Below are 72,089 nucleotides of genomic sequence, written 5' to 3' on the forward strand. Positions count from 1 at the left end.
GAATGTTCAGTGAGTGGCTACTAATAATAGTCCTTGAGTTGGGCTGTACAGTGGAATCACCCAGGGATCATTTTAAAATAGAACAATGGCCTCATCTTATACCAGTCAAATCAGAATATCTGAAGGAGTAGCTCTGCTTGTGGTATACTCTAGAAGTTGCCCTAGTGATTCTAATATTTAGCCAAGGTTGAGAACCAAGAGCTAAATTAGTAGGAATGGTCCTTTCAGAGATGAGGTTGAGAAGTACCAAATACCTGTAATATGGCTTAGTTTCTATACTAAAGTTTCTTCTACCTGTGGGTTCAGGGGGTGAAGGAGACAGACTGGACCGTTGTTAACTGGCATGATTGTCTAATCTATTCAAGTAGCAGGAGTCAACTTTGGATTTAGAACTTGTGTCAACTATTGAAAGCAATGAACTCTTAAAGTTTCCCAAGAAAATAGTATAAGAAGACGTTTTTGGTGATAACCCTTTATGTCTTCACATTCTCAATAATTTTTTATACAAAAGCTAACAAATAATAAACATCACACATTGTTAGATATTTAAAATACAATAAGTCTTTGGCTCATAATTATCTGATGGTCTGGTTCTTCCTGGGAAATCTTCCATTATTAGAATGAATAAAAAGCAAAACTCACACCTATCATTGGTGTGATTGCAGTTGAGAAAGCAGAGATGGATAGAGCTTGGAGAACCTGAGGAAGCAGGATTGAAAATTATGTAACAGGGACCACAGATGGGTTGTGGGGAACCACATGGCACCCAGGGGGCTAAAGAGAAGTGGTTGCTGGTTTGCTTACTCTGCTTTTAAACCATCTGGATGGGATGCCTGGGTAGCTCAGCGGTTGAGCATCCGCCTTGAGCTCAAGGCATGATCCTGGAGTCCCGGGATCAAGTCCCAGATCGGGCTCCCCACAGGGAATCTGGTTCTCCCTCTGCCTATGTCTTTGCCTCTCTCTCTCTGTGTCTCTCATGAATAAATAAGTAAAATCTTAAAAAATAAATAAACCATCTGGAAGTTTGCTGTTTTTTGGTCACTCACTTCATTATCTTTAACTATAGCTACAAAGATTGCCACGGGAAATTTCATTTTATGAGTTTAGGACAACAGAAAACTTAAGTAAGATGCATATCTCGTATATTTTATGAAATGTCAGAAACATGACTAAGAACAAAAGCTGATCGATCCCCTCACTTCTGCAGGTGGCAATGAAATCCCAGTCATGGTATTTACCTCATACTATTTGATAGAATGTAGTAGGAAAAGGGGAAAAGGAATCATTACATATATTTAATAACAGCCACGCTATATAGAACAAATCATATATACTCAGTATGATTTGCTCTTAGTAAATGGATAGTAACAAATACAAATGTTTACTGCTTTTGATGGTTCAGAAAGAGGGACCTTTCTTTTAATGGCACAGGGTCAGTACTGGCTCTTTATAGCAGACGTGCTCCTATGTTCAATTAATTGGTTAATTAATATATCAGCTCAGAACAGAGGAAATCTGGGGGAAATTGTTGATTTGACATGACCTCATTTCTGCCTGTTTTGTCTCCTGTGGTCCAGCCTCTTCTACTTCGGAGAGAGAGCTTTTTTCCCATTTCTGGAATCTGGGCTGGCCTTATGATTTGAGTTGACCAATAGAAGTCAAAGGAGGTATCGGTGTGCCAGTTGCAATCCTACCACTCAAGAAGGCTTGCTTGCTCGTATTCTCTCTCAGAATCATCTGGCCTCCTTTGAAAGAGGCTGAACTGGCCAGCAGGTGTATGAGAAACTATAGAGAAGAGAAGTGTGAAGAGAGAGCCCCTTAGAAGGTGAGATGCCAGCTGACCTGCAGCCACTCTCAACAGGTGAGAGAGCCCAGTGAGTAGACTAGGGAAGCAGGAACAAAGTATTGTTATTTTAAATCAGTAAGTTTGGGGGTGGCTCCTGTGCAGGAGCAGAACTGTGGTATAAAAAGTGTGACCTAGGAATGGGACGCAACCCTAGCAAGAATCTAAAATACGCAGCATTGGGAAGAAGGAAAACATTAGCCAGAGCTGCGTTGGGGGGAACCCCAAGAAACTCTGCTGCAAAGGCTTGGGAACCAGTGAGAAAAATTTTTAGATGCTGGAAAAATGGTAACCTGCAGTTTATCAGTAAAACTGCCACTTGCACTGACTAGTAAGTAGAAACCGTATCTCATGAGTATTGGGCCATGGCGAGGTGTTTTTTAGATGGACAATGAAAATGTGATGAGATACAGCAGGAGTGGGAGGAGCTGGTGGTCCCTGAGTCTAAGGACCACAGGTTTATAGTGTGGAATTCCAGCATGTGTCAGTGCAGCCCCCTTGCTACGTGAGGACGGTCTCGGGGAGCACACAGACCCCGTTGATTTGATTTCAGCACTTCATCAATCGAGGCTGCCAACCCTGAGATTGAGGAAATCATTTCCTTTCACACTCTGATCTTTTGATAATGATCCATAAAAACCGCCACATTTATTTGATGTGCTTTTAAAAAATTTCATGTGCATTTCTCACTCCCTCTGCTTTGGTCTTGCAAATTATTTTCACAATTTTATCAATTTATCTCATAGGTTTGGTTGGCTTATTTGTTTTACAGAGTTTGTTACTCAATGTTTTTGTTGTTGCTGCCTTGCTTATTTTTATTTTCCTTATTTACTAAGTGATCTAAATTGTTTGGGCATCTAAATACATCTTCTCAAGCAATCCTTCATCTGCAGAATTACCCATGGCACTCATCTGGTTCTCAAGAAATTTTAAAGAAAATGTGGATGTAATTTTTATTTCATGTTCAATCAGCATTTTTACACAAGTATCACAGAAGTCCAGTTAACATCTCCCAAAGATGGGCAAAAATATCAATTTAGGCTAGAGATGGGGAAAAATAATGTAAATCTTCAAAGCCATTCTTTTTAGTATTTTTACCATTTTTATTTAGTTCTGTTATCCATAGGTGTTCTATATTAGAGAACTGATTTCTTTGGGGCATCGTTATCTCTATAATTAATCTCTGTACTTCCATCTCTATAATAGCTTTTCAAGTTTTTAAAAATTAAATACATGTAACAAATATCCAAATATTTATGTGGATAAGGTATATATGAAATCCTACCCAAAACTACAATTATTTTTTATTTCCCTAACACCATGTCAGTGCTTCTGAGAATGATAGATTCATGTTTAAGTGGATGAATTTCATTCTGTACACACTCACTACATCTATTCAAGATCCATAACTTTTTTTGAATATCTTTCAGGAAACAAAGATTTGCCTTGATGATTTTTGTTTCAAATTTGTATCTATTTGAAGGATTATGTTTAAGTCATAGTAGCATTGTCCACATTCAGTTTTTGTTTGCTGATATAAAGCAGATAATCTGAGCTGATAAGATATTTCACTCTCACTGTGGAAGTGCTAGAGAAGCCCAAAATGTCATCTACAGATACATATTTTCATACAATATTTGTTTTGCATGCTTCTAATGACAGAAAAATACCCCATCATCTATAGTAGTGCATCCCTTGCTTAGAGTGGTACCTGACACGTAGTATATGCTCCTTAAATAGAGCTGAATGAATGATTAAGGAGGAACATCTACTCCCCAAGAGTGGATGAAAGGAAGAGGAAGAACATGTAATGAATGTCATTAAGAATGAAGTGGAAAAAAAAAAAAAAAAGAATGAGGTGGCAATGACAGAAGGGTCCTGGGGAGCTGAGGGGTAGCTGGGGCACTGGCCATCGGGGATCCTCACTGCCAATCTTGGATTCTTTACAATCCCTGACCTCAAATCAGTCCCTTCCCTCCTCAGAGGCCAGTTTCCTCATCTGTCTCATGAAGGCCAAACTTTAACATGCAAATATTCTATTATTTGTGGTATATAATACACCTTACAAATGTGATTCTTTTCGGGATATTTTTGTGTAAGTCTAGCAAACTTCTTTGATTTCTTTTTTCTATTTATTTGCTTTGCTAGTGTGGAGTCTTTCTTTTATCTGAAAGTTCTGCTCTGGCGGTAGTGTTCTTGCTAACATAAATATCAGTTATTGATGCCCGGAAGAAATCTTATAGATGATCCTTTCCTATTTACTCTTTTTTTTTTTATAAACATAGGAATGAAACTGATACATAACATGAATTGTCTAAGTTTCACATTGAATTGGTGATAAGGGCAAGAGTCTTGGTTTTCTGATTTGCTGCAAAGAGAGAGCTCTTTCTACTCGTCCATTGCACCAGTTCAACAGAGCTTAGTTTGTTATTTAGGATTTAATTCACATCTTGCTTTCTTCTCATTGCTTGCTTTTGTTTTCTTACTACATGAACAGATAGAAGTCGTCTTCAATTAGCAATTACCAACCTAGAAGAAAGAATAAAAACACATGTGAGGTTATAATTGGTAAACAAACAAAACCAACTTCTTTATAAAGAATAATGCAGCATTCACAGAGAAGATAGTCCCACTGATAAAATTTTAGCATCTGTACTTTAACTACCATCCAAGTGATTTTGAAACGTTCTTAGTGTAGCCACAACAAATTCCTAAATCTTAAATTTGGGGCATCTTACTTTTGAGAATCAGAGACAAAATGTAAATAAATAGAATTTTTTTCACCTTCGTCCAACCACATGAATTTCCCTATGCTGTAGTAATAATAGGATCTGAATCAAAGAAACACATCTATTCCTTTTATTAATTTCATTATACTGTACATTTTTCCCTGGGACTGGAAGCGGATGGCTGTTTCAACATTTAAAATGTTTACCAATGGCAGTTATTTTCATGAATTCACATCTCAACACCATGGGGAATGTTACTTTAGTCTCTAATCGTGAGCTGAATCTGTCAAAAAAAATGATGAGCAGCAGTTGGTAGCAAACATTATTTGCCACACTTGGTGGATCCTTCTATATGCTGCTCTCTGATTGCAAGTGGGGATTCACACAATTCTTGGGGCCAGAAAAAATAACTCAAGTAGAATACCTAACCAGAACTCTCCAACATCTGGGCATCATTTAAAAAGCCATCTTATTGTCCAGCCAGCAGTGATACTGTTAGCACTGGAACAGTTCATTGGTAAGGGACAACTAAAATATCAGGTGTTTTACTCCTGCAGATAAGTTAGGCTTAAAATAAACACTGTGTTTTATTCTTAAATGAAACACATGCCCTGCATTTCTGTTAAACCTCTGTCCAATAGTAAGCTGTTTAATAAAACAACTGATCAATTTGATTAAAAGTGGCTCAGATTAGCATTGCTGTTGTCACACAAAATAAAACATAAGGGTGATTACCAGGTCATAAACATTTGACTTTGGTTATAAATCCAAGCACTAAATATTTTGCAGTCACCTGTAATCCTGGGTCACACATCTCTTTCATCATTTCCTCCCCTGTGGTTTTAGCAAGCATCATTCTTTTTGTTCTTGCAACTCCTGTAGCAATGACACTTCAGTACTTCACCTCATAATTATGTGGCTGCATTGTTTGCAAAATAGGGTAGCACCTGAAAGAATCTTGCTAATTCTCTAATCTCATCTCCTTACCTAACTGAAAGTGACCCGAGGCTGCTGAGTGATTTTTACAATATCTATATTAAGTACCTAATGTAGAGCAGAATTGAAATTAGACTCTTAATGTACTGGTGTCTAATCCAGGAATTTGCTATTGTTACGTTGTGGTACGCTTGCCTCTCCAACCAGTCTGCAATGTCTCTTTGTACCATACACAGGAAGGTTAACTGGAAAAAACCTGCAGGTAGGGCAGGCATTTAATAAATACTTTAGTCTGCTTTTCTTGTGCCCTAGAGTATGTTAAGGTTGGAGACAATAGCTGGAAAAGGCTACATCGTAAATTTTATACTTGTTATAAAATTCTCTTGTGACCCACCAGATTTTTAAATAATTAAAATATCTAGAACATAGGGTCATCTTTTGTAATGTTTAACATGACTCATCACAGAGATTCCAAAGTCTATATATTCAAATATGAAGTAGTACTTGATAAAGAGAGACTATTTGGATTATCCTGCTTTAGCAAATTATCATTTAAAAAACTTTTCTCTGTTCACTGAAAACTTTATAAGGACAATTATTGCTGCTGGATATCCACATTTCCAATCAAAGCATTCAGGGATCTTTGGGAAAATGCTAATTATAGAACTAGAGCAGAAAATAGACAAGGTGAGCCTGGTATATCTTGTAGTGCCAAAAAGTAACGAAATTGTGCAAACAAGCAAACAAAAACCTACACTGAATGTCCAAGCAACACGAAATCCAACTGAAGGAATTCCCAGTGGCTAAAGATGGGATGATTTGAGCAATAAAAGAAATAAAGTAGTATTGGATTATAACACAAAGTATAAAATAAGTATAACATCCATAAGTCCATACTGATATTCATAAATGATATTCATAAAGTAAATAAATGAATGGAAGATGAGAGATAAATCTGCCCTGCAGAAAAATTCTAAATATTTTATATAGATAGTCTGCCCCTGAAGAATTGAAGCATAAATCCCTCTCCTTAAACATGGGCTGTACCAGTGACTTCCTTCTAATGAGCACAGTATGGAAAAGGAAAAAAAAAATAGAGCAGGTTTATTGTGGAGAAACCCAACAAACACTTCCTCGGTCTGGTGATGAAGGTTAACAACAACAGTAATAGGTCACATTGATTTATGTACCCTTGATATGATGTGATAAAAATGACACTTTACCCCTGTGTTCTTCCTCCCCCAAACCCATAACCCTAGGCTAATGATAAGAAACATATCAGAACAATCCCAGTAGAGGTACATTTTTCAAAATCCTTGACCCCTACTCTGCACTGTTAAAGTTACCAAAAACAGAGAAAGACTGAGGAACTATCACAAATAAGGGTAGCCTGAAGAGATGAGATTACTAAATGTGATGCATTGTCATGAATAGGATCCAGGAACAGAAAAAGCACAAAAAGGAAAAAGTAAGAAAATCTGAATAAAGCATGGGCTTAAGCTAATAGTAATGTACCAATATCATCATCTAAATGAAATTAATAAATGCACCATGCTAATGTAAAATATTAATAGTAGGGGAAACTGGGCTTAGGGTTTATGACAACACTATACTGTGTTCACAGATTTTTCTCTAAATCTAAAACTTTTTCTAAAATAAAAAGATGATTTAAAATAAATTGGCAAAAAAATAAAATAAAATAAAATAAAATAAATTGGCAAAATACTTGAACACGAGTTACAAAATACGTAACTTGCTGTTAAGTACATGAAAAGATGCTCAACCTCACTAGTCATTAGGGATATGCAATTTAATGCCACAGTGAAATACCACTGCACTTGACAATACCAAAGGATGGTGAGTATTTGTTGCAGCTGGAACTGCACCGTGTTGCTGGATAGGATGAAAAATTATTTAAGAAAATAGTTTGAAGATTTCTTCAAGAATTAAACATAGATTTTGCCTGCAACCCAGCAATTCAAGTCCCAGATATTTATTCTAATGAATGAAAACATGTCACACAGAGACATGAACACAAGTGTTCACAGCAGGCTTTATAAGAGCCCATAAGAGCCCAGTCTTGTAAATTAGTAAGTTTCTTATATACAAATTGTGTTCAATAACAAAATGATTATTACATGATTTTCTAATAATTTTGCCAAATGTCTCCAGAATATCAAAATAAATGTTATATAGACACAAAGATGGCAATTCCATGTTTTATGTAGGTTTATCATGTATTCATTTGTTTAAGGATAACCAACCTACTTTAAAATAATTTCTCCTTACACATTCTCACTCCAATTCTGATCATCTGATCATTCTCAACAACAATGAAATGACTGCCTTCAAATCACAAAAAGATTCTTTTTCAATGCGCTTTTCAGCTCTAGGTAGTTTAAGTCAGACCTACTTCAAAGACAACTGCTTGTGATTTTTCCTTTCTGTGGGATATCTGGCTGACTTTCTAAGTCACAAAATACTCTGCACTAATGGAAAATAGCTAGATGTGTAGCTGTGTTTTTTTGTTTTTGTTTTTGTTTTTTACTTATCTCCTCATGAGTTAGATCCAGTCTTGTTTTTTGTTTCCTTCAATATTATACTCTGAACCAAAATGTAAAATTAATATATTGCATTTAGGTTTTAATGATATATTTACAATTGCAGTTGTTTCTATAGAATAGTAGCCATTTATATAAAAAGCAAAAGTACATAATTATTCAGATATTTTGATTTTGTTAAGGCATCTAAGTAATGATTCTTTCATACCTCAAACCTAAATTAGTTGACTTCAAGATCTATATTTTCAGTAAAACAGAATTACTATTTCAAACCCACTCAGTGACCAATTTTTAACTTAATAAAATGTTCTGTTGAGTTTATTTCTGTCATTTATTTGAAAACACTCAGGTAGCCACTGACAAAAGTAAATGATGAGGCATCTCTATATTTTTCTACTGACACTAATATTTCAGTGGCTAATATTTTGCCTCTGATTTAAGATTCTGGTTATTGGCAATGAAGATAATCCATGATACCTGCTTCTTATAGAAAACTGTTCCTAGAAGATATATTACTTTATTATTGAGATATTATTTATTGCATATTTCAAACTTTAAATTGTTTGGAGACAAGAATTACTTTTTAAAATATTCTTTAGGTTCAAATTCTCCCACCTTATCCTGCAAAGTAGTGTGAGTAAATCACTCCTCAGCAGCATAGCAAAGAGAAAACGAAGGTCAGAAGGGACGTATTCAAGTTATTTGCTGGGATACTTGGAGACTCTGCCACAGTTAAGAGGCAGTCACACATGTGAGGACAGTTTTTAAATGAGCAGCTTTCTTACCAACGTAATTTGCAGAATTGGGAGGGCAGAGTTTGTGCAGGAACAATAATGTAGTCTCTAAATGTCAGTGCTGAAGCAGAGAAAAGCGTGTGAGTCCACATTCATATTCACACCTTCCTTTCCCCCCCAAATCAGGGACTAGCGCCACTCTCCTTCCATCTGAGCAAGCTATTCATCTAGGATGTGTTTTCAATACTTAACTATTTTCTCTGAGCCTAGTTAGTCACCAGGCAATGCCAATTTAACCTCCAAATATCTCTAGGAAACCATACACGGATAGACTGTCATCCATCTCCTAGTTCATATTGCACATTACCACAAACATCTCTGAATTTCCTGCCCTGGAGGCATAATTGTCTTCTTATAATGGAAACCAGATCATCTGATCCACCTACTTCAAACAGCACTGACTGCTCACTTGCTCAAAGATAAAGAACACTTTTTATCAAGATCTGTGCAGACTTTTGTGCTTTGCCCATAATATCAGTCTTAGTCTCCCCCTTTTCTGTTTTCACCAGGCACACAGGGCTTCTCTCAGTTACATGTCTAGGCCTTGCTCCCTCCTGCCACAGGGCCTTTGCACAAACTGATCCTCCACCTGAAATGCCCTTGTCACTCAAACACCTTTCACATACCCATATCTGTACAGATGTCAGTTCTTCAGAGAAGTGACTCACAGTTCCCTAGAGCAGATGAGAGGTTCTGTTTACATATCCTTTATAAAACCAAAATACATTTTTCATTGCTATCCATTTAATAATGCATCGAACACATGGATATTTGGCTCAACATTTTGTTCTGAACACTAAATATAGTGAAGCAAATATTTTTCAGTGGATGAACAAATATTGATAAAGTGCCTACTTTGTTCCTGGCCAGTGATCTGGCTCTTATGGAAGTAACAGCAAGGTCTGGAGAGACAGATTGTTAATATATAATAAATAAATGTCAGGAAGTGTGTAGGAATACTATGTTATTAGTTCTATGGATAAAAAGGAAGCATATTACAACAGAGGGGATAGAGTGACAGGGGGATGTGCTGTAGTTTTATGTCCTCTGGTCAGAGACCGTGTCTTTGAGGATGAGGCATTGGAGAAGAGAATTAAGTTAACTGAGATGCAAGACACTCTGATTCCTGGCTGCATCTTGTTGGGTCTTGAGGCATCTTGTGCTAGAACTTTGAATTTTATTCTGAGTGAGATGAGAAGTTATCGGAGAGTTATGAGCAGGGTGTGATGTGGTCTGACTCAGTAAATAAAGTGCTGTGTCCTGAATAAATAATAAAGCCTCACTTTGGTTCTGTGGAGTATAGACTTTATTATGGAAAAGGTAGAAGCACATAGATTAGTTACCAGGTTACGACAAATGTGCAGAAGAGAGATGTTCAGAGTCTGGGTATGTTTTAAAGGGAGAGCTTTCAGGATATGCTGGAGAAGCAGATAGGATTGGTAAAAGAGAAGGGATCAAGATGACCCCAAGATTTTAGTCTGAACGACTCTAGAAGCATTGCCACTTCCTGAGAGAGGAGAGCTAGGAAGCAGGGAGGTAGGTTTGAGGTGGGTAGGTTTGGAGGGAGAATCAAAAATTAGTCATTGTTTTAAGAAAACCCAGTTTTCTTTATGGGTGAAAGGAGCTCAACATAGCAAATAACTTACAGCATTAGAAACTCATGAACCAGAAGTCATGCTCAAGGGATTTTACATTGCAATATTGACATTATGCTCTGAAGAAATTATGAAATATTTATATAGTGGTAATTAATTTTTAAGTCTTTTTTTTTGGAATTAGCTTATAAGGCCAATACAGGGCCTGATACGAATTCCTCTAGATGATGTAAAGCCTCTGGTTTTAAGTAACAAACACAATGTTTAATTCACTAACTGTGGCTATGTTGACTTATTGTAACTAGATGATGTTTTGTTGAGTGTAACACCATGCTATACCTTACTAAATCATCATGATAATTCCATTGTGACACTGATAATCTATGAGGGAAGAGATAAAGAGTTTACATGTAGACAGGTTGAATTTGAAATACTTGAAGATATACTAACAGATATTTCCAATTATAACCCTCTTAATGTATGAGCAAGCAGAGGCCTGTTTCAGTCTGGCCTGTAAATTTTTAAAAATCACTTAAATATTTATAAGCATAGGCATGCCCTCATATGTCTTTGGGGTTTGAATTCATAATATTGTTGTAATTGGGAAAAACTCGGGCTGAGAAATAAATTTAAATTTATCTACAGTCAATATTGCACCTGCTACCTTGCAGAAGTTAATAACATATTTACAAAAAAAAAAAACAAAAACAAAAACAAAACACTTCATCAACTCAAGAGGTTGATTTTTCCCAAATAGATCCACCAAGGATGAGCTCATAATTCAGTATTATAAAAGAGAAAAAGTCATATTAGTAATAATTGTCAGGAAGAATATATATAATCAGAACACAAGAATTACAGATTGTGGAACTATTGGAAACAAAGTATATATAAATGTCTAAGAGTGGTTCAAAACACAAGAAAGGAACTGTACAAAACCGAAGACGAAGATAAAATCTTGACAGAAGCTGGAGCAGAAAGGTATCTGCTTATCTCTAAAGGTACAGGATAATAATTACACTAGACTGTTTTTCAGAAACTATGAGAGCAAGAAGAGAGTAGAGTGAAATATTTTAACTGTTGAAAGAAAAACAAAACACATCAACCTAGAATTCTATATCCAGTGAAATCACCCTTCAAGAGTGAGAGATAAAAAACTTCCTTAGGCAAACTAAAACAGAGAATGCAATGCCATCAAACATGCCCTACAAGAAATGCTGAAAGAAAGGAGAAATGCATATCTGCAAAAAGAAAGGGAAAGAATTGGAAAAAGAATGATGTAAAACAAGTTCTAGTCATATTCTTAATTGGTCTAATAGATCAGTATGGACAAGTGACATGAATGCCAGCAATCTTATGGAGCATGGGAGGAGGAATGGGGAATAATCCTTTATAAGATATCTGCACTACCCATGAAACAGTATAGTGTTATTTGAGACTGTTCTTAAATTAGTTTTAAATGTATATTATGAACTTTAGGGCAACCACTAAAAGGATGTTTAAAAGATAAAGAACATTCAAAAAGATGAACTTCAATCTCATTGTTAGTGTATAGAAATGCCACTGACTTCTGGGCATTGATTTTTTTATCCTGCCACACTGCCAAATTGCTGTATGAGGTCTAGCAATCTTGGGGTGGAGTCCTTTGGGTTTTCTGTGTACAGAATCATGTCATCTGCAAAGAGGGAGACTTTGACTTCTTCTTTGCCAATTTGAATGCCTTTTATTACTTTTTGTTGTCTGATTGCTGAGGCCAGGACTTCCAGTACTATGTTGAATAGCAGTGGTGAGTGGACATCCCTGTCTTGTTCCTGATCTTAGGGGAAAGGCTCCCAGTGCTTCCCCATTGAGAATGATATTTGCTGTGGGCTTTTCGTAGATGGCTTTTAAGATGTTGAGGAATGTTCCCTCTATCCCTACACTCTGAAGAGTTTTGATCAGGAATGGATGCTGTATTTTGTCAAATGCTTTCTCTGCATCTATTGAGAGGATCATATGGTTCTTGTTTTTCCTCTTGCTGATATGATGAATCACATTGATTGTTTTACGAGTGTTGAACCAGCCTTGCATACCGGGGATAAATACTACTTGGTCATGGTGAATAATCTTCTTAATGTATCGTTGTATCCTATTGGCTAGTATCTTGTTGAGAATTTTTGCATCCATGTTCATCAGAGATAATGGTCTATAATTCCTCTTGTTGGGTCTTTGTCTGGTTTTGGAATTAAGGTGATGCTGGCCTCATAGAACGAATTTGGAAGTACTCCATCTCTTTCTATCTTTCCGAATAGCTTTAGTAGAATAGATATGGTTTCTTCTTTAAACGTTTGATAGAATTCCCCAGGGAAGCCATCTGGCCCTGGACTTTTGTGTCTCGGGAGGTTTTTGATGACTGCTTCAGTTTCCTCCCTGGTTAATGGCCTGTTGAGGTTTTCTATTTCTTCCAGTTCCAGTTTTGGTAGTTTGTGGTTTTCCAGAAATGCATCCATTTCTTCTAGATTGCCTAATTTATTGGCATATAACTGCTCATAATATGTTTTTAAAATCATTTGTATTTCCTTGGTGTTGGTAGTGATCTCTCCTTTCTCATTCATGATTTTATTAATTTGAGTCTTCTCTTTTTTTTTTTAATAAGGCTGGCTAATGGTTTATCTATCTTATTAATTCTTTCAAAGAAACAACTCCTGGTTTTGTTGATCTGTTCCACAGTTTTTCTGGTCTCTATTTCATTGAGTTCTGTTAGAATCTTTATTAACTCTCTTCTTCTGCTGGGTGTTGGATCTATTTGCTGTTTTTTCTCTAGCTCCTTTAGGTGTAAGGTTACCTTTTGTATTTGAGTTCTTAAGGAGTCAATCCCATTTACAATTGTACCCAAAAGCATAAAATACCTGGGAATAAACCTAACCAAAGAGGTAAAGGATCTATACCTTAAAAACTACAGAACACGTCTGAAAGCAATTGAGGAAAACACAAAGAGATGGAAAAATATTACATGCTCACGGATTGGAAGAAATGTCAATGCTACCCAGGGCAATTTACACAAAATTTAATGTAATCCTTATCAAAATACCATGGATTGGGGATCCCTGGGTGGCTCAGCAGTTTGGCGCCTGCCTTTGGCCCAGGGCACGATCCTGGAGTCCCGGGATCGAGTCCCGTGTCGGGCTCCCGGCATGGAGCCTGCTTCTCCCTCCTCCTGTGTCTCTGCCTGTATCTCTCTCTCTCTATGTCTATCATAAATAAATAAATAAATAAATAAATAAATAAATAAATCTTTAAAAAAAATGCCATGGATTTTCTTCAGAGAGCTGGAAGAAATTATTTTAAGATTTGTGTGGAATCAGAAAAGACCCCGAATAGCCAGGGGAATTTTAAAAAAGAAAACCATAGCTGGGGGCATCACAATGCCAGATTCCAGGTTGTACTACAAAGCTCTGGTCATCAAGACAGTGTGGTACTGGCACAAAAACAGACACATAGATCAATGGAACAGAATAGAGAATCTAGAAGTGGACCCTCAACCTTATGGTCAGCTAATATTCGACAAAGCAGGAAAGACTATCCACTAGAATAAAGACATCTCTTCAATAAATGGTGCTGAGAAAATTGGACAGCCACATGCAGAAGAATGAAACTAGACCACTCTCTTGCACCATACACAAAGATAAACTCAAAATGGATGAAAGATCTAAATGTGAGACAAGATTCCATCAAAATCCTAGAGGAGAACACAGGCAACACCCTTTTTGAACTTGGCCACAGCAACTTATTGCAAGATACATCTATGAAGGCAAGAGAAACAGAAGCAAAAATGAACTATTGGGACTTCATCAAGATAAAAAGCTTCTGCACAGCAAAAGAAATAGTCAACAAAACTAAAAGGCAACCTACAGAATGGGAGAAGATATTTGCAAATGACGTATCAGATAAAGGGCTAGTTTCCAAGATCTGTAAAGAACTTATTAAATTCAACAGCAAAGAAACAAACAATCCAATCATGAAATGGGGAAAAGACATGAACAAACAGGAATTTCACCAAAGAAGACATAGACATGGCCAACAAGCACATGAGGAAATGCTCCCCATCACTTGCCATCAGAGAAATACAAATCAAAACCACAATGAGATACCACCTCACACCAGTGAGAATGGGGAAAATTAACAAGGCAGGAAACCACAAATATTGGAGAGGACGTGGAGAAAGGGGAACCCTCTTGCACTGTTGGTGGGAATGTGAACTGGTGCAGCCACTCTGGAAAACTGTGTGGAGGGTCCTCAAAGAGTCTAAAATAGAGCTACTCTAGGACCCAGCAATTGCACTGCTGGGGATTTACCCCAAAGATACAGATCCAGTGAAACACCAGGACACCTGCACCCCGATGTTTCTAGCAGCAATGTCCACAATAGCCAAACTGTGGAAGGAGCCTCGGTGTCCATCGAAAGATGAATGGATAAAGAAGATGTGGTCTATGTATACAATGGAATATTACTCAGCCATTAGAAACGACAAATACCCACCATTTGCTTCAACGTGGATGGAACTGAAGGGTATTAAGCTGAGTGAAATAAGTCAATCGGAGAAGGACAAACATTATATGGTCTCAATCATTTGGGGAATATAAAAAATAGTGAAAGAGAATAAAGGGGAAAGGAGAAAAAATGAGTGGGAAATATCAGAAAGGGAGACAGAACATGAGAGACTCAACTCTGGGAAACGAACTAGGGGTGGTGGAAGGGAGGTGGGCGGGGGTTGGGGGTGACTGGGTGACGGGCACTGAGGGGGGCACTTGAGAGGGTAAGCACTGGGTATTATTCTATACGTTGGCAAATTGAACACCAATAAAAAATAAATTTATTTAAAAAGAAAAGATGAACTTAGAAATGAAATTTCTAAATTTTTTAAAGTTCTAAAAAAATTTTTTTTAGTATAGTTGACAATGTTACAAGAGTTTCTGGTGTACAGTATCGTGATGCAACCACTCTGTATTATGCTACACTCACCACAAGTAGCTACCATCTGTCACCATATGTCATTATTACAATACTGTATTGACTGTATTCCCTCTCCTGTACCTTCTATTTCCATGATTCATTCATTCCATAACTGGAAGTCTCTATTTCCCACTCCTCTCTACCCATTGTGCCCGTCCCTTCTACCCCTTACTTTCTGGCACGCACCAGTTTGTTTTCTGTATTTATAGGTATGATATTGTCTTTTTTTTTGTTTGTTTATTCATTTGATTTGTTTTCTGGATTCCATATATACCTGAAACCATATGGTATTTGTCTTTCTCTGACTTATTTTATGTAGTGTAATAGCCTCTAGTTCTATGAACATTGTCACAAACGGCAAGATCTCATTCTTTGTTATGGCTGCATAATATTTGAGGGTGTGTGTGTGTGTGTGTGTGTGTGTGTGTGTGTGACATCTCCTTTATCCATTCAGCTATGTATGGACACTTGGATAGCTATTGTAAATAATGCTGCATTGAATATAAGAAGGCACATATCTTTTTGAATTAGTGGGGATTTAAAAGATTTTTTACTTATTTATTCATGAGAGACACAGGGAGAGAGACCGAGACATATGCAGTGGAAGAAGAAGGCTCCCTGTGGGGAGCTCTATTCCAGGACCCTGGGATCACGGCCTGAGCCCACGGCAGATGCTCAACCACTGAGCGACCCAGGTGCCCCTGAGTGTTTTTGTTTTCATTGAGTAAATATCCAGTAGTGGAATTTGAAAAAATATATTGTAAGCTATCATTGAAATTAAAAATTAAATGGATGAGTTGAAAATAATTGATAAAAACAGAAATAGTGCTAGTGCTAAAAAGTCTGGAGAAATTATGCAAGTATAGTCTAGAGATTTAGAGAGTTGGAAAACATGAGTTGAAAAACAGAATATTGGCAATAGCAGTGTCCAGGCTTTATGCCTGAGGAATACTACACAACCTGTAGTTTAGTATGTGATGATATGTAGGCCACAAGAATGGTAACAGGTGGTTCTTGGGGGAACTTCTATATACAAAACAAGGCAAAAAGACAAGGTTAAGTGAGCTAAGCAGATCAGTGGAGGGTCATAAACAGAGCCTGGCACACTTTGATGATGCCGCAATTTGGACTGACCTAGGATAAAATCGCTGAATTGAAAATTATGATATGAACTTATAGTAGTAACTGCTCATTCACATATTTGGCAAAAATGGTGAAGTGCAAAATATTTGAAAAACATATGTAAGCCCATGTTACAGTAAAGTTTGGAAAAATAACACCTGTATCATGATGGCATTATGGTGAGTTCAGCTATATTATGTCTAAAGTATTTTAATCTCCCCATTCTAGGATTCCATGAGCAGGAATATAAGATTATTAAAATGAGCCATTCCTAATATAGATGAAGGCATAAGGATTTATCTTACGAATGAAGAAATTTTACTACATAAGTGATCACAAAGAGCAGACCAGAATAACATGAACATATCAATAGGAATATTGATTTTTATAGATTAATACTTTATTACCAGCATTAAATATTTTAAAGTGTTTTTCAAGGGCTTAAATTTGTATTAAGGGTATTAGTGCAGCTAATACTATTAAAGAGAGAAATGAAGTATGTGAAAATTTAAACATTCTGCTCCATTGTGCTGTGAGAGACAAGAGGTAAGATGAACCCATGCATTAACTGCATTCTCTGGACCCTTTCGCCACAATATGCTTCTGGTGGAGTTATGTTTGCTAATTTGTTATTGTTCACTTCCAAGTATATCTGATCATTGTTCACTTTTAATCATATCTGAAAATTTTGAAAAAAATTATATTTCTCTCAGTAGTATCAGGAACTTGAAACACACCCTAGAGCAAACTTTTAATTTAACTAGTTCATCCTTTCTATGTACAGCATTACATTTGTGCTTGGTGATTAAGGTGTGTGTTCACCTGACACATTGCTGATTTCAAACAGATGTTTTCTCTATCACATATTTACAAAGATACTCCTTTTTAAAAATCTCTGATTGTTTTAATGTAACCTCCATCATATAACAGACTCCCAGGAGATATTAATGGAAAAGATTAAGAAAAATGTTTTGTTTATAATTATTAAGTATTCTAGTGTGTGGGTATCTGAGTTCCATTACTGAGCTTCATGTTCCATTACAATAGATAAAAAATCTAATATATGGGTGAGGAATGTACACTATAAGTAGTAATGCACAGGGCATCTCTGAAATGCACAATCTATGAAAATACCCTTCCTAAAACCAAGTTGGAAGGACCCTGAAATCTAGAAGTAGTGTGTAACACAGCATGAAGGAAGATAGTAGATGGTGAGGCATGGCAGATTATTTGGGGGAAGAGATACATTTTGGCAAAATATTTTGTTCTGAAATTGCTTTTGACATTAAAAAGTGAGACTATACCACCAATTACTACTAGAGAAAATAGTGTGAACTTAAGACAGACTTTTTTACAATTTATTTAAATCTATAAACGCATGTAGGCCTTCTCAAAATAATCCCATCATTATAAATGACCAATTAAACTCACGTTCAAAGGATCGACTCAGGCCCATGGTTGACTCTAAAGTGAGTAGGCAATGATTTATTTTATTTTATTTTTTTATTTTTTATTTATTTATATATTTTTTTGGCAATGATTTTTTTAAAATCTAGAACCACCTTGTACAAATTATTATTTTTTTTTCTTAATGGACTGGTCAAAACCAGTACAAAAGATGAGTCAATAAATAAAGACAAATACAATATTGTTAACAGATTTGGGTAAATATTTTAAAGGAATTAATAATCTATGTCCCTGTGAACATAGATAATCATTATTGACCACAGATTTATGTTAAATAAATAAATACAAGAAATGTGGTTTTAATATGTACGACTCAATTAGTCAAATCAACTCATTGTAGCCTCTGAGTAAAAGAAAAGCAGGCCTGAGTAAAAGAAATCATGCTCCATGATATAAAAATTGTAAGAAAAGGGGAGTGGCCTAAGTCACATACCTTTGGTTTCACCGTGTTCTCTGCCTTCCTACCCACAGATTTATATTTAATTTTTTTTTTTTTTTTTTTTAAATTTATGATAGTCACAGAGAGAGAGAGGCAGAGACATAGGCAGAGGGAGAAGCAGGCCCCATGCACCGGGAGCCCGATGTGGGATTCGATCCTGGGTCTCCAGGATCGTGCCCTGGGCCAAAGGCAGGCGCCAAACCGCTGCGCCACCCAGGGATCCCAGATTTATATTTAAATAGACGGTGGTAATTGTGGGAAGGAGTCACTAAACACAGCAGTCTGCAAACCCCTGAGTAGGTCACAAACTTTGTTGTTTTTTTAACCTGTTCCTTAAGCTTGTCAACCCTAAAGAACAATTTGTAAAGGTTTCAATGGCATGGTAAGATAAAACTAACAGCCCTGTCATGAATTGGAAATCAATAAAGCATTAAAAATGCAAATACATTCTTGTTAATATGATATAATTGTGAAGAACTTTTAAGCATTCAATTACCATTTAACACAAAAGCCTGTAACGATTTAATTAGGAATCCTTCACCTAATTGAGGTCAAGATTGTTAGCAGTGGATGTCTAATTAGCTTGCTTATAGCAGCTATCTTTTTTGAAAACTCCCTGGATAAAAATCCTTCCTTAAAAGATATCTGCTTCCCACCACCCTTCCAACACACACACACACACACACACACACACACACACACACACTGCATATAAAAGCTATTAGAATCCAAATAAAGTCTGTACCTGAGTAGTAGTAGTATAGCACCATCAAATTCCTGGGTTTGACAATATGTTATATCTATATATTATCACGGGTGAAGCTGTGTGATGGGTACTCAGGAACTCTCAGTAACCACCTTTGCAACTTTTGCATGTTACACAATTTCAAAATAGTTAACAATGCATCTAGATGTTTCAGAATTACTAGAGCATTTGGATGGGGTACTTTTCCTTCAGAGGTTATAGGGATTATTTAAGGTAATAATTGGTTCCATGAAATAAGGCCAAATTTATAGGACATTTGATATATAGTTTAAGTAAATACCAGTTTAGTCTGTTCAAAATGAAGACTTCAAGTCACACAGGAGCACTTCAAAAAGTTGTTGGAGAAGATTTCCCTGACATTAGACTTCCCTCATTTGTTCTTGACTAGATCATGGGCTTTCAACATCCAGGTATAAAACCTCAACTGGAAATAAAATCCAAAATAAAGTCATCAAATTAATCTCCTATGCCTAAGGGAATAAATAGCCCATTTTATGTTCTTAAAGATTAAGTCTTTATAATTATTTTAATGGAAAATATATAAAAAGAAACAGTATTTTATAACAGGCAAACAAGAACCAAGACAGATTTATTGTTGTCAAGTCTCCAGTAGCAGCAATGACCAAATTATGTCCCATGAAGCTCCAATGCTGTTAGGTAGGTCAGAAAAAAAAAAAGAGGGTAGTAGCCAAATAAATTATATAATTATTCATGTATAACAATGCTTCCATGTTTATAGATCTAAGAATTTTTTTTCTTTATACTCAGCACATACTGAGCAAAATTTGGCTTTGGAATTCTTTTCAAAATTTCCAATTAACTTTTAAAATCAGCATTCTACTGAACACCTGTTGGGAATGACTAGTACAGAGTCAAAGTATGCTTCCTAATTAAGTCTAGCATCAACATCCCACATTGAAAATGTGTATCACACCTTAGCTTGAGTTGGTCATTTTAAAAACAAGGAATTACTACTTCCTTTCATGACTCCAGGGTTTTTACAACTTTTATTAGTCACCTCACCTCACTTTGTTAAAAAAATAAATGGTCTTTAGAATTGTATCTTAAAAAAAAAACACAGATGAGGGGTGCCTGGGTGGCTCCGTCAGTTAAGTGTCTGCCTTCAGCTCAGGTCATGATCCAGGGTCCTGGGATCGAGCCCCTTGTATGTCCTCGGGCTCCCTCCTTAGCGGGGATGGGGGGATAGGAGAGGGAGTCTGCTTCTTCCTGTCCCTCTACCCCTCCCCTAGCTCATGCATGTGCTTGCTCTCTCTCTCTCAAATCTTTTTAAAAAGCACAGATGAAGCATCTATTTTTATCTTGGTTATAAATCACGAGCTTCCAGATCTGCATGACTAGCAGCATGCTTATCTGTCCAACATGAACGGTTTCCCTTGTGTGCTCAGCACCCTGGATCTGCACTGTCCCCTTTCAGTTCTTTGAACATGCCAAGTGCTTCCATGCCTCCAGGCTTCGCTGTTCCCTGCACCTAGACTTCTTGCCTCTAATCTATAGGGTACTGCTTTTTTTTTTTTAATCATCTATTCATTCATAATTTAAATGTCACTTCAAATGACATTTGAAGATCTGAGACACTATGATACTATTTACTTTAAAAAGGGAAGTTCTCTTGATAGTCTATGGGGATTTTCACACTAGAGAAGAAAATTTGTGTGAAATCTTGCCAGTCTGGATATGCAGCTTGTGTCCAGTGAACATCCTGCACTCATCACTGCTACAGTGGAATTAGGTCATTGAGTCATCCCAGAGAAGTGGGTCATTGAGGGGAAGAGTTAATGTTGTCAGAGGGTCCTTATGTCCTCCTCTCTGGTCCTGTGTGCATAGGTGAAGAGCTCAGACTGGGGAATGGATCAGCAGAACTGTGTTAAAAGCTGTAGTATTTGGGTATTCGCATCTAGATCATTACTTGTACAATCTGTTACATTAGAATTGTATGTCTTTTTTATTTTCGTATTTTACCCATTTTACACTCCCAATTACCAGCTCCTGCTTGAATGTATTGCAAGCTTTGCCAGTGGGCATTTTACCCATCCCATGCCTGTAGTGGTAACCACGTCATTCTCTTATACGTACCTTTTCTAAGATTCCAGTTAGTGGCACTGCTTTCATACTTGTAAGGCCACAGAGTTGGGAAGAATGGTTTAAGAGAGGGAGAATGTTGGGATTTTGCTAAAGAAATAAAAATAAAATATCCTTGTGAATGAATTATGTTATTCATTCACCAAATACTTGTTAGTAGCTATTATCGCTGTTGAATGAAGCTATGCCAGGAGCTATGTGGGGAACTTTTAACAAACATAAATATTTAGCTCTGCTATCCTTTGGTAGAAAATTGTAGTCCCTTGATAAATCAGGTGATTTATCAACCAGTCCCACCTCTTGGCCTCTCCAACTGTTTTTCAAAACTCTCAATCAGCAGCAACTACATGGATCATATATTTTTAGACATAAAGATAAAAAGGAGCAGTACTCTGCATTACATATTTTTAAATAACATTTACCTATTGACCTTGCCATTTTTATGAATATATTTAAAATTAGTTTCTCCTTCTCTTCAACTTCATTTTTAACTTGACTGTAAACAGGCAATTGATAGAAAACTAAAGTATGAGTAAGAATGTAGAAATAAGACATTAGTCAAAATATAGAGCTATAGAAATCTACTTAGTAAATGAAAAAAAAAAAATGTTGCTCCGTACAAAACAGCCCTTAAAACTGCCTGAATGAGTTACTGAAAGGCTTGTTCACAGTCATAAAAATAGCATTTTTATACAATGCCAAAGTTACAGTAAGAAAAGAAGCAAATATCTTCCCAGCACATTCGAGACTGCCCCTTCTAAGTCAGCTGCTTTTTTGCTCAGCAATTATGTGGTAAACACTTTCCTTAGGGATTTTTCTGTTTCTTCCAATAAAGACGGTAGGTCTATTATGTAAAATGTGAACAGTGAACTAGAATCAGAAACAGGGAAGTAAAAGGCCTTTCTGTGCCATAAAAAAATCATTTAGTTTCAAATTAGAGTCATTCCAATGAATTTTGGCCTAAAACTGTCAACATAACTGATGTTACAATTGTAGATGCTTCTGACAAGAAGTGAGAAAAAATCAGGAGCCAGCTCTTTGGTTTTCTGAAGACAACCTTTTTGCACAGTTTGCCAATATTAGGTTAAAAACAAAACAAGAAAAAAAAAAAACCTCATCCGTTTTGATTAAATTCATATTTTAGCAGATATTTATTTCTTTGCATTAACAAAATATGCCAAATACATTTTTAAAGAGGCAAATTGGTGATTTCTTCCACTACATTCATATGCCTTGTTGAAATGTTTTCTGATATTTCTACATGGTCTACTTCACTAAAAAAGCGAAGTAGAGACATATTATTTTATGTTATTAATATACCTTAAAAGTCACAAAATAGTGATTTTCAGAAGCAGTATATTTTCTTTTTATATTTTAATTTACATGGAATAATTGCTAATTTGATTTTTATGTTGTTCCAGCAACCAATTTTAGTGACTAGGTGGCTTATTCTTTTATCTACCCATTTTTCCTAAGTCTTTTGAAATAAGAGTAAAAAATGATACGATGATTTAACTGCATAACAACTTTATACTACTCCTTTTTTCCCCCCCTTTGGAAGTTTTTATCACTATATACCACTTTCCCAATTACATTTTAGAGAGTTAGAGGATGTTTGGCAAACCTTGACATTCTCTTTGTATCTCTTAATCAAAGACACATTCAAGTGGGTAGTAAGGCTAAAAGGACATAGTTGTCTGGGAAAGGCAGGAAGGTAAATAGCTTTCCCCAGACAACTGGGGAAGACAGTTATTACTGCCAGACCTTTCAAATGTTTCTTTGTATCTTGGTCCCTAAGAGCTGTTTCTCCTGAAGGCTGTATTTGGAGTGGAAAGGATGCAGAGATTGTTGACGACCACCATTCTTCTCAAAGGCAAAGGGCCTGCTTTCTTTCAGAGCACTCTAGGCGTTTCCATACCATATCTACCAGTCTGTAGCACAACTTGGCTGCAGTGTTTGCAGAACACAGCATGGCAGCCCTTAAGCAACTGCAGATAACTTAAAATTAAGAGGGAAGTAAGGAGAAGAGAGAGAAATGAATTGAGAGGAGCCACTCAAATGGCTAAAGTCTAAGAATTGGACGGGGTTGGGAGAGTCAGAGACAATCCCTGGTTCTAGTCACTACAGAATATTTTGAGAATGTGGGTGCCCAGTGTTCAATTTGAAGTTGTGTTGGTTTTTACCTTATGTGGCCCATTCTGCTTCCCCCAAATCCTAATTCTTCAAGTAAGACTATTACATACATAATTGATGTGAGGTCTAGTTGTATTGTAGTGATTGTGGGGAAATAGAGAAATTTTTCCAAGTTGGTGCCATGCGGAGTGGAAGCTAGTGTACCCAGGACAGTGAAATCCTCTAAACGTATCAGGCATGACTGGTGAGCCAGAGGTGACCAAGACAGTCATTGCCACTCAGGAAGTAGCACACATCTTGGGAAGCATTTTGGATATACATAAAGATTGGGTTTTATGTGTTAAGCCAGTTTTTCTGGCAGGAACGCACCAGCTGGCATTTAGATTACAGAGGAAGTGGTTAACAGAAGAGTGGTTTACATGATAAAACGGGGCCATCAAAATTGAGACGAGAGTCTCTGTGGTTGCTGGCAGCCCAGAATATAGAACAGAAGGGATTTGGATAGAAGCCTATTCTGAGGAATGGCGGCCAAGAAGCAGTGACTCACTCCATCATCTGGTGAAGACACTGATATGTCAGCAGAGTCTACTGTGAAAGAGAGGCAGAGATGGGGGTACAGGGAGAGGATGTGGGGTCCAGGGAGAGAGCTGCTGGGTCAGCTTTGTTGTCATGGCCCCCTCACAGTGCCTGGTAATTCACAGGGCTTTGCAGATCACCCTATTCACCCACACACACCTCCCATGCTCACAGTCCCTGCCAGGCCCTTCCAGCAGCCTTCCCATAGGGATGGCTCTACCATCCTTGCAGGGGCTGGATTGTGCGATGAGCGATGGAACTGGCCTCTTGGCATGAGGTCACCACTGCCCTTTCCTTGTATCAGGGCACCTCGTGCCTTCTCCTGCTGCTCTGCCTCCTTTCCATGGGGGGTGTCAGGAAGGCAGCAGTTAGAGAACATTCTTAGTGGCCCCTGGGCCTGAGGACTGGTGAAGCTTGTCCTGCCATCCTCCTAGGATTGCACTCTGACAGCTAGACATACTCATGCTGAGATGTGCCAGTTCCAGTATTTTCTCCTCTGCTCCAGGCATTGAAAGTCTGGCTTATCACCTGTCACTGACCTAAGGAATTGGGGTCACCCATGCTTTGGAGCATGTCTCAGAGCTTCTTCAAACCCCAGATAGCATCAGTGTAGGAAGATCTGGCTGGGGAAGGTGAGTCCCTGTGCAGCTCTATCTCCTCCACCAGGCAGTGGCCCTGCCATCTCAATTACAGGCTACAGTAACAAAATGGCACTGAGCCCCATTTCAAATCTGTGGACAGTTAAAATATGGAACACTTTGAAAGACACTATGTTTCTTGCCATTTTCAGAGTACTTAAACATATTGACGTAAATGTAATCCTGCCTCATCAGAATGGCTGGGCTTTAACCAACCTGGCTTCATGGAAATAACCATCTTGTTCCTATTTAATGTCCAGTGTAAAGTCTCCCAGACACAGTAATTGGAACATTTAATAAGAATAATGGTATCATAATTATTCTCGCTGGGAATTGTGGTCTTCAACTAGAAATGCAGTTTTACTTTACAGCATTTTCTTAATTGCAAGATCTGATTTTTGCTTGTAGGCCCCCCATGGGCAATGGAACATTCTCTTGTATCTGCTACTTACCTGACTACTGGGAACTTTTGTCCTCTCCCCTGTCCCAAGGGGATGAGGGAGCAAGCACTATTGCATTTCTTTCTTAGCCAGTAGTACCTGGCCTATATCTTGTATTCAAATATCATTCTTTCTAAAATGGAAAAGATAAACAAATTAATGGAATTGATTTCTACCCTTAATAAGAGAATTCCAAGTTTTGTTAGGATAAACTTTTAGGCAAATTCAGACTTGGAGAGAAACTTTAGCATTATATTCACATGTAAGTTATCCTCTGACACTCAGATCCGTTTATCTTCTGGTTAAGGAACGCAGAGTCAATCAATCCAAAGGATACAATGTCAGAGTTCTTCAGTTTTTGTTCTCAAGTCAATCATATTTATTATATATCCATTTTTTAATAAAACTTATTTTTAGAACAATTTTAGAAATAGGGAAAAATTGAGGTGCTTGGGTGACCCAGTAAGTTAAGCGTCAGACTCTTGGTCTTGGCTCAGGTCATGATCTCAGGGCTGTGAGGTCGAGCTCTGCATTGGGTTCCACACCCAGCATGGAGCCTGCTTAAGATTCTCTCTCTCTCCCTCTCTCTCTCTGCCCCTCCCTGCCCCTGTGTCTCTGTTAAAAAAATAGAGAAAGAGAGACAGAGAAATTGTGCAAATAATACAAAGAGTGTCCATATAACCCACACTGTTTCCTCTATTGCTAGCATCTATTGTTAGTATGGTACTTTTGTTCTATTAATGAACCAATATCAATATATTTTTAATAACTTAAGTCCATACTTTATTCAGAGTCCCTTAGTTTTTAGTTAATGTACTTTTCTGTTCCAGCATCTCATCTGGCTACCATATTACATTTTGTACTCATATCTCCTTAGCCTACTCTTGGCTGTTACAGTTTCTCAGACTTTCCCTGCTTTTGGTAACATTGACAATTTTTAGGAATATTGGTTAAATATTTTGTAGAATGTCTCTAAATTGGGATGTATCAGATGTTTTTATGATTAGGCAAGGGATATGTGTTTGGGGGAGGAAGACCACAGAGGTAGGATGCCATCCTCACCACATCAAATCAAGGGTACATAGTATAAATACAACTTATTATTGTTGATATTGATGTTGATCACTGGCTAAGTAAGTTTTTGGAAGATTTCCCCAACTCCCTTTTCATACTCCACTTTTGAAAGGAAGTCACTGCATTCTAGTTATGGGTCAGAGAAATACAAGATGAGCCAAGGGGATCGTGTAGTACCAGAAACTAAGTGTTCAAGAAACAAAAGACCGGAGTTATGTTGATGCAAAACAGGAATCAACTTGAAAGACTTTCCAGGGGTACCTGGGTGGCTCATTCGGTTAAGTGGCTGACTCTTGTTTTTGGCTCAAGTCATGATCTCATGGTCCTGGGTTGGAGCCCCCCATCAGGCTCTGTGCTCAGCAGGGAATCTGCTTGAGATACTCCCTCTCCCTCTGCACTTCTCCTGCTTGTACTCTCTCTTTCCCTCTAAGATAAATAAATAAATCTTTAAAAGAAAAAAAAAAAAAAAAGACAGACTTTCCAAAGGCCAAAACTGAAATAATTATGGAAACAAAATAGATAACACTGTATTGGGTGATAGCTCAAAGCTCAAAAAAACTAATATACACATGTCATATTAATATACATAAATAATTGAATAAATAAATGTGCAAGAAGAAACTTCCATGCTGAAATATCCAAGTAATATGTAGATAATCCCCCTTCCAAAGAGTGGAACTTGTCCTCCTCACTTCCAAGCCCACCTGATGTGAGGCAGCCTCAGTGATTTGCTTCCAAAGAATAGAGTAGTGAAAGGGAAAAATAATAGCTTCAGGGTGGAGAAACCTGGCAGACCCTGCCTTAGCCAAGTGATGAAGTCCAATGTCATTCATGAGGTCATACCAACATCAAGGACCCCCAGATATGAGGTGATTAAAAAAAAGGGCACTTCACCTCTGTGGTGGCCTTCCCCAAAGTCTGTGACCCCAGTCGAATCATGAGAAGACATCAGACTGTCCCAAATGGTAGGACAATCTATACAATGCCCAGAAGTACTCCTTAAGACCCTGAAGGTCATTAAAGAGAGAGAGAGAGAGAGAGAGAGAGAGAGAGACTGAGAAGCTGTTAGAGATTGTAGGAAATAGGGGAGATATGACAACCAAATCTAATATGATATATCCTGTATTGAATCTTGGAACAGAAAATGGGCATTAATGGAAAAATTCATGGAATCTGAATAAAGTCAGAATTTTGGTTAATAGTAATGGTCCTACATTAGTTTCTTAGTTTTGACAAATGTTCCATGGTTATGTAAGATGTTAATAGTCATGGGGAAGGTGAAGTGTCTGTACTGTCTCTGCAGCTCTTCTGTATATCTCATAGTATTCCAGTATAAGAAGTTTATATTAAAACACTACTGTTTCTAAATATAAAATAAATCATCTCTTGAAGATATATATTCAGCATACGATAATCAGACAAATATATGGACTAACTGGCATGACTCCTTATATTTCTAGTAACGAACAGTGTAAGTCACAGGTAGCGATAATATTTCTGACCTTCAAATATAAGGAAGTCGTAAAAAGATTCAAGATTCTATTATCTTTACATGAACCAGGTAATCAAGCAGAATTTCTTTTATTTAGAGCAGATGATATTCCATATTTCTTCCCTGAAATTCTTATATTTGCAAGCAAGGCTGGTCTTGCATTTAATTGGGAAAAAAAGGCTTAAAATGTACTAGCCCATTGAATATTGGTGGTTCCCCATCCACACTGCTTGTAATATGAAAGAGATATTTTTACTGTGGTAGGTGGCTTACTCTGAAGATCTTGCAGCTGGAAATAGAGTTCTAAAAAACTACAGAGTGTGTTGCCATTTTGGAATAACCCATAAAGGAGTATAAGGGTCAAATGATGCCCAGTCTTCCACCTTATGCTTGCAGACATAACACAACATATTAACACCAATTAAATCATATTTAGAAATATATATTATGTCTTACAGAGGCACAGAAGCCATAAGGGAGTATACTGAACTCCATAAAGGTGTGATTTCTACTAAAAGGAGAATGACAATTTCCTTGTATTTTTAGTATCTCTAAGTAATACATAGTTCTGACAAGTAGCTCACTGATATGTAATTCTAATCTTACTAATACTATTAGAATTTGTGATGAAATTAGATGAGCATATGAATTTCTTACATCTTATAAAATATTTTGTTTAGAAAATAAAAATTTTTAGTTTTTATTTCTCATATCAATGTTCCAGTATGTGGCATACATTTGATCTAATTAACAGGCACCTAAAATCAAAAGTAAAACAGTCAGAGTATTGAATCAAGAGCTCTCCATCACAAAGATCGAACCTTGTACTGAATTACTTAACATAGTCTGCTAGTTATTACAGAAAGTACTTGATTTGGAACAATATGAATTTTACTGTCTCTTTTTTGCCACTTAAAGTAAGGGAAATATAGAGAATAGTGTAACAATGCATATTCGTATTTTTCCTTCTTAAATGAACTCCTTTTAGTTCAAAGAAGAATGGAAAAGAAAACACCGTTCATGATAAGTTTGGGGATTAAGAAAACAACATTGCTCTGCCTTCTTGCATATAATCAATTTTTCTACTAAAGGGTAAATCTGACATTCTTCCAACCACCACTAAAACTGTCAGAAAATCCTTAAAAATAGCATTTAAAAAATCAATAGTGCCCCTTCACATCTTTTAAATTGGTCAATTTTGATTGCCTAGTTCCCTGAAACACTTTGGAATCCACTTGAGTATAGATGGCCTAAGCCAGTCATTAGGAAAGCCATTAAAGATAGACAGCAAATTTAGACAGCAAGATATTGTAGAAACATATTAAAACGTGTCCTCAGATGCTGCTTGTAAGCAATACCATGATTTCTTAAATATTTCCATCTCCTGTGAATTCTGTCCCTGCAAAGTCATTATAATTGATACATGCATTTTTTATTTGGTTTTATTCTTTTTAAAGATTTTGTTTGTTTATTCATGAGAGACAGAGAGAGGCAGAGACACAGGCGAAGGAAGCAGCAGGCTCCCTGCGGGGAGCCAGATATGGGACTCGATCCCAGGGCTCTGGACCACAACCTGAGGCAAAGGCAGATGCTCAACCACTGAGCCACCCAGGAGGAGTCCCTTTTGTTTTGTTTTAAAATGTGATCTAAATTTGCAAGCGTGAGTTTCTTTCTAGGGTGGTATGAAACAAACCAAGAAGTAAAGCCAAAAGTGAAATGCAGTGATATTCCAGGTGATACATAAACATAGGTCTCTCCCAAAGTCAGGAACTCTCAGAAGGTCCCAATAGGAACCATCACTCTTTTCCTTCCCTCCATGCTCCCCACTCCCCACCCTCAGGGCAACAGAAAGGCCATACTGCACCAGAGACCGTCTGATCATGACTATATCTGCCCTGTTGTAATGGCAGCCAGATCCATGAATGAGAACTATTATGTCTACAACATAAGGAATACTGAGTGTAGATGAAAGGAATGATCTAATTATTTGGCCAAGAAGTGACATTCAAGTGATGTGGATTATTAAAAATAGAATTTTAATTTTAGAGAATTGTTTGATATACATATCAGCTGTTTTTTTTAAAATAAAGCTGCTTACTTTTAAATTACCTGTATGCCTCTTCTAAATTTAGGATCTCATACAATCAACAGAAAGTAGGAGAAACCGCTCCTGAGGCCAATCAGAGGTCATGAACGTGACTGTGCTTAATGCTAGGGCTGACCTTGCATTTGCAGTTAATTGAGCAAATGTATATTACAGGCTTGAATTGTGTCCCTGCAAAATATCTTTGCTGAAGTCCTGACCCCTAATATTTTAGAACATGATAGTATTTGGAGAGAGGGTCTTTAAAGAGTTAATTAAGGTAAGATGAGGTCATTAGGGTGGACCTTACCCAATGTGACTGGTGTCCATCTAGAAACAAGATAATAGGACATAGACATGCACAGAGAGAACATGGGGAAAAGAGAGCTACTCTTTAAGCTAAGGAGAGAGGCCTCAGAAGGAACCAACCATGCTGCCACCTTACTCTTAGACTTGTCGCTTCCAGAACCCTAAAAAAATAATAAGTTTCTGTTGGTTAAGCCACCCAACCTGTGGTACTTTGATATGGCAGCGCCAACAAACCAATACCTGTACGTGTGTGTTTGTATGCTTCTATGTTGAATAAGCCAATTTGACATGGGGTTTCAGCCCCTTATAACTCACTAAGTGCTAAAAAATTAACACTACTTACTTCATTCTTCCTCATTGACTTATGCATTGGTTTTCTTGAAAAGTATATGGTCCCTTATTGGCTCTCTGTGTTTAATGAAGTATAAAATCTAACAGAAAACTCTGGGTGCTTGTGTCTTCCAGAGCTTCGTTCTAGACTGAGCCAGTGGAGAGCAGTCTCCATGCTGAGGTACCTACAGCCGGGGTGGGAAGACTTACTGCAGAGGGTGATACTCTCTTCAGACAGTGTGTGTGAGCACTTACAAGAAAACTTTAGTAGTATTTGGCCTCACTGTCTCCCTTTTCAGTGCATAAAGTTGGAGAAGCTGTGGTGGGACCAGAAGGATTACATTTTAAATGATTTTTCGATTATTCTATTGTTTTAGCTCTGCCTCTTGTTCCTATCTGCCACCCCTGACCCCATACCTGCTAGCTCCACTTCTGGATGTTTCTGGAACTCTACTCAGCAGGGCAGGCTGATTTTCTCTCACTTCTACTCTAGTCTTCCCCGTGGTTGTGACATCCTCTACTCTTTCTGCCACCAAAATTTCTGTCCACTTTTAATTCTCCAGGAAAATATTTAAGTCATTCCTTATCTAGGAATGACTCATTCTCCCATCTGTTACTAGTGTGCCATAGAAGGCAAATGTTAAGAGACATCTTTTATAGTGGCTGCTAAGGAGGAAGTATTAATACTACAGTGTCCTATCAGAGGGACCCTCTGACCCAAAAGAGAGGGCCAGTACTAATGAGCCACTGATGAAATCTTTGACAGTGTTAGCCATCTGAGACCTCTTCCAACGCCGTATCCAGTCCCTTCCTCTACTTTAAAATCGAGAGAGCCATCAGTATAGCCTGGCGAGGTAATAGTGGAGGAGAAGACAGGCAGGTGGTGGGCAAACAAACGAGGTGCTGACCATGGTCTCCATTCTCCATTCTGGATTTCAGCCTCTAGTAGGCTGGAACTGAGTGGGGAGAGGTGCTCCAGCCTTGGACAGAATTTCAAGGCTTACTCTTACCTGGGACTAGACATTTTAATTGCTAAAATTAGACTAATTATAATTCGACTTATGAAGGGTTTTTGTTATTCTAGGAGTGACTGGAAAAAATGAGACCTACTCAACTGTTCACATAGAACAGACAGGGACTTAAAACCACAGAATGGATTGAAAAGGCCTATGACCAATTCTTCACTGACTTTTAGAAGATATGTCAAGGATGTTTTCCTTTTAACAAATGTGTTAGGATGATAGCTTCTGGTGGATTTGCTCATAATTTGCTTCTTGAAAGAAATTACAAGTACTTTCACGTGGTCTGTGATGTAACAATCCTCTAAGATAAATGCATCATGTTTTTATTCATGTGAAATCTGATGCTGCTTATGCACATGTGCAAACTATCAGAGGGAAAAAAACCAATTCATAGCCTAAAGACCAAAAATAAACATAATTTCAAGTACTACTATCAAGTTGAAACTTCTGGGATAATTTTTTTGTTTGCACTTAGATGATATGTGTGCCATTTATCTGACAAGTTAAATTGACTCTGATTAATTTTCTCTTAGGATGTAGATGAGGGCATCCATTCAAGTGGCCTGCTCATTTGCTTCCTGTCTTTTTTTTTCCCCAGGATTTTATTATTCTCATGCAGTTAAATTATATGGATGAGAAGCAATGCTGTGCTTTGAGCCCACCTCAGAGATGTGATTTTTTAAAAAATCAATTTTATGGAGGTAAACTTACATGCCAATAAGATATACTCATTTTACATGTACAGTTCAATGAGTTTTGACAAATGCAGACACCCCTGCAACCATTACCTTCCTAGAGGAATATTTTTATCATCCCCAGAAGTTCACCTTAGCCCATTAACACTAGTCCCTCTCTAGCACTCAGGAGTAGGCAAAAGCTGATTTGCTTTTCTGTTCCTATAGGTTAGTTTTGCCTTTTGTAGAATATCAAAGAAACTTTCTGTGTGTCAGGCCTCTTTTGTCCAGCATGATGTTTTCAAGAATCATCCATCTTCTGATGTACGTACGTGGTTCATTTCTTTGTGTTGATGAGTGGTAATTGCATCTCCTTCCTTATTTCCTGTGGTCAGAGGTGATCTGTGCCTACAACACCTGGGAGAATGAGACGGGGGTGGGGGGCAGATTTTATCCCCAAATGGGTCATTTATATATTGTATAACCTTGAGCAAATTCTATATAAGCCAGCCTTTTCAGTTTGCTAGCTGGGGTAATGATGGAATGTTACTCTGTAAGCCCAAGAAATGTTTACATAAGAGATGAGGGAAGTCAAGTGATGGTAGTGCCCTTTCCAGCATAAAGATGTGGAAAATGGTGTGAGCTGTAATAACTCCTCGTGAACCCAAACAGCAGCATTTAGAGCCTGATCCAGGAAGCTGCCACTACCATAGTCTGTGATTACCCTTTATTTTCTCATTTGTGGGAAGGTAATATTTCCCACATTCATTGCTGTGAAAAATGATTATTCTCTCACATACGTAGGGTTGTGTTTGCAAGCAGGAAATGAGCAGCAAGAGTACAAAGATTTTGGGGGAAACATGTTTTTATTCTTAAGTATATACTCATATTTATGTAAGGTACAAATTAATAATAAATGGAGAAATAATAATATAGGGTAAGTATGTCTATAATCTAGAAGCACACCTTTTTCAAATTGTGCTAGTTGCCCTTAAAATATTATTATCCCAGTTGTAGAGCATTATTTGCCCTTTTGTGCTCCATATACTGTCACAGTCCTGATAAGGGAGACCAAATGCTGCATGTTTGCACACCATGCCTTGCTCATGAATGATGCTTTATGCCGTGAGGTGGTGCTTTATGTCAGTCTCAGCCTATTGACAACCAATGATGTGGCTGGACTGGCCCTTGTGATTCTTACTATGATTTCAAGATGCCCTCAGCAGTAACCACCAGAAAACTTTGAAAAAAGTCTTTAAAGGTTTATTACTTACATATCCTGGAAATTACATGGCATACATAGGGCCACATAGCAGAGTCATAGCAGAAGGTAGGGAGAAGTGCACAGGGCTGGTGTGCTTCTTTTCTTAGGGTCGAGGGTGAGGGTTTCACACAAGCAAAAGTTCATTAGGACCTATTAGTGGACTTATTGTCTGAGAGCCAGGGCCAATTTTTATACCTATGTGCCTTGGGAAAGTCCTACTCTCACCTACTCTCACCCTCCAGCATTCCTGCAACCCCCGACATGCAACAGGCTAGGTGTCCTCCTAGCCCTCCTAGCCCTTCCCCTTCTGCAGTTCACTGTGGATTTCCAGAAGGTGCTGTCTGCATGGCAACCTCATGAAACACCATCCCAGTGGTACCTGGGGACTTCCGTGGAGAGGCTGGAGTCCTGCTTAATGAGCTTCCTCCTGTTTGCCTCCTCAGGACCAATCCACTCTCCTTTCAGGAAGGGAAATCTTTCATTTGTAATCATTATTCACAGGAACAATATCACAGTAAAGTACAGACATTATGGTGGTTAATTTTATGTGTCAGTTTGACTGGGCTGATACCCAAATAGCTAGAAAAACATTATTTCTGGCTCAGCCTGTGAATGTGTTTCTAGAAAAGATAAGCATGTGGATCTGTACACAGAAAAGAAAAAAAGATTGCCCTCACCAGTGTGACGGGCATCACCCAGCCCATTGAGGACCCAAGTAGAACAAAAAGGTGGAGGGAGGACAGATTTGTTCTCAATACTTGAGCTCTTCTCTTCTCTTGTCCTTGGACATCAGTGCTCCTACTTTCCAGATCTGCAGAGTTGGACTGGGACCATTGGACCCCTGGTCTTGCCACCTTTGGGTTGGCTTTCTTGGGTTTCCAGATTGCAGATGGCAGATCATGGGACTTTTCAGTCTTCATAATCACATGCACAAATATCTTATAATAAATATTGATCTGTATATCTATATCGTCTTGGTTTGATTTTAGTACCAAAAGTGGTTTTAGAGGAAGGGAAATTTAAGGATGAGTTTTCTGAATTGGTTCTGGGTCTTCTGGAATTGGCTCTCTAATCAGATTAGATCTAAAGATGCTAATGATTATTTCCAGCAATAAAGAGAGCACTGGTAGTCCATGGTGTGAACTGTTTATAGCAATATGCAAAAGACATGCGTTGGATACTCTTAATCAAGGCTTTAAGTGATCTATATGTAAGACTTTCAAACATTTTTGGAAAGCAGAGGAATATAAATAACAGTGTTTAGTTGCTCACAATGTGGCTAGACAGAGTGGTGAAAGAAACAGATGAGCTCAGAGATTTCATTTCTCAGCTCAAACACCACATAAATGACCTGAGAGCATTGCCCTGAAGGAGACACTGTATAGGCAGGGCCAAAATTGCTGAAACTCCAACACATGACTCCATCCTGCAATTGGCTGAGTTACAAGTTGAATTCCCAGTCTCACAGGATGTCTTCTGTTAAAGTGAGAGCAATGGTTAGGAAAGAATGAGAGCCTTTAAATTGGAATGGGGACACATGGGAAGATCCTGCTGAAGCTGGGGACACTGAGCCTCTGGATTCTAATTAGTCCTAATGCCAGTGGAAGGGGTCTCTCCACCTTCAGTGGTATCAGCCATTCCACCCCTTTCTCTGGGATGGAGAGGGAAATCTAAAACTGGATAAAACTAACTGTTCTTACTGAGATTCAACTACTTTCCTACATGGAGCCTATAAATGTCCCTATGTTAATCCTGTTGTTAGATTTCCAGAATTTTAAAAATCTTGATTTTTGTCAATCATGCCAATATTCTTCTATGGAGAAGAGGATTTTTGTTCTTGCCCCACTCTTCCTGCTGATGTCACCTAGGGTCATATAATGATGCCATTTAAAAATGACTGCAGCCCTTTCTCTTTACTTTTCTAACAGTTATGTGTTGTCCAACCAGTGGTTACAACCATCCCTGGTATTCACTTTATTGAAAAGTGACAGATGGTTTTATTTGTGAAAAGGCAAAAAAAAAAAAATTCAGTGTTTCCTTTTTAACAGCAGCATAAAATAAGCCCCAGATGTTCAATATTTGTTGCATTTCACAAAGAATCTACAACCAGCGAGTAATATTTACCGTCCATATTTTTAAATGGACATACCTCAATTTGTATAGATTTTCTCTTTTTAAAAATGATTATTTATAAAATGCTTTTGATAAATAGGTCTAATTGGTCTTTTCTTGCTTTAATTTTATCTGCAAGGGCTACCATAAAGAAATGAATCAGATCCTGTTCTTAATTCCATGATTTTCATGATATTTCTGTTATTTCAAGAATGCCTTTTGTCACCATGACCTCTAATGGGGAAATCTCTTTCTTTGAGAATTGCATGACTGCAATTAATCTTCTAGCATCTGAAAACAATTCTGAATCTCTCCCTCATCTTTGCTTCAAAACATTGGTCCAACGTGTACATGTATTTTTATTTATGTACAAGCCAAGTAAACCTACCCGTTTTGTAGTCTGTGGAATTTTCATGACTTTTGAGTATTCTCATTATATGCATCTGGTCTTAGAGCCCAACTGATGGGAATTAATCCTGTCTTTTTGAAAAAAGTGTATTTCTAAACAAAATATTATTTGAAACTGGTCATGAAATAGGCTATTCAGAATCTTCCAACAGTGTAATTTTCAAGAACATTTTTCACAAAATATCTGGGAAATCTCTCTCTTATCCATTGTATATTCTCTTTGATGTTTTTTTTTTTTTAATCTACTTTTCATGTAATAGCGTTGAGTGAAACTTATCTTTCCCTATGGTTTACCCTTGTGGTCTTTTTGAATTTTCAATGATTAATAATGTTTAAAAATTATCAATATTTGTCTGAAAGTGAAGAATACCCCAAAATGCCTGTAGTCTCTTCAAAGTCCTCTGATAAGGGCAGCCCCGGTGGTGCAGCGGTTTAGCGCCGCCTGCAGGCCAGGGTGTGATCCCAGAGACCCAGGATCGAGTCCCATGTCAGGCTCCCTCTGCCTGTGTCTCTGCCTCTGTCTCTCAAGGAGAAGCAGGCCCCATGCAGGGGGCCTACGTAGGACTCGATCCTGGATCTCCGGGATCACACCCTGGGCTGCAGGCGGCACTAAACCTCTGAGCCACCCAAGGATTCCCCCCATTTCCAGGGCTTTAAAAGCTGCTTTTGCAGCTGAGGCATCCAGAAGCTCAGGTATAGTTGAAATCGTGACCCCAGTCTTGTCTTCTCACAATAATAGAAATTCCTGTGGCTCCCTTAAGGTATAACAAATAGCCTCCATTTAGTGATTACAAGTATCTAGCCAAAAATACTCATCAACACTTCCACTGTCACGGACTCCTTCCTCCAGGCAGGCTGATAGAAAGAGAAGTCGTGACACGAGAGAGGAAGAGCAGTAGCTTCTTCTCTCTGTGATGGACACCCTCACATACTCACCCCCCCACACACACACATACACACACATGTACACATGCACCCTACCTGATAGAATTGAGGGAGAAGAGAAATGGGTGGTAGGAAAGTTCTCCCTACCTGGTCCTGTTGTAGTTTGGCTTCACTCTCTCTAGACCGGGAAGATCTTTAAAGCAGATGCTCTCTCTTGTATGGCTGTTTTCATAACTTCTTCAGAGCTCCCGGACCTGTCAGCTAGCTGGTTGTGCTGAATTGCAGTCTGGGTGATGTTTTCTGTGATACTATTCCTGCTCTTCCCTCGACCCTTCATTTTCAGGGCCTTCAAACCACACAGACTCTCTACTGGAGTTCTGTCTTCTTCCCAGGTGGTTTACTTGTTCAGGTGTCAAAAATAGGTCCAGGCTGACTCTTCCTGTCTCACAGATCACATCTGGTTCATGAAAAATATCACCTGCCCTGTGTCCCTGCTCAGCAGAAGTCCAGGGAAATTCCTGTGTGCCCATGTTTGTTGTTGTACTGCTCTGTTTATAACTTTTTTTAATTAAAAATTATTTGTTCTGTAGACCTCTAAGTTTCAATAGCAAGAGTCAGATTTCTATTTTACCATTTCTGCTCCTTCCAGGCAGCATGAAGCAAGCTTTCTTTGAGGCTCCATTGGAACCTGGCCTTCTATCCTCAACATAAAAGAGGTAGATTATGATCCCCCCTTCCCCTACAGACGTGCATGCTTATGCCAACTCACATACCCATCCTCTTGTGTCTTGCAAAGTGGGAAGAATGGCATAGATTTCTCTGAAGAAATCATCTTCATAAAACTCCTCTCTGTATAACTAAAAATCCTAACCATTTTCTACCCTCCAGCTAAGTGAGTATTGGTTCCCAGCATTTCCTTTTGATAGCTACATCGTGATCTGACTCCTAACACACTTTATTACACAATGTCTTTTATATCTGTGTGTCTCAACCAAAACTTTCAGTATAACACCATTTACTTTTTCAGGAGCTTGAAGTCAGAAAATCTACTTAGTTATATTTATTTGGGTTGGAAGAGATTTCCAAAAATGTAGGCCCGCTTTGATCAAAACTGGTCTTGCATCCATCACTGAATTTGAAAATACAGTTATGAGTTGGGGGGTCATTAAACTAATCTATCAATTAATCAAAGACTATCTTCCTAGGCTGGTTCCCTATAAACATAAGGAGAAAATTAAAACTTGTTCTTTTCCATATCTTTTTCACAGTTTAAATCAGAATAATTTTAGAAGCATGCTGGCTTTGGCAGCACATGTACTAAAATTGGTGGAGTAATACAGAGAGGATGAGCATGGCCCCTGCACAAGGATGATGCACAAATTCCTGAAAAATAATTTCAGAAGCAAAATCAGGTATAAATTTGTACTTGTGTTCAAATAGGAAGATTCTCTTCTTGCCATCTTTCTCATTCCCATCTTATTTTCCACAGATAACAGCAGAGACTCTCCTTTCTTCTGATGCTTTGTTTCAGCTTGTAGACTGCTAATTACTGGAGCAAGATTCAGAGCAAGACTGAAACTAAATGATCTGCGATCTCTGTTTGCCCTTGACAATCCATTTTCTCCACAGTGCCCTCATGCTTAGTAGGGGAGGCGGATTTAATTAGTATAAGTCATAAATAACACAACAAAATCATTTCCAGACTTTTGTGAGTCTTTAAAAGGTTAAATTAAAAAGCGAATTTTGTCTGCAATAACTGAAGCCAGGGAAGACTTTATTATTTATTTAGCATCTCCCCCTCAGTCGAAGAGAATGTATCTAAAGTATTGTCACCAACAATCCTCACTTCTATATAAGGTAAGTACAGTAATTGAAATGCTGTAAGCAGTGTTTGGTACAATAAAGTAATTTTGTAACCCAGAAAAGTCTAAACAAATAAAAAGGTATCTCCTAGATAAGACTTCCAGGAATCTCACATTGGCCCTCTTATCTCTGAATGAAAGAACCCAATATTTAGCCATGCCCCTTGCCACTAATGGTGTTCCCTGTCTTCTTCCCAGCTAGGTATAAGCTCCAATAATATGTTCTTTTGGAGATATAGGGACAAATTCTATGTGGTAATTGCAAAAGAAACAAGTATCTTAAAAGGGAAAGTTTATATTCTGATTTGGAAATAGCTAGCAAATACACACATAGAAGATGATCTTGAGTACCTTAGCATTCATTGTAATGCTATTTATGGTAGCAAAAATTTGATAGCCTAAAAGTCTAGAAGAAAGAGAGATTAATTAAATTATTATATAATTACAGTACCAAAATCCTTTGCTACCATTCATGTTAAGTTTTTCAAGGACACTCAATACTATAAGAATGTGTCTGGTTGTTTATTTACATGCTGTGCAAGAATTAAGTACAGTATATTTTTCCATCTGATGGAAAATTATACAGCCTTAAAATATCATTTCTAAAGATTACTTAATAACACGAGGAAAGTTTTATGGTATAATGTTTTTAAAAAAGCATAATGTTCACTTGTACAGAATGTCAGTTTGTGCCTACAACAAATCTTAAAAAGAAATACATGAGAGTGTGAAACACCACTTTATCCTGAGTGGCAAGGATGTGTACAGATTTCTTCCCGTTCTTTTCATATAGTTGAAAGATTCTACAATGGAAAAGCACAATCTTTGTAGTAGAAATACATTTATAACTTGTATTTCTAAGACGAAATACAGGCCCTGTAGAGACTTGAAATAAAAGGAAGGTTGGAGAGGCTTCCTTGGCTTTGGCATTTAGAAGGTAATTGAAGAACTTAGCCAGAACATTCTCAGTGAAGTTGATGGGGGTAGAAGTCAGTTTGCCATAGATTAAAATCTTAAATGGGAAACTAAATGTGTTAGTGAATTTGATCCCTATTTCCAAACCACTTGGCTATGAAAGGATGGAGAAAGATAAAGGAGTAGCTCAAGAGAGAGATTTGATGAGGAAAGAACTGTATCTGTACATTTAATAGGAGGTACCAGAGGATATTTAGGGCTGTGTGGGAGTCAATAGAAAAGCAAACGTTTTGAATATAGGTTAAAAGCCTCAATTTTCTCTGTGAAGGAAGAGAAATTATCAGCAGAGAGAAGTGGCTGGTGGCAGGTTTTGTGAGGAGGTTAATAAAGAATTAAAATCGTTGCTGTGATGAACAGCCCAGGTAGTTGACCAGTGGGGATTACAATATTGCTGAGCAGTGTTGAAACCCAGCTGCCACTGTGTTCCTGGAAAGCGTGATGACACCAATCTGCTCAAATGTGTGATTTAATCTAACAGTCCGCAGGAGGCTGGGGACAGAGTGGAAAAGGTGAATAACTAGACCAATTCAGAATGGAGAGATTAGAAGTTTGGGTAGGAGAAAGGGACCAAAATTATAACTCCTCTGCTACATCAATGACGTGGGAGCCAAAGGAGTTGGGATGGATGAGAATTATGGCCTGCCAAGCAGTCAAGATGTAGCATTTGATCCTATCAGAAAGCAGACAGTGTCCTCAGGAGTGGTCTGATGAACTCAGGCCATTGTGCAATCTTGAGTCTCTTCATTGCTGATGGGTCTGGTTCATCATCCTTTCTTTGGCAGGTTTTACTGTAAACGTGACCTAACCAGGGAACATTTTCAGATGTAGTTATTTATTTTTTGTATATATTTCTCTTTAATTTTGTAGAGTTTTTTTGAATAGTTGGAGAAGCAGCAGTGAATAGCAGCTCTCACAGAGAAATGAGCACTTCTTGACTCCTGAGAACAGAGTGGCTCAGTGGTGCAGGGGAGCATGCCCTGTGGTCTGCACAGGTAAAGGGGGCTTCCAGAAAGAAAACACTCCAAGGTTCTGCATCTTGCTAACTTCTAGGCATCTCAACTTTCCTTGCTTGAGCATCATCCCTGGTAATCAGATTTTATGTCAGTCATGAGCCAAATTATGTATAAAGGCTGAAAGTTGATATTTTTCTCTCATTGGAGGAAATAAGATAGAAGGATAGTGTCCTTTTTAAAATTGTGAATATATATTTTCTCATTAGTGTGATACAAAAATTCACACAAATTGTCATCTCTTACATCCCAATTACATTAGAAATCAGATGTTATTTTTCTTCTATATCATCAAGAAAATGATATTTAATCCTTGCTGCCACAGCATCTCTGAGGCTATTTCTTTCTAATCACATAGTCAAAGGGACATAGGAGATTCATCATAAGCATCTATATCTAGAAAACAATGTTCAGACAGACTGTGGGATAGATTATGTCCTCATGGTATGAGCGGGACTACTATAGTGTATATAATGAATTAATATAGATTATTTTTTCCACATCTACTTATGGGCCTCCTTTGTACTTACTCCATGATGTAACTAATCATAGACCCTGCGGGCTTGAAAAATTAGCCATGTCCTGTGAATAAAATTTTTTTAAAGATTTTATTTATTTGAGAGAGAGAAAGTGCACAAATGAGCTGGGGGAGGAGCAGAAGGGAAGGGAGAGACAGTCTGAAGTGGACTTTGCGCTGAGCATGGAGGCTGAACGGAAATTGATCTCACAACCCTGGGATCATGACCTGAGCCAAAACCAAGAGTCGGTCACTTACCTGCCTGTGCCACCCAGGCACCCCATCCTGTGAATAAATTTAAAAATGTTTCTTAAGCAAGTGGGGATAAAAAGAAAATCCATGCACACTTTAACATATTCAAATCAGTATTTGTACTAAATTTCCATAAACAGCTAGAATATGTCTTAAAAGCAAGTACTTATTAAGACAGTTTAATAATGATGATAACATAGGTATTGAGCATATAATCTGTGCCTGGCACTGGTAAAAGTGCTTTATATGTATTATCTAATCTTTGGCTTACTCCTATCAGATAAATATTACTATTGTCACCATTTTAAAGGAAAATAGAAGCAAACTACCTAGAGATCATACACCCACCACCACCTGCCCGTCCCTTCCCTGTGCAAGATGTTATATGCCATTATTTGTTACAATTAGCTGAGGTTATTAAATTTTATGGTTTCTAGGAATGATCAGGCTTTTTTCCCATTTATCTAGTAGGATTCATTATTTTTTGCTTTCTGACATGGTGTTATTATACTGAGCTTCTTTTATATCTAGGGGTATACTGTTTCAAAAACTGAATTGATACAGGCAGTAAAATCTAATGACTGTGTGTCAGTGTCATTAATTGAATGGCAAAGTTAACCTGATGCATCTCTCAATACAGAACAATGATCTATACCAAAATATGTTAATGCTAAATATTAAAAATCTAATGATTAATATATTCCAATGTTGACCATTAAATGGTATGGTACTATGTTTGGTTCTGATTTTTCCCATTTGGATCCATCTTATCTTTGAAGGTTCATTGAATTTTAAGGTACATCAGTATAATGAAATGCACACATCATTTTCCATGCACCATTGAACATAGCAGTTGGAATTCTTAAAACACATTTGTAAGGAAAAATTTTAAAAAGTATGTGTTCTGGTTTATTTTTATTAAAACTTTGCATACACACCTAAATTACTCTCCTGAGCAGCACATGGCAACTATATAACAATTTAGGCTCTAAAGAAGTTTTGCAAGTACAAATTAAATATCATCTCATGCAGGCTAATGGAGTTTTTATCAACATTCTCCAGTGGTGGTGGGAGGCGCAATCAAGTTTATCTAAACTGGGGAAGAATCATTGATTGGAACTTGAAAGGCAGAACTGGCCCGTACTGGAAATCATTGAATGATTTTTGTCAAATTTTATAAATAAAACCTGCACCCTTTCCTGACCACACCCAGCATCTGTTCCTATAGCAGCACCCCACTAGAAGACTTGTAGTAGGATTCCCCGATACATTTAGTCTCTGCATTTATCCCAAGAGGGAAAAAGATGTCTAAAAAGGAAACTTTTCTCCAGAGGTTACTTCAATGGGCCATGACTTTCTTTCTTATATGTTCTCATCTGCTCCTCTCATCAAAATTTATAGCCATCCCTTAACTCCCTGTGAACCACTTATGTTTTCCAGTCCAAATAGCTGATCTTACAGTTGTGGTTTTCCTTGATACAACTAAGTTCAAACGATCCTTCAGGAGAGACTCTAGGTTCAACATCTCCTGTGCCCCTACCAGTGCTTCCCAAGCTAATGGTTCCTACACAGTCCTCTCAATTAGCCTGCCTGATTACATCACTAGCTAGGTAGTCAGCTTACCTAGGTTTAGATTCTAGATCAATCACTATCACTTGTATGACTTGGGGCAAATCCCTTCATTTCTATGAACTTCCATATCATATCAAAGAATTGTTTAATTAAGAAGGATGATTGTGAGGATTAAATAGATTTTCAAAGCAAAGTTTATTTGTTGACACATTATAATATTACCACATACAATTAGGGAGGATATAAATAAACCCAAATTGGAAAAGACAGAAACGCAAAGTTGTGGTATATAGGAGAAACATTATATTGAGATAAAAATAAATTGACAAGGTAAAAGTGAAAAACAATGAGGTCTCTACCATGAGGCTGTCATAAGCTGTCATCTTTTTAAAAACAGTGTGTTGGAGTTTGCTTTCATTGCAGAATGAGAGTTCAAAATTAGGACACATTATGCTCTATGAGCTTTGGCAACCTGGAGTTGATATGTATTTCACGTTCAAGTCAGTGATAATTTATTCGTAAGAGAAGTCTATAATTAACAGAAGTAAAATTATAGACATACCTCCATTGAAAACATTAAAAAATGTAATAGCTATAATTCTCATGATAATAACGAAGCCTTACATGTATAGGCAAGAATACTATTATGAAATTACTCTGTGTCAGGCCTTCTCACTTTTTTCACATGCATCAGCTCATTATATTATCATTATGCCAACTTTATGATGTTAGTAATGTCAGCTCCACTCTACACGTGACAAAACTGGAACTCATTGAATGTACATGTCTTGTCCACAGTTACAAGGCAAATAAGCAGCAAAACCAGGATTGGAACCTCCCTCCTTAACTGCAGAGCATCAGCAGTCGGTAGAAGGGCTCTTTCCCACTGCCCCTTCTGGCCAGTAGTGTGCTGGATGGAGCTGGCTGTAATGGCTTGCAGGTCAGTTGTTAAATTGAGAGCAATTTTGAGATGGTTGTTGTTAAACACAGTTTGGGGTTTTTTTTATTATTATTATACTATGAAGTATAGCTGACATACAATGTAATACTCATTTCAGGTGTACAACATAAGGATTCAACAATTCTGTACATTACTTAGTGTTCACCGTAAGTGTAACGTGGTACAATATTACTGACTGTATTCCCTATGCTGTACTTTCCATTGTTGTGACTTATTTATGACTGGAAGCTTGTACTTCTTAATCCCCTTCACCAATTTCAACCATGCCCCCCACCATCTTCCCCTCTGGCAATGACCCGTTGTCTGTATTTATGAGTCTATTTCTGGTTTGTTTGTTTGCTCATTTGTTTTTTAGATTCCACATTTAAGTGAAATCATATAATATTTGTCTTTCTCTGACTTGTTTCACTTAGCAGGATACCCTCTAGGTCCATCCATGTTGTTGCAAATGGCAAGATTTCCTTCTTTTTTAAGTCACAGGGATAAAAGGTACAGCATTAGGGCATAAACCAACCAGAGTGGGACTATTTATACCACAGATATTGGCAAATGTTACAAATCAGAGATACCCCTCCCTGCTGCTAGGGTCAGTTGTTCAACATTTACCATCTACCACTGAATTAAAGTTGTAAGATGTCCTTCTAGTTTCTATTCATACCTCATTTTAAATGCCTTTTAAAATCCCTCAAAAGCAAAAGAGAAAACTAATCAAAATGAACCATAAAATATTTCCATCAGGAAAGTCAGATTTCCATCAGGCAGGTTGTGTTACACCACGTTGTTTGATAACCTTTGTAGAAATAGGACAATTTTTAATGTTGAAAGTTTTAATATAGACTTTCATCTTTGGGAATCTGTCTCTCAATAGAACTGATTACTTCCAATGAATTGAACTATTCCTACTTTGTGCATAGAAAGAGATGTAGTACTTTACCTTTACAATATTATAAAGAAAAAGATTTTATCACAAAGTTATTGTCATGCTATATGAATGGGAAAATCATTGACTTCTTTCTTATGCACAATGAGTATCTCATCCCTAGGTGTTTTCATCCACCCCAGGTAAATGCCAGTGTGTCCAAAACCAATTCAAAATGCTATCTGTTTTTCCTCAAGTTTAACAACTATTTAGAATTGTAAGTAGAATAATGATTTCACTTTCAGCTAAAACTATTCTATTTAGGGATTAAGTTTGTCACTGATATAAGATGATTTTAACTGATTTAAGTAAATCTCAAATACAAATGCTATGTGTTTATTAATCTACATTCATAATTTTACTTTATTGGTTTAATAAATATTATGCAAATGGAATTATTCTGTTAAGTATTTTAACTCAAGAGTATCAAAATATTCAGTCTAAGAAATTACCCCTACAATTATGGCATTTTAACTCATTAATATCAATTTGGTTCAGAAACATTTGCCAAGAAAATTACAATTATACTTACAAACTTTTATATTTTTTTGTTATCTCACTTAAAAACCATGTCTTAACATTGCAGTGTTCGTGGTTTTCAAACACTTCAGGGAAAATGTCCTGGTCTTTTTGTAGATTGTAAATCTAGTATTTCCATACCTATAGTTGTCTCTCAGTTGCATCTGCTGGGTCATTCCCAACCCTGATTTACTAGCAGATTGACATATTTTTACATTCTTCCTCATATAGTAGGGATTATAGACACTTTGATATCACACAGTATCAAATTGTTTCATCCATAAGGTAAACCCGCTCAAATGAGAGAATCTATGAAAAGAATCACATCTTTTCATTATAAATATATAAATTTCCGCATAATATATATAGCCTATAAATAAGACATATATAAACATATATAACTATAGATGTTATGCATAAGTAATATATAACAAGTAAATATATAAAGTTTTATATAAACATATGCCATATTGTATCTGCTATATTGTTTTGTTCAAGCTCTTTGCAAGTCAAGGAAATAAATCATTTTTTCATATGGGTTGCAAATTTTTCCCAGCTTATTATTTATCACTTAAATTTTTGTAGTTTGTCATTTGACATTTAATATATAGTGTGTATAGAAAACAAAAAAGTATATATGGATTTGAATTTTTTAAAATATTTTACATAAGCTTATTTATTTTCTTCTGTATGTGGCTTTTAACACATCTCCTAAGATTTTAGAATTTGGAGCAAGTCTAAATTTGTAAACTAATTATGTAACAGTAAAGTTTGGGTGTTGTTTTTTTTTTTTTTTATAGTTTGAAATGTCCCACTCTGAAATGACTCTAGATAGATATTCAAGAGATGGAATGACCCCAGCTCCATGAAGATATTAATTTTTGAAATCATAAGTGTTCTTTTTTTTTTGTTTTATATCACAAAGTGTCTTGCATAGAAGTTAAATTCAAATTTAAAAAAGTAGATAAACATCCCCAAAATAAAGGGAAATAAAATTTAACAAGATGTGTTTTCTTCTGTGGTGAAGGGCAGTTGTGATGACCTCAGAAGTTCGTCTACTAACTACGTAGCAGTAAGTGAATCACATAAGTGCCCTAGTCCTTTGTTTTCCACCTAATAAAACAGAAGAGTAGAACTGTCTTCCTGATTTCTAAGCAATGTGTGGAAGACTCTCTAGGGCATGAAGCAAAGAATATATTTTGTTTTCCACCATATCTATCACTAGCACCTCAGGTTAACCCTTTGACAGCTGAAAAATAAAAATGGACTTCAAAATATTAGACCTTCTCTTTCCATCCAGTATAAGCCAACTACAAGTAAATATACTGTGAAATGTCTTATGCATATGCATGTGTAAATTGATAAAGGATTTCCGTGAACTTCTAATGACTGTATTAAAAATGTCTTAAATTGGGGCACCTGGGTGGCTCAGTTGGTTAAGTGTCTGCCTTTGGCTCAGGTCATGATATTGGGGTCCTGGGATCAAGCCCCAGCTCAGTGGGGCATCCGCTTCTTCCTCTAATTCTGCGCACACTCCCGCCCCCCTCTAATAAATAAAATCTTTTTAAAAAAATCTTAAGTTGCAGACCTCTGTGAGAGTTGGAAAAGGCTTTGATACTGATGTCATTATTTATATAAAGGAACAGATTGGTTTTGCTGAATTAACTGACTTCTAAACTCTAACTTTCTATCACTTCAAGGCTGTCTTGATTAAAACATAGGAAAACTGTGTGGAGGTTCCTCAAACAGTTAAAAATAGACCTGCCCTACGACCCAGCAATTGCACTGTTGGGGATTTACCCCAAAGATACAAATGCAATGAAACGCCCGGACACCTGCACCCCGATGTTTATAGCAGCAATGGCCACGATGGCCAAACTGTGGAAGGAGCCTCGGTGTCCAACGAAAGATGAATGGATAAAGAAGATGTGGTTTATGTATACAATGGAATATTACTCAGCCATTAGAAATGACAAATACCCACGATTTGCTTCAACGTGGATGGAACTGGAGGGTATTATGCTGAGTGAAGTAAGTCAGTCGGAGAAGGACAAACATTATATATTCTCATTCATTTGGGGAATATAAATAATAGTGAAAGGGAATATAAGGGAAGGGAGAAGAAATGTGTGGGAAATATCAGAAAGGGAGACAGAACGTAAAGACTGCTAACTCTGGGAAACGAACTAGGGGTGGTAGAAGGGAAGGAGGGCGGGGGGTGGGAGTGAATGGGTGACGGGTACTGGGGGTTATTCTGTATGTTAGTAAATTGAACACCAATAAAAAATAAATTAAAAAAAATAATAAAACATAGGAAAGAATTAAATTGATTTGAGTTGAATTAATAAAGCACTGATTTTTTTTTGTATATTTTTATTGGAGTTTGATTTGCCAACATATAGCATAACATCCAGTGCTCATCCTATCAAGTGCCACCCTCAGTGCCCGTCACCCAGTCACCCCAGCACCCCTGCCCACCTCCCCTTCCACCACCCTTTGTTCATTTCCCAGAGTTAGGAGTCTCTCATGTTCGATCACCCTCTCTGATATTTCCCACTCATTTTCTCTCCTTTCCCCTATAATCCCTTCCACTATTTTTTGTATTCCCCAAATGAATGAGACCATATAATGTTTGTCCTTCTCCGATTGACTTACTTCACTCAGCATAATACCCTCCGGTTCCATCCACATTGAAGCAAATGGTAGGTATTTGTTGTTTCTAAAGGCTGAGGAATATTCCATTGTATAAATAGACCACATCTTTTTTTAAGATTTTATTTATTTATTCATGAGAGACACACACACACACACAGAGAGAGAGAGAGAGAGAGAGAGAGAGAGAGAGAGGCAGAGACACAATCAGAGGGAGAAGCAGGCTCCAGGCAGGGAGCCGGATATGGGACTCGATCCCAGTTCCCCAGGATCAGGCCCTGGACTGAAGGCAGGTCCTAAACCGCTGAGCCACCCAGGGATCCCCTAGACTACATCTTCTTTATCCAGTCATCTTTCGATGGACACCGAGGCTCCTTCCACAGTTTGGCTATTGTGAACATTGCTGCTCTGAACATTGGGGTGCATGTGTCTCGGTTTTTCACTGCATCTGTATCTTTGGGGTAAATCCCCAGCAGTGCAATTGCTGGGTCGTAGGACAGGTCTATTTTTAACTCTTTGAGGAACCTCCACACAGTTTTCCAGAGTGGCTGCACCAGTTCACATTCCCACCAACAGTGCAAGAGGGTTCCCTTTTCTCCTCATCCTCCCCAACATTTGTGGTTTCCTGTCTTGTTAATTCTCACCATTCTCACTGGTGTGAGGTGGGATCTCATTGTGGTTTTGATTTGTATTTCCCTGATGGCAAGTGATGCAGAGCATTTTCTCATATGCTTGTTGGCCATGTCTATGTCTTCTTTGGTGAAATTCCTGTTCATGTCTTTCCCCCATATCATGATTCAATTGTTTGTTTCTTTGCTGTTGAGTTTAAGAAGTTCTTTATAGATCTTGGATACTAGCCCTTTATCTGATACGTCATTTGCAAATATCTTCTCCCATTCTGTAGGTTGTCTTTTAGTTTTGTTGACTGTTTCTTTTGCTGTGTTTCTTTTTATCTTGATGAAGTCCCAATAGTTCATTTTTGCTTTTGTTTCCCTTGCCTTCATAGATGTTTCTTGCAAGAAGTTGCTGTGGCCAAGTTCAAAAAGGGTGTTGCCTGTGTTCTCCTCTAGGATTTTGATGGAATCTTGTCTCACATTTAGATCTTTCATCCATTTTGAGTTTCTCTTTGTTTCTGGTGTAAGAGAATGGTCTAGTTTCATTCTTCTGCATGTGGATGTCCAATTTTCTCAGCACCATTTATTGAAGAGACTGTCCTTTTTTCAGTGGATAGCCTTTTCTGCTTTGTCGAATATTAGTTGACCCTAGAGTTGAGGGTCCACTTCTGGATTCTCTATTCTGTTCCATTGATCTATGTGTCTGTTTTTGTGCCAGTACCACACTGTCTTGATGGTCACAGCTTTGTAGTACAATCTGAAATCCGGCATTGTGATGCCCTGGGCTCTGGTTTTCTTTTTCCCTGGCTATTTGGGGTCTTTTCTGATTCCACACAAATCTTAAGATGATTTGTTCCAACTCTCTGAAGAAAGTCCATGGTATTTTGATAGGGATTGCATTAAATGTGTAAATTGCCCTAGGTAGCATTGATATTTTCACAATATTAATTCTTCCAATCCGTGAGCATGCAATATTTTTCCATCTCTTTGTGTCTTCCTCAATTTCTTTCAGAAGTGTTCTGGAGTTTTTAGGGTATAGATCCTTTACCTCTTTGCTTAGGTTTATTCCTAGGTATCTCATGCTTGTGAGTGCAATTGTAAATGGGATTGACGCCTTAATTTCTCTTTCTTCAGTCTCATTGTTAGTGTATAGAAATGCCACTGCTATCTGGGCATTGATTTTTATCCTGCCACACTGCCGAATTGCTGCATGAGTTCTAGCAATCTTGGGGTGGAGTCCTTTGGGTTTTCTATGTACAGAATCATGTCATCTGCAAAGAGGGAGACTTTGACTTCTTCTTTGCCAATTTGAATGCCTTTTATTTCTTTTTGTCGCCTGATTGCCGAGGCCAGGACTTCTAGTACTATGTTGAATAGCAGTGGTGAGAGTGGACATCCCTGCCTTGTTCCTGATCTTAGGGGAAAGGCTCCCAGTGTTTTCCCATTGAGAATGATATTTGCTGTGGGCTTTTTGTAGATGGCTTTTAAGATGCTGAGGAATGTTCCCTCTATCCCTACCCTCTGATGAGTTTTGATCAGGAATGGATGCTGTATTTTGTCAAATGCTTTCTCTGCATCTGTTGAGAGGATCATATGGTTCTTGTTGATATGATCTATCACGTTGATTGTTTTACGAGTGTTGAACCAGCTTTGCATCCCGAGGATAAATCCCACTTGGTCATGCTGAATAATCTTCTTAATGTATTGTTGGATCCTATTGGCTAGTATCTTGGTAAGAATTTTTGCATCTGTATTTATCAGGGATATTGGTCTATAATTCTCCTTTTTGGTGGGGTCTTTGTCTGGTTTTGGAATTAAGGTGATGCTGGCTTCATAAAACAAGTTTGGAAGTATCCCGTCCCTTTCTATCTTTCAGAACAGCTTTAGTAGAATAGGTATGGTTTCTTCTTTAAATGTTTGATAGAATTCCCCTGGGAAGCCATCTGGCCCTGGACTTGTGTGTCTCAGGAGGTTTTTGATGACTGCTTCAGTTTCCTCCCTGGTTATCGGCCTTTTCAGGTTTTCTATTTCTTCCTGTTACAGTTTTAGTACTTTGTGGTTTTCCAGAAATGCATCCATTTCTTCTAGATTGCCTAATTTATTGGCGTATAGCTGCTCATAATACGTTTTTAAAATCGTTTGTATTTCCTTGGTATTGGTTGTGATCTCTCCTCTTTCATTCATGATTTTATTAATTTGAGTCTTTTTCTTTTTAATAAGACTGGCTAATGGTTTATCTGTCTTATTAATTCTTTCAAAGAACCAACTCCTGGTTTTATTGATCTGTTCTACAGTTCTTCTGGTCTCTATTTCATTGAATTCTGCTCGAATCTTTATTAACTCTCTTCTCCTGAATAAAGCGCTGATTTGAATAGATTGTTATCCCACAGTATTTAATATTTCTTTATTTTCTTTCATTTTTTAAAAATTCTTTTTTCTTACCCCTTTAGTTTAATCATATGATTATTTTACAGAGAGTGCCCATATAGAGTGTTTCAACACCACACATATGGCCATTTTATATCGGTTGCAGTATTCTGAAATTATAGTTTCATTATCTCCTGGCCTGTTTTTCAAAGAGAAAAATATGTATATCCCCACCATTATAAGCTTTGGAGCCTTTGGAACACTATTGAGATTGAAGTGCTGTGCTTGCAAAAAAAAAAATTGATTCTAACAAATGGCAGGCTTTGAATTTTCCTTTCTACTGCATTTTTATTCATTTTTTAATTCTCACATGGTGTTCTGAAGCTGTTACAATGAATCATGGGGCTGAATTCAGCTTTGCAAATATGTTAAAAGAAATTATCAGGCACTTCACTTCATCTAGAAATATCACCCAAGGAAAAAATAATAAACCTTTGCTAGCTAGTGTTGCACAACAAGCAAAAAGAATTGAATCAGTATTATTGCTTTCCATCTGACAAGTGCAACACTGTAGTATCTGTAAGAGAGGAACTATTTGTAAACTTCTCTGAACATAGTTACCTTGGTATGCATTACTTAGGAAGATCCATGATGTGCCTCAGTAATACTGTATAAATACTCCTGTGCTTGAACATACAAAATATGTGCCTTGTTTAAACTCTTCCACACGAGACATGATGTTTAAACACTTGCTCTGGGAAGTGGAGTGGCCTGCAAGACCACTGCAAGTGGACTCCTTTCACCTAGACCCGAAGTCAGTAGACATTACTGCCTACATTTATGACCCATGGTCATTATTGGATGGAATGAAATGTGTTGGCTTATGAAGTTTCTCCTGTGCAACTTCATGGATTATGTGAACAGCATCCCAAATGGTGATTCATAATGTCTTCCTCTCTGGCTAACAGTTTACAACTCAGTGCTTACATGTTGCTTCAAATTCTAAATGTTATTAATCAACTTGTAGCTAAGAAGAACTTTCAGTTGGTGGTCTCTTGCTGATGACATGTTCTACAATAATTATGAAGAATATCAAGCTGGCATTTAGTTATCCAGAGACTGGTTATCTCTATAAACCATCACACTGAACTTCAGATTTCAATTCAAAGAATGATAAAGGGAAAAGAAGATAGAAATTAGCTAAGATTATTTGGTGTATTGGGTTCATGTATGTATGAGTTTATGAGATGGTAGGTAAATCAGTGGCTTTGTGAGTTTCAGGAATTGTCTATTAGCCTAGCTATATTTTCATTGCTATGGGTAATACAAAACCATATTTTCTGTTACTCTGAAACAGTGGAAAACCTTTTATTTTTTTTAGAGAGAGCACAAGGTGGGGAGGGGTAGAGGGAGAAAGAGAATCTTAAGCAGGCTCCACACCCAGCATAGAGCCCTACAATAGGTCTCGATCCTACAACCCTGAGATCATGACCAGAGTTGAAATCAAGTGAGATGCTTAACTGACTGAGCCACCCAGGCACCCCTGGAAGACGTTTCAAATCTGAGTTACTATAGAATCTGCCTACCTCCTACATATTTACTCAGGTCCCTGCTGTTAAGACTTTTCAGTGTCTTCCTTTTAAATAAATTATTAATTCTGCATATCTGGAGACGATATCGATGTAAGTAAATTTAAGGGAGTTTTCTATACCTCTTAATATTTTAACTATTTTAATAAACACTTTTCTGTATTCTATTTCCATGAAGAGGCCCACATTTCCAAAAAAAATACAGGAATTCGTTTCCTTTTATAGCACTAAAAACCTAATTTCTTAGAGATGGACCCAGACACAGCTGTAGACACAGGTGGGCATTCATGTGTACCTTCAGAATCGTATACTTAGTTTGAGTCCTGTTTTAAAGCTGAAACTATTTAGCTTTGAATGACTGTTAGGTCAGCTTTGAAAGCTACCTTCTTTGTGATAGTTGTTTCTCTGATTTCTCTGTAGGGGCTGCAAATGTCAAGACTTTAGAAGGCTCAGAACATGCTCCTCTGTTCCCTTCAGGATGTTTTAATGATTACAGTGTGATTACAGATACTCCGTTTTCTTTTTCCCTCTTGAAAGAATTGGGGAGATGAAAGCAAACAGAAAACTGACGTGAAATTGCCAACTTAAAGGTAAAATTTGGCACTTCTTAAATAGTATTTTTTAACATTGTTTGAATTCTTTAAGAAAAAAGCTGCTTTTAAAAAATGTGTCCTTAAATTGTATGCTTTCATGCCATTAAACATTTGTTTCAAATACATCAAGAATGTCATTCATCCAAAGCCTTATATTATCTCTAATCATAAAATATAACTAGACTTTATTGAATATGAATACATTCTGTAGTTTGATGCATTATAAAATGCTGGGCTTTGCTTTTTCAGAAAAAAATATTTTCAGGGTAAGTTTGGCTTAGGAATATTTTAACTGTTCTTTTCTCTTCACATTTAGTGAACTGAAACAACCTTCCTTTTATATTTGGAGTCTCTATCTATGAATTTGTCTTATGAGGATGCATAGTCAGTGGCTGAGCATCTATGAAGAAAAAACTATCGGAAGCTCATCACCATCATGGGTACTCTGGGTTTCATTTATATTTTTCAGCATATAGCAGGCAAAAATTTTCATTGGCATACTTTTTCAAAGAGAGGTTAAGCAGATGTCACAAAGAGAATAGACAGTGCTACTGTTTCTCTCACCAGGATAGTTTTGTTTTTTGGTTTTGTTTTGTTTTGTTTTGTTTGGCATCTAACATACCTAGTAATTATCTCCCTCAATTAACAGCCCATTCAGAATATCATCGCCACTTGGGTTCTATACCAATTTGCCTTCTGTATGCTTCAAATATTTTTTTCTAGAACATTCTAGAAAGCTGCCTTTGAAATCTCTGAATTAAAAAATGTTGTTTCATTCAACTAAACATCTGGATTTAGAGATTATAAATCAGAATACTCAAATGGTAGAAACTACTGTTAAGTGTAGAGTCAACAAAGGTAAGAACTTTTATAATGCTTGGAGAACTCTTTTCCTACTTCTTTTTTGTCACTTGATAGTATGTATCTGCTAAGTATGTAGTCAGCAAAAAAGGAGCTAATAGCCAATTGACAAGCTTTCACTGGGGTAAAATATTTCTGGTATAGAAAAACATGTAAAAAGTAAAATGGCATCTGGGCTTAAGCCTGGGGATGTGGTCTCTCTCAAGGAATGTGCTGTGAGCTGCCGGCAGCCAATATTCCCATCAGCTGGGCCCAGGAGCAGGTATCTGCTAGAGCACAATAGTATCCACTGCAGCCTCCAAGTGCTTCCATTTATGTGACTGGAGCCATTGTAGCAAGAACAAATCAAAAGGCTTCAGGGGCATTGAGCAAACCTCCTAAGACCATATACCATGAAATTTGGGTTCCTGCTGAGAACAGGAGTACATGATAGATTATCTTCAATTCTGTGCATCTCTTGCAGCAGGAAGCTCCCCTAAACTCTGGACTAGATTCCATCCAAAAGTGTATCCACCTTGCTGGGCCATGACTTCAGTCATCCACTCACCTGGCGGGGCCCATCATTCTGGGTATGATAACCTTAACATTTTTAGCTAAAGCCTCCTCTTTCAGCATCACAGGTGATTTATGGGGGTAGACTTTTTTTGTATGGACATATTGAAGAACTGTCAGTTGTGTTGATTAAGTACTCAGACTCCAGAGGCAAATTGCGAAGGTTAAAAACAAGGTGGTAAAGCATACTACCATGGAGTCTGTCAGCAGCTTGTCTGTGCTTTGGTTTAGTTTCCTAACAAATAAATCAGGAGTGATGCTGATAACAATAACAGTAGTACCTACCCAATAGGGTTGTTTCAAGTATTATGTGAAATTATCTATATTAGGTATTCAGGAACATGGTAAACAGAATATTAACTACTAGAACACTGGAGGTAGATTGTAGTAAAATTATATTCTGAAAGTAACTTTATTTGCCCATAGTAACCAACAATCATACTCAATGTATTTTTATGGCATCTCTGAACTAGGCGTCCATTCATCAGAGACCCAAGAGATTAAAGATTGGAGCCTCAGACAAGTAAGGCTTTCTCCTCAAGCGTCTTTCTAGCCACTACACAGAATAAAACCAACACGGACTGGGGTGGGGATCTTAGAGCTCAGAGGAGGCCCTCAGACCAGCCTGGTAAACCAGGGGTTACAGGGGAAGCATCTGGCAGCCTACGCTTTCTAGATTGGTATGTTCACTTTCACTGTCAAATTACCACAAATTCAGTGGCTTAAAACAGTATAAATTGTGTTGTCTGAGATTTGTGGAGGTGAGAAGTGCGAAATGGGTCTCAATGAACAAAAATCACCATGTTGCCAGGGTTGTGTTCCTTTTGGAGGCTCCAGGAGAGAATCCACTTCCTTGCCTTTTCCTGGTTAGAGACCACCCACTTTCCTGGGCTCATGGCCTCTTGCTTCATCCTCAAAGCCAGTAACTGCATCCCTGTACATTACTCTTATCTACCTTCCAACTGAAGGACGCTGTTGCTACATTGTGCCCACCTGTGTATTCCAGAATATCTCCACATGATAAAGTCAGCTGGCTAGCAACCTGAATGCAATCTGCAACTTAAATTTCCCTTTGACACAAAAGGTATCCACAGGATCTAGGAATTAGGACGTAGTCGTCATTGAGAGGTCTTCATTCTGCCTACTACTAAGCTATCTTACAATCACACTAAGGAAAAAAATGAAGGAGGAAGAAAGAAATACAACATCGAGGATTGAAATGTTCTATAATATACAAGAATCCAGAGGGAACACATACCGCACACACTCATACACACACATACACACGAAAAGGAACTCTAGCAAAGCAAGGCCTTCCAAAATCAGTTGCTTAAATTTTTGTCCAAAAGTCAGTATTATCAAAATGCTGCCTTGTTTCTCTCTTTGAGAGAAACACACAGGGTATAATGAAAGCATCTGATCATCAGATTGTTTGCAGAATGAATGGAAATTTTGGGACGATTTCATCTTTGCACAAATTTTGTTCACATTTTATTAGCCCTGTGTCCTCCTTTCACTGTCCATCATGCTTATCAGGAAAAAAAAAAAAAAAAAAAACCCTCAGCTTCCAGGTCATCAGCAAAGTCAATCTAAGCCAGAAAAAAAAAAAAAAAGAAAGAAAAAAGAAGGGATAAAAGGGTATTATTGGTTATATTTGAGCTTACCCTACTTCTGGTTTTGCTTTAATATAAAATTGTAAGGTAAAAACAGTATCCTTTTTAAAAAAAAAATCAGGCAGGACATGAAGTGTGTTAAATCCGAGTTCACAGATCTTCCACAATTCCTGATTCTAGTCTGATTCTTAAATTGTCATTAATAGTTGACATCCATTTTTTTAAAATATTTTTTTCTTTATTTATTTATGATAGTCACAGAGAGAGAGAGAGAGAGAGGCAGAGACACAGGCAGAGGGAGAAGCAGGTTCCATGCACCCGGAGCCCGACGCGGGATTCGATCCCAGGTCTCCAGGATCACGCCCTGTGCCAAAGGCAGGCGCCAAACCGCTGCGCCACCCAGGGATCCCTGGCATGCATTTTTTGCAGACATTTTTTCATGCACGCACATGAACACATTAAACCATGAGGATGAAGATATACATTGTTCTGCAGCATGGTGTGTGTAGGGACCCTGTGTCTGGCTTGAGGTGACATCATCAGATTGGGAAACATTTACATCTCTGTGATATTTAATCTACCTTTCTGGGAAGAAGAGATGTCTTTGTGCTATTCAGAATCTCTTTTATGTACCTTACTCACCTTAGTAGAGTTTTAAAGCTTTCCAGACAAAAACCAGACCTCCTTTTGAGACTTATTCTTAGTGTATTGTATTTTACTTCTTCTCCCTCCTTTTGTTTTTTGTTGATGGGCTCTTCTCAAAGAAGGTGAATTCTCGAACTACAGGCATTATTTACCACCATCCATCCTTCCTTTTGGAAACAGAACATCCTTGAATACATCGTTTCCTCCATCTGTGCTCTGCTTCATGGATACCAGTCATCTACAACCAGTCTCTCATATCCTTTGTGGCTTTCCCAGTCCCAAGAATGATGGTCTCACACCTGTCATTCCTGGGACAGAACAGGAAAGTCTGTTGCTGTTTTAGCTTTAATAATCTGTGGCATGTCTGCTTTTGTATTTGTGTACCACAGAGCTATCTCCAGTGGGGACACTGTATGAATCTTAGCCCCCGCACAGCGGCCACAGCCTAGTTTTACAACCTCTGATAGGTTATTAGCCTCTGCAGGCCACTATCAGTAAAGGGTGCCAGTAGAAGGGAGATGTGGTTTTCAAACTCTGTTATGAGCCCTGAGTGAAATGAAACTAGAGGCGGCCCTAGAAGGGAGGTTGAGTTGGGAAAGAGATAAAAGGAAACTTGCCTCCTTTAGCTCGTTCAGCTATAACAGACAAAAGTAATATGTTGTTTTGTCTTGAACATAATAGAGGATTTGATCCTTAAAAAAAAAAAAAAACAATGAATACTGAAACTTACTAACTCATCTGTACTTCCGCATCTCTGAGAAGATCCTGTAGAATCCTGTTTTGTGGACTAGATATAAAAAAGCTGTAGAATTTGCCTAAAATTAAATTAAGCCAAATCCTAATTTACTGTTTACTTCCTTTACAAAAACATGGAAAAATGTATATGATTCTCTGTATCTCAGCTGATTCGACTGCTTTTTGATAATACAAAAAGCCAGTCCATTTGAAAACATTTTATAACTGGGCACAGTTTCATCACCATAAAAAATTTTATCTCTTTAGGAAACTCTGTGTTCTTTTTTCTGTCAACCATCTTCCAACCAACTCTACTTCCCAAACATTTAATTTCTCTTAGTCATTGAAATCTACGGGCTCCAAACTCTCACAGCTAAATTTCTATATTTATTTTATAATTGCTTTCAGTTGTACTAGACTAGGGATGGTAGAGAAAAAAAATCATAGGTTAATTGCTAAGAGCACAAGTAGTTGTATCTTTTGGCTGTGTGTGTGTGTGTGTGCACACGTGCGCATGCATTTGTGCACATGTGCATGTTCCTTGTCTTGCTGCTGCAGCTATAGTTTGGGAAGTTAATTAATCTCCATGTGAGAGTTAAATGTTACAGTTTACATGTTAATCACTTGTCACAGTGCCTAGCACATAGTAAACTGCAATTGGCTGATAACATTGAATTATATGCTTTCTCTGAGTCTGCCCAAGAACGTGCCATCTAGTGCCAAATTAAAAAAATATGTGTATATATATACACATATATATAGAGAGAGAAGTTTTATTACCATTATTGGAAGATAATAATTTGGAGCTATTTAGGTATTTCTACTTCATATATTTTTAATGAACTTTTTAAAAAATTCATTAAAGTGCATGATGTCATTGTTTAATCATAGAATATATAGAACAAAATAACATCCATATAAAGAACACCATGGAGCAGATAATACAGTATTTTGGGGATACCAAAGCAGACAGAACAAATACAGAGTAATATGGGCCAAAACACCTAAAACCCAAAGCAGATATTGCTAAATTGATATAGTCCTTTTTAGATATGCTGAATTATCTTATGATGGTGGCTGCTGGAATATGTGCTGAGAGTAAGATCAACCAGAAATGCATAAGGGATGAGTCCTATTTATCACCCCATTCTAATGTAATGTTCTGAAGAGGGGCTCAAAAATACATAAAGAATGTCAATGGATTTATTTTCTCCAAATAAAAATAACAAAGCATAAAAGCAACAAGTAGTAAACTAAAAGATGTTCATACAATGAAAACATCTTTAGGAAAATATTCCTAAAATGAATAGTCAATCTGATGAAGGAAGAAAACTGGAAAATAAATGAGATATTGAGCTTATTTTTTTTAAATCTATGATTTAAGAGAATAATTTTTGCCAAAACAGAGGATAATTATGAAGCAATGGAGACTCAGTAAAATACATATTAATCAAATACAGAATTTGTATGTGCATATAAATTTATAACCAGTGTGGAATGAACTTATTTAATATTCAAAGATACAAAGTAAATTCCTAAATATTGCAGTTTTATTTAATTTTCCTCAAGTCCTGAAAACAATTCTTATAAAATACATTCTGATTTAAATAAATTCAGAATATAATTTCCTTTAAAGATGCATTTTTACAGCACATTTATCTAGTCCCTGGATGCTGTACTGGAAAAGCATGAAAACAGAGAGCCAGTAAAACTCAAGTAAAATAAATCATATGCTCATTTTCAAATACAGCATCTCGGAATATTAGAACTAAAAACATTTTAAAGGATTAACTGATCCAATCTTCAGCCTTGCTTTTATTTTTTATCTTTGTACTAATATTTTCCCTTTAACCATTTATATTTTTATCTTATATGTGAGATGCATATTCTTCTATATAAGATAAATATTTTTATATGTAAGAATACATATTTCTAGAAATCCCTTGAGATTCACTTTAAGACAGGATAAGTTACTTTAATGTCTTCTATCCCTCTTTTGCATATAAAAATAGATCAACTCACTCAGCCAAGCAGCTGGACCATCAGAAATTAGGAGAAGCCCCAAAGGCCCAGGGATCTTTTTACAGTTTTTCTCCTGTTTTGTTTGTACATTTTAATCAATAGGAAACTGCAGCCCATTAACTATATATAGAATCTTTTCATATATAATGTCAAAACATAATATTGAATATTATTTGTATTTACTTTGCTTAAAGATTTATTTGAGAGAGAGAGAGCATGCATGGGGAGGGGCAGAGGGAGAGAATCTTCAAACAGACTCCCTGCTGAGCCCAGAGCCCCACACAGCTGGATCTCAAGACCCATGGGATTATGACCTGAGCTGAAACCAAGAGTCTCACGTTCAACCAACTGAGCCACCCAGGCACCCCTAATGTTATGTTTTTAATATAGGATGTATTACGTTATATACATAAGCTCATGTGCATACAAAGATGCAGTTTTCAATGAAAAAAAAATACAAGCAAAGATTACTATATTGGCATCCATTTTGGCTAAATATAGGAAGATACACCTTAGGTAAGGCTGCCACAAACTTAGGAAAATAGGGTAAACACCATAAGTTATGACCACTATATCTGAATCAGTACTGAAATGAATACTATAACTTACATTGAAAAATAAATTGAGCTTTCTATGATGGTTTTCCTCAAATTGTGTCTTTGGACCACTAGTCCTAGAGCAGGTTAATAAGTATTTCAATGGAAAGGGGTACTTTGGTCAAATACATTTGTAAACTCTTGGGTTAGACAACAATATCCACTTTCCACTGTTGCATATGAGTTTAAGTACTTTAAGCTGCAGACGTGCTCAACGCATCTCTCAAGGGGAAAGTGGACAGCAACTCCCTGTTCTGTTTGACCAGGGACTGTTATGTAACAGGGGATCTCACAAGAGCTGTGTTCCCTGGAAGATCTGTTGAAGCTGTTTTACATTATATTGTCATACCTGTTATTTATTACATGTTATATGTGATCTCTGCATTTATTTCCATAAGACTTTAGTGGACATGTTTCATATATGTATAGAAGTTTAAATATATATATGTATATGTATATAACGGAGTGTATATGTATAGTTACAGTTTCTAGACAGAACCTTTATTTTCTTCTATAGGAAGGAATTCTTTGAGTCTAGACTTATCTGAACAATAAAAATTTAATTTCGACTTGCCCTGTGTATAGGATAGACATTTCATAAGGATGAATCTAATCACAAATGACAGTAAAACATTGTGGGTTATTCCAGGGACTCCTTTTTTATCACTGTGTTTTCTACAAGGTGAAGATTTGTAGGTGTATGAAAGGTAAGTCAATTGATTACTTGTACTTTGAGGTCTTGATTCACACATCACTAAAAAGCTGAGTATTATTTTTCAGTATTGTTTCTTATGGGGAAGTCTATCGGAAAGTTAGCAATTACATTTAGGAATACTGTGCACATCTTAAAACACCATAGAAAAGGAGGCAAATCTGTGGAGAAAATATTTTAATGAGCTAACTTCTAGGAATGAGCAAATTCAGGCAAACTGACAAAAATCTGCCACTAAGCTCACTGGGTGGTATTCTCCAAATGCAAGTCATTTTATATTTTGCTTATTAAAAATAATTTAACAGCATTGTTCTTGTTTACCTGCAGTGAGCACCACTGAAGATGCATCCAAGAAGTGGTGCTGCTTTCACAGGTTCTACTCGGTGAAATTGATCCAACCAGCAGGCTGTGTGTGACGACACATACAAGAGTCAGAAACCACACACACACCAATTAAACAGCTTATTCATAGTCAATATATTTGCTGTCTATCCCTGCAGTTGCATTGTGTCTTCTGTAATTCACGTTGTATCACTGGCTGTTAACTCAAGCTGCATATAATAAAACTTTGAGGTTACTTAAGAGATTATTTTTTAAATTACTGGTATAGCTATAGACTCCTAGAATGGTAGATGCAGGTGAAAAGGACTTTATTTTAGGGTATCCCCCAGTCACAAATGGCTATTTAAGTTTAAATTAATGAAAATTATGGGATGTCTGGGTGGCTCAGTCCATTAAGCATCCGACTCTTGATTTTTGGCTCAGGTCATGATCTCAGGGTTATAAGATCAAGCCCCACATCTGACTCCACACTGGACTTGGAACCTGCTCAGATTCTCTCTCTCCCTCTCCTTCTGCTCTTTCCCTCCCTAAAAATTTAATAAAAATAAATTAAAATTAAATGCTGCTAACCATTTGGTTTCCCAGCTCAATAGCTCATCTTTCAACATGCAGTAACCACATATTATATTGGACAGATTAGACATAGAACACTGACAGCATCACAGAAAGTTCTTTCAACAGCCACATCGATCCCATTGTTCCTGGATGAGATCCCAAAGTGTGTGAAGATCAAATTCTTTGTCCAAACACATCAGTGATTTGTTCAAGTTCATGTCACTTAAATTACTAAACGTAAAAGGAATCTGGCTGTGTTTATAAAGATATGAGTGTATGTATATATTCTTGAATGTGGTCATTAAATGGGGATTATCAGTGGTCTTAAAATTGGATTCAGATACGTGATTTTAAAAATTTTCTGAGGGGCCCCTGGCTGGCTCAATCAGTAGAGAGTGTGACTTGATCTCAGGGTTGTGAGTTTTAGCCCCATGTTTGGTGTAGAGAGAGATTGCTAAAAACTAAACTGCAAAATAATATATATTTTTTCTGAAATGCATTGGGGTATAATTTACATAATACATCCATTTTAAGTATAGATTTCCACAAATTAAAAAACATACACACTAGGAGCTCCTGACTTGGCTTAGTTGGTAGAACATATGACTCTTAATCTCAAGGTTGTGAGTTTAAGTCTTATGTTGGGTGTGGAGCTTTAACTTAATAATACAGTGAGTTTTAAAAAAAAATGTACATACTTACAGTAGTATACTTCAAGATATAGAACATTTCACCACCTTGAGAGGTTCCTTTCTGAACCTGCCCCATTAAACCTACACCAAGGCCCAGCCTCAGGCAATCACTAGCCTGCTCTCTGTCAGAATAGATTAGATTTCTCTTTTTCTAGAGTGCAAGTCATATATACTTAATGTGCCCTTTCCTGTTTGGTTTACATTCTGTATCCTAGCCAAACTCATTTTTTTAGCTTTTTTTAGGTAGATTCTTTAGGAATTTCTACATAGATGGTCAGGCTATCGTAAAGGCAGTTCTATATCATCATTTCCAGCAGTATGCCTTGTATGTCTTTAGCCATATTTCTTTGGCTAGAAGCTCTAGCATAACACTAAATAGAAATTATAAGAGTGAATATTTTCTATTGTTCCTGAAATTAGAGGGAAATATCCAATCTTTCATTATTAAGCATGAAGACATCTATAAGTTACCAGTTGCCTATCTCCGAGATTTGACCTTCTGCAATTGTGGGAGCTGGTAAAGCAGTCTCTTTAAGGCTGCTGTCTTTGATCTTGAGGTTGAAGTCATCATGAAAGGCAGTTAAAGAAGGAAGAAAAATGTAAAATGGGGTCATCCCGGACAAGATGAAACCCACAAGAGTTGGAATCTATGAGGATGGACAGGAACCTGTGTAAGTTTGTGATGTCCTCAGCTTTGATATTGTGCGTGTCTTGCTGGAGGAGTGTTGCCTTTGTGTGATGGAGTCAAGCAGGCATCTGTCCTGAAAGTCAAAGAAACTGAGGGGATCTAGTGGGAGGAGGAGCAACTATAGGTTTTTCTGCTGTCCCATGAATAGGAAGATTGAAATTCCCGGTAAGCACTGCTTTCACTGCATCCTACAGATTTGGGCAAGTCATGTTTTCCTTTCCATTTAGTTCAAAATATTTTAAAATTTTTCTCCTGTGATCTCTTTTTTGACCCATGGGTTACAAGTGTCTTTTTAAATCTCCAAGTATTGGGGTTTTTTCAGCTATCTTGTACTAATTTCTAGCTAAATTCCATTGTGGTGAGTGCAGATGTTGTGTGGTTTCTATTCTTTCAAATTTGTAAAGGTGTATGAGGGCCCAGAATGTTTTCTGTGAGCTTGAGATGGATATGCAACTGCTGTTGTTGGACAAATTGGTCTATAGACAATATTATATCCAATGTCTGATGTGTTGAATTCAGTATATCCTTACTAATTTTTTGACTGCTGGATCTTTCCATATCCAAGACAGGAATGTTGAAGTGTCCAGCTCTGACAGCAGATCCATCTCTTCTTACATTTCTATCAGTGTCTACCTCCGTAGTTTGATGCTCTGTTACAGGAGCTTCACAAGTAGTGTGAATACTTTATAATGACAAAATAATCCTACTTTTTTCCCCTATGCCTTATATAATTGCTGTCATTCATTTCATTTGTATGTTAGTATCCATAAGCACATAAACTTACATAGTCAAATATGTTGTTGCTATTATTTTGAGCAAGTAATTATCTATTCAATTAATTTAGAATAAGAAAATTAAACATTTTATTTTGCCTTCAGTATTCCTTCTCTGATACTCTTCCTTTATGGACATCTGAATTTCAGACCTGTGTCATTTTGCTTCTCTCTCAACAACTTTTAACAATTTTCTCCTGTGCTATACATTACATCTCTGTGACTTATATCTTTTAAAACTAGAAGTTTGTACCTCTTAATCCCTGTCACCTACTTCAGCTGCTCCCAGCTCCTCCCCTCTGGTAAACTTACAGTTTGTTTCCTATATGATTCTGTTTCTGTTTTGTTTGTTCATTTGTTCTGTTTTTTAGATTCCACATGTAAATAAGATCAATCAGTATTTGTCTTTTTCTGACTTATTTCACCTGGAGTATTTGTCTTCTTCTGACTTATTTCACCTAGATAATACCCTCTAGGTTCATCCATGTTGTCATGAATGGTAATGTTTTATTCTTTTCTAGGGTCCAATAATAATCCATCACAGTGTGTGTATGTACACCATCTCTTCTTTATCCATTTATCTATTGACAAACACTTAGATTGCCTCCATATCTTGGCTATTCTAAATAAACTGCAGTGAATATAAAGGTGCATGTATTTCTTTGGTGTCTTCCCTTTCTTCAGATAAATAACCAGCAATGGAATTGTTGGCTCAAGTGGTGATTATATTTTTCATTTCTTTGAGGAACCTCCATACCCTTTTCCATAGTGACTTCACCAGTTTACATTCCTACCAACAGTGTACAAGTGTTCCCTTTTCTCCACATCCTGGCCAACACTTGTTATTTTTTGTCTTTTTGATAAGAGCTGACACCTATGGGGTGATACCTTACTGTAGTTTTAATTTGCTTCCCTGATGATGAGGTATGTTGAGCATCTTTTCATGTGTCTCTTGGTGGTCTGGATGTATTCTTTGGAAAAAGTGTCTTCAAGTTCTCTGTCCATTTTTTAATTGTCTTTTTTCATATTTATTTGTACAAGTTCTTTATATATTTTGGACATTATCCCTTTTTAAAATGTATGATTTGCAAATATCTTCACCTATTCAGTAGGTTGCCTTTTCATTTTGTTGATGGTTTCCGTCTCTGTGCAAAAGCTTTATAGTTTGATCTAACCTTATTTATTTTGGTCTTTGTTGCCCTTGCCTGAGGGGAGTGATCCAAAAAAAAAAATGCTAAGATTGATGTCGAGGAGCTTACTGCCTATGGTTTCTTCTAGAAATTTTATGGTTTTAAGTCTTACATGCCAGTCTTCAAGCCATTTTGAATTTATTTTTATATATAGTATAAGATGGTAGTTCACTCTCTCCACCACCATTTATTGAAGAGATGGTACTTTTCCCCATTGTATATTCTTGCTTCCCTTGTCATAGATTGAATGACCATATAATTGTGGGTTTATGTGTGGGCTCTCTGTTTTATTCCACTGATCTATGTGTCTGTTTTTGTGCCCGTACCATACTATTTTGATTACTACAGCTTTGTAGTATAGTCTGAAATCAAAGAGCATGATACCTCCAGCTTTGTTCTTCTTTCTCAAGATTGCTTTGGCTATTCAGGTCTTTTGTGGCTCCACACAAACTTTAGGATTCTCTGTTCTAGTTCTGAAAAATCTCACGGATATTTTGACAGAGATTGATTGCATTGAGTCTATAGATTGTTTGGGGTAGTATAGACTTTTAAACAGTATTCTTCCAATTCATGAGCATGGTATATCTTTTCATGTGTGCCATGTTCAATTTCTTTGGTCAATGTCTCAGAATTTTCAGAGTACAGGCCTTTTACCTCCTTGATTAAATTTATTCTCTGTTTGACGTAACTATCAATGGTATTGTTTATTATATTTATACATATTATATATGGACATGATGTCCTGGGTAAAAGGAAACCAGCTCTGGTTCCAGGCAAGGTTTCTGCTGTGGGGTTCACTCTGAATAGTTACCTCTGTCTCCAAATTGGGTGCAACAGTGCCCAGTGACCTCATATCTCTGGCAGATCTGAGATGATTTTTTTTATTTGTTTTCCTTGTTCAATTATTTCTACTCATTGTTAAGATGGAATAATGGCTTTCAAGCTCCTTATATATATGAGTGGTATATGGAAATCTATATTACAAGACATTAAAAAATAATTCAGAATCCATATAAGTAACAGGGAAATATTTTTTTAAAATCTGTCAGGTTAAAAAGGAAAGAAAACAAACTTTTTTTCCTATGAAATACCGTTTTATATTAACTTTTGATAGCAATTTCTATATTTTCCTCAAATAACCCATCCAAATAAAAATGCAGGATCTTTTTTTCTCATAAACTAAAGGTCAGTTAAGATGCTAACCTCCTACAAAGGCACCAAGTTCTGTTAAGGTGAATATTGCTGCTAGTGTGAAGAAATGGATACAGATAGCCTCTTAAAAAACAAATGCTCTTTTCCACTAGGACCGTAAATAAGAAAAACAAAAGCCCACAATGGTCCTAACCATAAATATCCTAAAAATGTAACTATGAATCCAAGTTGTTGGAATAAATATTGACCTTGTCTTCCTATAAGAACATTTCTTGACTTGTTAAACTTTTTCGTTGACAGACTATTGCATTTAGTCATAAAAATAGTGAAATTTAAATGGTGCTTAAAATCTAAATAATATTTAATGGTATGTAGTGAAATATATGACCTCCATTTTTATGAGAGTATATTAGAATGCCTTCTTTTCTTAGCCTTGAATGATAATAGAGTGTAAAGCACTATTCTCAAATTTTTACTAAACTCATCAATGAGGGAACCACCAAGAATATAAGACCTCAGTTAAAGAACAATGGAGAAAGAAGGAGATTGGTTAGTCAAGACAGAAATGTCTAAATATGCCTAAGATTGCTAAATTATGTATAAGATTGGCTGTCTAAAGGCCAATAAATTATATTATCAATATTTTCTGGTTAACCTCTAACTTTATTGAGCTCTAAACTACTTGCACATATATCAGTTGTGGATTGTTAGTCAAATACATTGTGACCACAGAGTTACACCTCCAGGAATATCAAATTAGAGTCCTGCAGGATTTTTATAAAATGCTCTGATGCCAAAAGTAATTACCTTTGTCCCTTTCTAGATGCAGCTCCATAGGTCAGCTTGTTTTCCAAACCAAGATACCTTTTGGGTTCAGATGGATGAAGTGAAAACTCCTACCCCCTGCACATCCTCACTGAAGGTTTATGTACAATATACAGCCCAGACAGACCAGGTATAGCATGCTAAAATAAATAAGGTAAGAAATCAGTATACAGCAGCCCCTGAAGACCTTCATTTATCTTCCAGATAGTAAATTCCATCAGCATGTTTAAAGGAGGACAAAACTGCCTGAGTTGTCCTGGAGGAAAATGAAACAGAGTTGCAGATCCAATGTTAACCCTTTCTTACCCACATGTAAATAATGTTTCCATGGACTGTCTAGTATTTGGTTTGGGTGGTGGCAAAGGATACAGTTTTTTAAAGGGCAAAATCATAACTCTCGTGCAGATGTAAAAAGAACACATGCCACAGATCTTATATAACTCAATTAATTAGCAAGCCAGCAAAATGTTCCATTGGTTCAAAGGATAATTCAAACAATGTACCCATTTATAGGCAATCAGAAATGCAGAAATGAATTTACACATAAATGCTAAACTTGTCAACATTTACGGGACAATAATAAGTTGCACTTCACAAACTCATTAGCATTTCTATGGAAAAATAATAAATTACAGTAATATAAGAAACTACAGATTATAAAATAGCTCAAAAACAATGAATTAGAAGACTTAGCAAGGGGGAGCGAGATAGAAACCCATTCATCTTTTGTGTGGGTGTGTGTACATCTTCGATGTGTCAGTTTTTCCTGACAATGGACACTTTTATCAAGTATTTACCTAGAAGTGGATTTGCTAAATCAGGGGTATTCATATGCTTCAGTTTAGTGGATATTGACAGGTTTTTGTTCTCAAATGATAGTGTCAACTTACACATTCATCAGCCACATAGAATTCTTTATATGCTCTTTAAAATTAGGAAGTTCTGAATCTCAGTTCAGATCTACAGAGGGTAAATCTTTGAACAGTCTCCTTTGTAGATCTCCTGCATCCTAAATTTTTAGAGCTTTAATCTGGGTATAATAAAGAATATATCTGTTTTTTGCTTCTGGTTCCAAGTAAAGAATTTGTAAAAACCCTTGTAATTTGAGTGACAGGTGTTATCTTTATTATGCTAATTAGGGGACTCTAGGTGAGGCCCCTAGTTACCTTCAGGATGGAGGCTGGTCCCCTGAGAGACTCACCCCTGGTTAAACCATTGTAACTTTAGGTAGCTCAACTTCTGGGAAGAAGGAGGGGACTTGGAGATTCAGTTCAGTCACATGTCCAATGATTTAATAAATCATGCTTACATAATGAAGCCTCACTACAAACTCTAGACACAGAACTCAGTGAAGATTTCCAGTTTGTGAACACATTGTGGCTGGTACCTGAAGTTGGCACAAATAGTAAGTACGTGCAACTTATTTGTTGAATGAATAAGTACATGGATTCTAACCTGAGTCTTACATCTAGCTCTTGAGTAAATCATTGTAGAAGTATAAATTCTATGGGCACAAGCCAGTCTAGGTAGGGCTTGATGTTCTGTCCATGCAGACAGATTCTAGAAGGTTATGGCTAAACAATGGGAACACTGTGTGTAGGAAGGCTACATATCATCATGGCAAATGACACTCTCTAGAACAATCATTTTCAGTTCAAAGTAGGTCAAGACAAATTGACCATCTGACTTGTGGTCCATACAGTGGGCCCTGGCCCAATAGGATTAAGAGGAAGCCATTGTGTCTCATATTCTCACAATATGGAGAGGATTCTAGTCTATAATTCATAAATACTTAGTGAGGCTTAAACTCCACAGACAAAATATTGTTCATCTCTAGGGACTCAGATTGGCCCAAGAGGAAAAAAAAAAATCTAAAACTGGTATTAGGCATTCATAAACATTCACAAACAGCACAATACCCTCCAATATCAGGATGACACTTTAGCCTTCATTTCCTAATAGTATATAATTTTGGGGAAAAGAATTATATTGGACTTTGGATATCTGGCTTAGATATTTTGATTTTAACCTCTGTTCACAGTGCAGAGTAAGTTTTGGTCAGTGGAGCAAGTAGAAATGAATGCCACAGGAAAAAGGATCTAATGCTAACCCAGTGAATTGAAAAAAGGAAGAGCAAAGAGAGAAAATGGACAATCACTACACATGCTTATCAGACTTTATCTAGATTCAAAGTTTTACTGAAAACTTTTTTTGTTGTTGTTTAACTCCTAGGACTCATATTCACTATTTACTTCTCCTACACAGGATATGCTTAAGAATTTTTTTAAAGACTTTGTTTATTCATGAGAGACACAGGAAGAAGCAGGCTCCCTGTGGGGAGTCTGATGTGGGACTCCATCCCAGGACCCTGGGATCATGACCTGAGCCAAAGACAGATGCTCAACCACTGAGCCACCCAGGTGTCTCAAGAAATTTTTTTCTAATTTAACGATTTTTGAATGACTAAAGAGATCTGACTCTATCATGGAAACCCCACTGGTGACTTCCGGCCAACCATGAGTAGCTTCAGTATCAAATTCAGGCAAGAATCATCTCCATATTGAACAGGGCAGGAAGACTCTGTTTGAGGTGATTAGGGAACACCCCCCACTCTGAGCTCAACACTCAAACCCAGGACAGGAGAGAGTTTCTAAGTGCTGGTGTGAGAGGCAGAACAAGTCATCTGTGTTTGCTGATTAGATTTACCCAAAGGAAGATTACACTCTGTAGTAGCTTTGTGACACTAAGTAGTTTTACAACCAGGAGCAAGGCCCACGTCCAAATTAAGCTTTTAACATCTCGTAGAAACTGGGAAAGCCCTTGGTGCTATCTTCCTCGATATTTTACATTCAAAAAGATGGGCTGCAAAACCAACAAGAGGCTTTTCCAGAGACTTAACATCTCAGAGAGACAGGAAAAAAAAAAAAACAAACTAAAAAGCTTTCTAACATAAATGTTCTAGAAAAGGAAGATCAGGTGCTTGTGTAGAGTTTGATAAAGCTGAGGGTAATGTGAAGACCATCTAGTTCAGTGTATTTAAATGTTTGTTGTTGTTGTTGTTGTTGTTGTTGTTTTTAAGTACTGAAGCAGTCCTAGAGAGGGGCAGTCTACTAGCCAGAGTTGTACAGAAAAATAGAACCAATAGGATGTGTGGACATTCCACTAGCCATATAGACAAAGAGATGGATTCAAAGGGATTGGCTCATGTTATTGTTGGGCTGGCAAGTCTGAAATTTGCTGAGCAGGCTGGAAACCCAGGGAATAGTTGATGCTGCAGTTTGAGTGTCAAAAGTAGTCTGCTAGCACAATCCCCTCTTCCATCCTCAGACTTTTCCTCTTAAGGCCTTCAACTGATTGAATGAGGCCCACCTACATTATAGAGGTTAATCTGCTTTATCCAAATTCTTCTGAATTAAATGTTAATCACATGGAGAAAATACCTTCATAGTAGCATCTGGACTGATGTCTCACCACCTGTCCAGGTGCCAGGATCTCACCAAACTGACATAAAATTAATCCTTACAGGCAATGTGAGCCTGGTATGCAGTAAAACCCTCTAAAGGGCTAGATGGAATTGTGATATCTTTCTGAAGAGTGTCTGAGAAATATTCCTGTACTACTGTTATTGAATAAATCAGCTACTTAAATGGGGGAAAATTCAGGTGACTTGACATAGACGAAGTTCTTTTGAGTTTTTATAGTTTGGGAGAAGCAAAGACAATCATAATTTTTCTTTTCTGGATAATGAAGCTTGCTTTGAAATATGTGAATATCAGAAGAATGCCCTCAGGCAAAGAAGATGCAGCTTTTTAAGAAAAGGATCCAATTTGGGTAGTAGGAACGGTGCTTCCCTGGCCACATAGGTAAGGAGATTCTGACCTTCTGATGATAAGCAAATATTATTCCTGTCACTGCAGGGGACCAGCTACAATCTGAGAAGTAAAGACATTTGCAATTTACAGTTTCACTGTGATATGGCAAAAAAAAAAAAAAAACCCACAAGATGTGGAAATACAGCTTTTCGGAGTTTGTCTACACACCTACAACCCATGCTAAGAATTAGATGTAGTTAGCCTTAAAATGATGACTTTAGATATTGTGCAGGGCTCGGTACTTTGGGAGAGTAGCAGATAGAACAGAATAGAAGGGTGCATTCAAGCACTAAATAGAGATGTTAAGAAAAGCTTGCAGCAGGTGAAGTTATTATTCACCTGATATGTTGCTATCTCTCAGATCATTGGATACACCTTAAAATGCAAATTGCTCTTTTCTAGATATCGGTGATTTTTTCTCTATACTGGAAGCCTGAAGATAATTTGGGCTTTCTACCTACGGCCTTGTTTTTCAGCTTCCAAAATTCTGTACAGAGGTAAAGTTACCTCATTCTGTCCCATGGATTCCTCTTTCTCTTTGAGTCCTCATCATCCTATCGAGTCTGTTAATGACAACTTCTAGCACTAAGGAAATTAAACCACTCTAAGACACAGATTTATGGAGACGTATTTGCTAGTGTTTACTTCACAGAAATCAATGTGCATAATAACACTGAATTGTTACTCTAGTTTCCAGAGCCCATACCCTAAGTTCCTTTTTCTTATTCCACCTTCTACTTTTTTTTTTTTTTTTAAGAGAGGCTGGGAGAGGGTGGAGGTTGGGGGAGGGGCAGAAGACGTGGGAGAGAGAGAGAATCCCAAGATCCAGAGCAGGATCCAGTGCAGGTCCGACATGAGGCTGGATGTCCCAACCTTGGGATTATGACCTGAGCCGCAATCAAGAGTCAGACCTTAATTGCCTGAACCACCCACGTGCCCCTAATTTTTTTTTTTTAACTATTCTTGTTTGACAGTCAAGAGTAGCAGAATATACCACTTTGGCATAAGGGTTATTTTGAGCTAAAAGCAACCTAGAAGCAGAGGCGAGAAAAGCTCTCTGTCCTCTCATTTGCCTAAA

General features: G+C 37.3%; 2 long non-coding RNA genes and 1 other non-coding gene across 4 annotated transcripts in view; 2 read left to right on the plus strand and 1 right to left on the minus strand.

The window, feature by feature from the left end:
* Positions 1-19,551: 19,551 nt before the first annotated feature.
* LOC112647586 (uncharacterized) lies at positions 19,552-25,266 on the minus strand. Its single transcript, XR_003128358.3, has 3 exons — positions 25,144-25,266; positions 21,339-21,434; positions 19,552-19,668 (listed from the first exon to the last, which is right to left on the minus strand). It is a non-coding gene; the product is annotated as an uncharacterized LOC112647586 (long non-coding RNA).
* A 12,811-nt stretch (positions 25,267-38,077) lies between these two features.
* LOC112647666 (U6 spliceosomal RNA) lies at positions 38,078-38,182 on the plus strand. The gene has a single exon (XR_003128416.1). It is a non-coding gene; the product is annotated as a U6 spliceosomal RNA (small nuclear RNA).
* Positions 38,183-67,831: 29,649 nt separating this feature from the next.
* The window catches only part of LOC112646674 (uncharacterized), a 7,977-nt gene continuing 3,719 nt past the window's right edge, over positions 67,832-72,089 (plus strand). Inside the window, exons 1-3 of one of the 2 annotated variants that reach the window (XR_003127774.3) lie at positions 67,832-68,544; positions 70,890-71,002; positions 71,414-71,508. This is a non-coding gene — a long non-coding RNA (uncharacterized LOC112646674). The remainder of the gene's footprint in view (positions 68,545-70,889; positions 71,003-71,413; positions 71,509-72,089) is intronic. The other variant, XR_003127776.3, reaches the window with a different exon arrangement.

Source organism: Canis lupus, chromosome 5, assembly GCF_003254725.2.
Source record: "Canis lupus dingo isolate Sandy chromosome 5, ASM325472v2, whole genome shotgun sequence".
In the NCBI taxonomy this organism is placed as follows: Eukaryota; Metazoa; Chordata; class Mammalia; order Carnivora; family Canidae; genus Canis; species Canis lupus.